General features: G+C 45.8%; 1 protein-coding gene across 1 annotated transcript; it reads right to left on the bottom strand.

The window, feature by feature from the left end:
* Positions 1–42417: 42417 nt before the first annotated feature.
* Positions 42418–57036, bottom strand: LOC142475764 (ly6/PLAUR domain-containing protein 2-like). Its single transcript, XM_075581494.1, has 3 exons — positions 56867–57036; positions 45027–45146; positions 42418–43265 (listed from the first exon to the last, which is right to left on the bottom strand). The coding sequence occupies exons 1-3, from the start codon at positions 56916–56918 to the stop codon at positions 43039–43041; spliced, it is 399 nt and encodes a 132-aa protein (XP_075437609.1). The 5' UTR covers positions 56919–57036; the 3' UTR covers positions 42418–43038.
* Positions 57037–72089: the final 15053 nt, after the last annotated feature.

Genomic DNA, 72089 nt, shown 5'->3' with positions numbered 1-72089 from the left:
TCATGCCTGATTCTCGGATACATGTAGGCACATTGTCCCAGCAATACCTCTCCTTGAAAACGTAAGTGCGACTCACCAGTAAGGTACATTGCTTCAGCACAGCCCAGAAAGGAGAATGGGGCCCAGGGATACAGATGCAGCGGGTGTTATTCGAACAAATCACGGCGCCGTTTTCGTGTGCGCTGCTGTACTCCATGCGGCATTAACGCCGCCAATCGCCCAAGGCACACCTGTTTGAATTTCATGGATTGTGTGCAATTAAATGAATGACTTGTAATGTGTACAGTACTGTGCTACTGTGTCAATTTCAGGTGTTTAAAAGCCAGAACTCTAAAATGCCATTTTCTACACTCGCATCTAAAGGCGGTACGGTTGGAAGAAATCACGCGCCATGACATGGGTATTCCAGGTATACAACGCGTGAAGCTGCTGCATCTGTAAATATGTGTTCCTGTAATTGAGGAAATCCCTACATTAAGGGGGGTACCCCAGCTAGTGCCAAGGTGACCCACAACCAGTATAGGGTTTGTGGGTGCCCCAACCGTAAATAAGGTTGGGGAGACTTAGCGTCCAAGCTGAGTCAGAGGGAAAGTGTGTGGGGAATAAGGCAGATAGAAATAAAACGACAACATTTTCCCGTTTCTGTTCCCTGTCCCCCAATACCTTCACCTAAAATCCCATATAGGTGACGGGGTTCCCAGAGAGTCCGTGTGTATTAAAATGTAGTTTTAATATGTTTAAACATTCGGAACCCATGTCCAAACAGGCAGCCCGTGTAAACCCATAGGCGCCGGTACGTCTGCTGGACATCGGAGTTCAAAGCAGCCAGAGGATGTCCAGAGGTGCGAACAGCCTTTGGTTAGCAGGGAAAGGGGGAGTACTAGGTCCGGAGATGAATGGCAGTCCTTCGGGATGCCACTTGTTCTGCCGGACCTAGGGGCGCCTGCCCAGCGGGTGGCATTGGGATAGCTGGGGGGAGATATGGCAGTATTGTGCATGTCCCTTAGCTATTTCAAATTTCCCGCTGACCCGGCTTCTCTACCCGGCTTGGCTCTGATTGGCTGTTTGAGAAGGGTCCGGGGGCCTTGAGGTGGTTCCTGTGGTTGTCCAGGGGCCTCCACGTGGTCCCTGCGCTGCCGGTTTGCCACACAAACACCACAGGAGTAGTTAAATTACACTCTAGCCAGAAGACAAGTGAAGGAGTCCTTATCTCAGGAAACTATATAAATGTAGAACAGAGAATAATAATTAAATAAACACGACCCCACTCAACCTTCAAATGGAAAAGAGTCTTCTTTTTTCCTCATAAATAGTGGTCGGATGTGATGAGGGAGCGGGATACTTTGTATGCAAAAAGATAACGAGACGTATATAGAGTAGTAACGTTGATAAAAGTTGTAGATAGTAATGTTAACCTTCAAAAGTTATACTCACAAAGCTATGAGTAAATGGAGCATGTCACACAACACCCAGGTGTGCAGGAACGGATCCAGTATGTGGTCAACTAGAACGCTGTGTGGGTATACGAGGATAGAAGATAGGAGAACACCATAGCGCAGACTTAATGAGCTTAATCTAATAAAGTGACAGACAACTGTGCACTTACAGTGAGTACAATAAAAACAGGCACATAAAATAAGTCACGGATCGATGAATATCTCACCGCCCCTGTCGCCAGATTGAATGAACGCCGGTGTCGGGCAGGTGCTGCTTCCTATTGCGGCCGCCTGGAAATAGCAGCTGCACTCCACGGGGCTCTCTCTCTCTCTCACTCGGTGTCGATCCTTCCACTCTCCGACTGGATTCTACGCGTTTCGCTTGATAGAGCAAGCTTTGGCAGGAATCTTTGGAGGGAGAGTATACTAATATATATTCTGTAATCTACATCCTAATGTTACTTGATTTAAGGATTTTCTGTACCACTACATGGAGGTTCACTTCTCCTTATACACATAGATGGGGGAGAGGGAGGAGAGAGGATTGGCAGTGGAGGGAGGATGAGGGGAGAGGGAGAAGAGAGGATTGGGGGCGAGCGAGGAGAGAAGATGGGCGGTTGAGGGAAGAGAGAGGATTGGCGGTTGAGTGAGGATAGGGGAGAGAGAGAAGAGAGGATGGGGAGAGAGGAGAGGACAAGAGAGAGAGGATGGAGAGAGAGGTGGGAGGATGGAGGTTGAGGGAGGACCGAGGATGGCGGGTTGAGGGAGAAGAGAGGATGGGGGTTGAGTGAGAAAGGAGGATGGGGGATTGACGGAGAAGAGAGGATAGGGGGTTGAGGGAGGAGAGAGGATGGGGGGTTGAGGGAGGAGAGAGGATGGGGTTTGAAGGAGGAGAGAGGATGGGGGGATGAGAGAGGATGGGGAGGAGAGAGGATGGGGGTTGAGGGAGCAGAGAGGGTGGGGGGTTGAGGGAGGAGAGATGATGGGGGTTGAAGGAGGAGAGAGGGTGGGGGGATGAAAGAGGAGAGAGGATGGGGGGAGAGGGAGGAAAGCAAAGAAAGGGGTTGGGGTGGCACAGTTTGTGATTTAATTTGTTTTCTAAGTATTTTTTAATGTGTCCCGGTTTTTACATTTGAAAATCTGGTCCTTCTACATAGGATATTGCATGGATTGTCCTTTACCTGTACTTAATAGACACTTAAAGGCCCAAAGACTAATATTTAGAGGCCAATGTTCAGCTAAGTATATGCAAAGCAAGGTTTTGCAGGTAACGCTGTACAATTTTATTAGAGATGTTTTGTGAATTAATTTAGAAATGTTTGTGGCAGTGAAAAGTGTAAACACATTTTATTAGCCATTCAAATTCGCCAAAATGTTTACCTTCCTCCCCCCACCCCTCACACAATACTCTATAAATAGTCATAATATAATAATATAAAGTAAATTAATAACAGTAAATCACAAAACTCATGAGAAAATCCACCACATTTCATGGAAGTCATCCAAAATATTCACAAACCTCATTGGGGACATTTGATCTCTGATTAAGATTTTGACGTCTGAAGAGTTTTAGCAAATTTTGCGATTTGGAAATGTTTTGTTCTTGAAAGAATCTGGAAAAAAATCAAACAGTTGGGGGACAGGGAGGAGAGGATGGGCGGTTGAGAGAGGATGGACGGTTGAGGGAGGAGAGAGCATGGGGGAAGAGGGAGGAGAGAGGATGGGGGTTGAGGGATGAGAGGATGGGGGGTTGAGGGAAGAGAAAGGATAGGGGTTGAAGGAGAGGATGGAGGAGAGAGGAGAGGCTGGGGGGAGAGAGAGGATGGAGGGGAGAGAGGAGAGAAGATGGAGGGGAGAGGGAGGAGAAAGGATGGGGGAGACAGAGGAGAGAGGAGGGGGGTTGAGGGAGAAGAGAGGATGGGGGGTTGAGGGAGGAGAGAGGATGGGGGATTGAGGGAGAAGAGAGGATGGGGGAGAGGATGGAGGGGTGAGAGAGGAGAAAGGATGGGGGAGAGGGAGGAGAGAGGATGGGGGGTTGAGGGAGAAGAGAGGCTGGGGGTTGAGGGAGGAGAGAGGATGGCGCATTGAGGGAGAAGAGAGAATGGAGTAGAGAGAGAAGAGAGGATGGGGAGAGAGAGAAGAGAGGATGGGGGAGAGAGGATGTAGGGGAGAGCGAGGATAGAGGATGGAGGGGAGAGGGAGGAGAGGAGGCGATTTGGAAATGTTTTGTTCTTGAAAGGAACTGGAAAATATCAAACAGTTACACTAAATACCATACCATGTTATAAGCATTATATAAACATATTGAAGGTTAATTGGAAATATACTATAACAATACGTTCCCCTAGATGGCGCTGATGCAGTATAAAAAAAAGACAGGTTGTGCATTTCTGGAGAGTGATTCTATCAGAATTAAATCAGCAACCCTTGCTGCACATTAATTTTTTACATATTTATCATTTTCTTTACCTTATTTTTAACAAGGGGCCCCCCCGGGAACTGAACCAGGTCACTCCGAGCTGCAGGAAACCTAGAGATATATTTAATTTTGAAATTCCCTTACAAGAATACAGGTCTGGGAGCAACGTTACGGTCATTGGGGTCAGTCTCACTCTGGCAACCAATAGCGGACAACCCACGGGGTGGGCACCTACTGATAAAATACCCATCTAGCTAAGTATGTCTGAGTACTGATATTTATTGTAGAATGACTGTAAAATCCACCATATGCAAATCCTCTCATCATTATTGCAATTCGTTCTAGGGTTTTCTGTTTCAACTTTGTGCATGTTTGGACCCAAAGACGTTTTCTAACCCTTCATTTTTTCCATACTCCTTTTTCCTATATTATTAATCCTGCTTCTATTAATTTGTATGTTGTCACCATGGAAAGTGGTAATACTCATTATGTTATTTAAACAATACAGGTCTTATGTGTTTCACTCCTTTGGCACGCTGTGAATCCGTCTATTTGGACACTTACAGAATTCTCCACCAAATTACCCCCAAAAATGTCTAAAGTCTGTTTTAAAAAAAAGCGCGTTTATTTTTTCCATCTTCATTGAAGTGTAGCAAAGGAGGCGCCAACTCTCTTAAGAAATGAAATAAGATTTTAAAAATTAAAATCCTCAGTGCTGCCAATAATTAGTCATTTTAGAGAAATGTATTATATATATATATATATATATTATATATTATTATACTAGAAATTTATTAATTGCATCTCGTGTCGTTAAAGCTCTTAAGAAAGGCATTTCAGAGCCTTGTGGGTTTGTGAGCATCTCAGTGAATACCACCGGTTGAAGAATAAATCAAACATATCAGAATAATCAGGGTGACGTTTGCACCTTTCACACATATTATACTTTCCCGTCGGCAGGCCCCCATGGAGGCAAAGGGTTAACCCATCCGACGAGTAAGAACAAAAAGTTGCAAAGCAGTGAGAGCCGCTGCCCTGGAATGCTGTGTGTGTCACAATTGTGTAACCACAACTTGGCCCTGAGCATTATTCAAAACAATTATAAAGTAGCAGCACTCCCATGTTATGCCACCTAATTAATTCCATTTCAATTAATATCACACAGCCACTTTGCCCTTTGTAAAGTAAGAGATATACATTTTTACACTATCGACATGTGTTTCTTAATGAGAATCAGAGAGTATTTCCAAATAATATTTTTACTATTGCAATTAAACCACTAACCTGCTTTGACCTTAACTTCTCTAGTGGAGAGAGGAACATGAGCTGTATGTCTGTTTCTGAGAACGTTATTCCACTTCTTAGAAAAAGTAGTGTTGGGATTTCCGGGAGTCGGTCCTGCAGAAAGTAAGCGGCTCTTTACAAGGATACCCGACAAGCAGATAAAAAAGAACTAAAAAGCCTGTAGCAACTTAAAATATCAAGAGTGCTGACCGACAGCTTGTGGCCTGAATAGCATATGGAAGAAAAGACCTCCACAAAATGCCCCTAGCTGCAGCTGTGGAAGAGGCTGTGAAGAGGACTCTCCCAGTGTTGAAGGCAGACAGGAGATGTGCAGAGCGAGACGCGAGACATAAATCACTAGGGAGGTGAGACCTGAACTGTCCAGCTGCCTAGTCATCCCTGGGGAGATGCACTAAAGACAGGACCATGTGGAGAGGGCCCAGATCAGGCGGGAAATGTCCTGACAACATCACTGAGACCCATGCAACGCAGGAGAGACAAAGTCACAGCGGGAAAGTACTGCAAGATTCCAGTCAATTCTAAAGTGCGGGGAAACAGCCTTATTAGTCGAGGAGAAACCTGCTTGTGCAGCCAACACAACACAGACCAACAATCTCTCCAAATTGCAGGTCTCCTCAGTGACAGAGATACAAAGTAGAGAACTCTACTCACAAGTTCATAAGGAAGTTCTCCATATAACGTGACAGCCAAGAACAGTGTTATAACAACGTTTCAGGTCCCATATGGACCTTTCATCAGGTGATTCCAGTCAAGCTACCAAGTGGAACTTGTGAGCAAAATCTACCTCTCTCACAGCAACACCACACAAAGACACAACAAGTGTAAACAAGACCACAAAATATACCCACATAATTAAGGGGGGAAAGCCATATAAACAGACTCCCCAACATTAAAGGCATTACAGTCCTCCAAAAAAGCGAAAGGGTATAAGATCAAGAGGACACAAAAAGCTGCACATAACACTGGGGGAGTTGTGTGTAGTAGATTAATAAAAAAACGGTACTATCCAGGCCAAAGTTCAAAGACTTCTCAGAACCAGTATCCATAAGTAAAAAAAAAAAAGGATGTCAGCAAAAGAAAAGAACAGCAACAGTTTAAGCTCAAAAGAAGAAAGGGTTTTCATTTCAACTGGGGGGAAAAGACCAGAAAACTGGATTTTTAACCTTTAGAGTGGTCACCCACATTTGTCTAACCAAAGTAGTCACATGGATGAATATTTAGACAAACCACAGAGCACAAAAAAAAGTGAAGGTAACAGGGAAGCTTTTGAAAAAAAAAATGCAGAAGATAATGAACCTTCTTCTCCAGGCACACTGGAACAAAATTGTCTGGTCAAAGAAAATATAACACAAAACATAAGAGGCTACTAGAGATGTATCTAAACTGCTAATGCCAATATTTGTGGGGAAATTCTCTGAAATACAAGAATCCATACTAAAATCTTTAAACCAAATTACAACACATGCACAAAGACTAGATGAGGTTGAGCAAAGAACAAATCTCTGTGAGGAACACACAGAAAGCCTCCAGAAAAAAACAGTCCGAGCTCAGGAACATACCATCCAGTCATTGGCAGATAAACTGGGAGACTTAGAAAATAGGAGTAGAAGAAATAACGCTAGGGTCATTGGTCTTCCTGAAAACATTAACGACAAAGACCTTCTTCAGGTCCTGTCAGAATAGCACCCACAACAACTGGAATTGAATCACATATAGACAATGGGATAACGATCGAAGAGCCCCTAGAATATGTATTTATTTATTTATAAAAAAATGTTTTACCAGGAAGTAATACATTGAGAGTTACCTCTCGTTTTCATGTGTGTCCTGGGCACAGAGTTATGAATAGGACCAGAAGGGACTTATAAGAATACAAGACTGAGACCAATAATAATACGTATCCTCCTGAACTACACAGACAAAGCGGAGCTCTTTGACACTTAAAGGTGGGAAAGAGACCTAAGATAGAAAGAGCACAAAATACTCAGCAGCAAAAAAAGAGCATTTTCCCCAATTTTCCGCAGTTTATTTGAACAGGGATTTAAATTCACTAATATTAACGCGGATGAATTCTTAGACGGAGCGGGTACGAAAACCAACACAAAACGAAGTTAATCACACTCAATAAAACATATAAGAGAAAACTTAACAGTGGTGATCTCATGGAGGTTATTAAACCCCTTAGAAAAATATTTCACGTTTTACTCGCATGTACTGTACATCAAGTCTTCACCCGTATTTATAAATTCCAAGTATCTGCAAGGACATTTTAAAAAGTCGTAGCAAGTAAGAAAGAAAGTATACTGGTTTCGGATCCTATATCATAAGGCAAACAAAAGGGTTCGACTCCAAAATCAACAGTCTAAGGCTGCGGTCCCAGTCATCACTGTGACATGCGCGCCCGGCGGGGGAGGGGGGGCGGCGCGTGCACAGCGCTAACCAAGATCTGCGGTCTATAGGGAGTGAGGGAGATTGCAACGGGAGGGGACGTGGTCGGGGTTTTGCAGGGGCATGGCCATGACCTCACGCGGCTGGTTTGCCTCATTGGGCGTGGCCACGCCTCCGTCGCTAGTTCTGAACTCAATTTCATTGAGTTAAAAAAAACCTTTCAGTTCGGCGCGGCTGCACCTTCAGCGGGAAGGTGCGTACTGGGCCCAGCCCCATTGAGGGGCGGTGCTTATAAGCACAGCGCACGCCGAGGTGTGCGCTGTAGCAGTTTCTGGGACCGCAGCCTTAATGAAGCACACAGTAGCGTATATAAAACACAGATCCAAAAACACAGAAGGCACAAAAAATAAATTCATAGAATCTAAACAAATACATGAAACAATGCTAACGGAAAGAGCACAAATGCAAATAGACTCATGGAGAAAGACATTCTTATGGGGAAAGAAACCAGGAGCGATGCTAGCTAATCTCTGAAAGGGTCATAAAGGCTCTAGCCAAATCTTATCAAGTACATCAAAAGCCAAACATAGGCAGATAACAAACCCAAAACAAATATGCCTGGAATTTTATAAAACAAACTATATTTAAAAAAATAACTAGATGACCCGGTAATGGGGAAACAATTTTTTAGAACAGATCAGATCACCAAAACTCAAAGCAGAGGATAATGAACTACAACGTGCCCCAATAACGGAGGAGGCAATCGGAAAAATAATCAAAAAAATAAAAAATAACCAAGCCCCGCGTCTAGACGGCGTATAGGCAAAATATTATAAAACACTATCAGAACAGATAACTCCCTCCTTAGTATCATTATATAATCTGATTTTAAAGGAAGACAAAATTCCAAACAACTTCAACGCTAATGATAATAATAATAATAATAATAATAATAATAATAATAATAATGATAATGATAATAATGATAATAATAATAATAATAATAATAATAATAATAATGATAATAATAATAATAATACCTAAACCAGGTATAGATATACATCTAACATCGTCTTATAGACCAATATCTCTCTTAAAGAGGCAATCCGAACCCTTCATTTTTTAATACAGGATTGAAGCATGGGGGGCCCTCGAGCTGAACCCCATTAATTTCAGCTCTGGGAAACCCCTGCTTCCGGATGTGCTAACCTCCATACTGTAGGAGGTACCGGTAGCCACTCCAGGGTTCATTATATGGCTGCTTTTCACAGCTGCTGGGATTGCGAGCCAATACTGCAGGAAGCAGTGACGTCATCCAGTGCAGCTTCCTGTCGGTCACAGAAGCTGAAAACTGTAGAGATACTAGCACCCCTTTCGGAGGTAAGTATCTTTGGATGCAGGGTGTCCCCGGAGCTGAAATAAAAGGGGTTCAGCTCCGCAAACCCCATGCTTCAAATTAAAAAAAAAAGAAGAAAATATTATGATAATGGAAAAACTTACCAGTTTAATTCAGGACAGGTACGAATCTTTTCTAAAAATATGGGGGCCGTGGATGATTTAATGGGAAACAAATGCTTACCAAATCTCTGACAATCTCTCCCCCCAACGTTATATCATAAAACTGCAATGTGAGCCACGCCGAAAAGTAAATACAAGTGTAACAAAGTATAATTGACTGTACCGAAAACAAAGCAAAAGTGGAAATGTATCCCTCCCCATCCCTCTCCCCTCCTATTTTTCTTTTGTACCCTCTCCCTCCCACCCCAAAATAACTTGTGTAAAAAAAACCCAATAAAATACAAGTTTAAAAAAAAAAGAAGAAGAAAAAAGACTTGCTCCTTTAAACGATGATTAGAGAATAATAACAACAATATTTGCAAACAGGCTACAAATAATAACACCAAAACTAATCATACAAGAATAGGCAGGTTTTACATCAGGAAGACAGTCAGTAACAAATACAACTGAACCCTGTTATAACGCGGTCCTCGGGGTCCACAGGGGGATGTGTGTTGTGTCATGTGACCCTCCTCTGCGCTCCAAGTCTACGTAAGTGCCGCACATCTGGACACAGCCCTATGAAGCCGGGAGAGGAAAGAAGGGAGAGAGAGCTGACAGCTGCAGAGGAGAGAGAGATCTACAGACGAGACCACGAGTATTCTAAAGCTTGCCTTAAACTAGCCCGGTTACATTCTGGGTATGTGCTGGGTGTAACCTGGCTAGTTTAAGGCAAGTTTAAGGCATTCCTGCATTGACTAATGACCCATACTGTAGGATTAACACAGCAGGGGTCCATGGCAGTCCCATTCAGTTTGAATGGGACTGCCAGGGACCCCCGCTGTTAATCTGATGGGCCATTAGTCCATACAGAAATGCTGGGTCTAGTTTAAGGCAAGTTTAAGGCATGTACCCAGCGTGTACCTGGGTCTTTTTGGCGATTGCCACTGGTTTGTGTTAAAATAGCCGTGGGCACTACAGTAGATGCCGGTAAGTCCTCGCTCGGCAAAATGGAGGGCTTGAGTACTTAAGTTGAGCACTCCTGTACTTTCTATGTATTGTTTACCATTCAATAAAAATAATAATTTAAAAAAAAAAAGAAATAGCAGTGTTCCTATGCTACATTTGCTGAATTATTAAACATTGTGGAAAAGTTATTGTCAACTTTAGAAAGCAGAAAAGGGGAGAGGCTTCCCAATGTTAAGCCATTTTCAGTAAATAGCAAGTGGATCTGTAACTGAGTAAATAAAAAAAAAAACTGTACTCTGTGGAGTGTACCTAAAAAAGTAGTGGTCCTCATTAGAGACGGGCAAATTATTCACCTTCACCGCTAATGTGGTATTTTTTCGCAAATGCGGATATTCGCGGCTTGGGGGGAGAGAGCTCTGTACAGTATATCCCCTCTAACACAACTTAAATACTGTACCTGGGATATATACAGTAGTAATAGAAGTAATTTAAATATATTTTACAGGTGTGTCACTCCACAGGTGTCTGTCTCTCTCTCTCCTCCACCTCTTCCAACTCTTCCTCTACCTCATCCACCAACTTTTCCAACTCTTCCTCTACCTCATCCACCACCTCCTCAACCTCTACCAATTCCACCACCGCTTCAACACCTCTTCCACCTCCTCGTCTACTACCTCCACCACCTCTTCAACCTCATTGTCCACCACATCCTCCACCTCCTCCTCTACCTCTTCCATCTAATTGTCCACCACATCTTCAACCTCTTCCACCACCTCTTCTACCACCTCCTCCACCACCTCTTCCACCACCTCTTCCTCTACCTCTTGCTCTACCTCTTCCACCACCTCCTCCTCCTCTTCCTCTTCCACCACCTCTTCCTTTACCTCTTCCTTTACCTCTTCCACACGTCTTCCTCTACCACTTCCACCTCCTCATCCACCACCTTCTCCACCTCTTCCTCTACCTCTTTCACCACCTCTTTCACCATTTCCTCCACCACCTCTTCCACCACCTCTTCCTCAACCTTCTCCACCACCTCTTCCACTACCTCTTCCGCCACCTCTTCGACCTCCTCGGCCACCTCCACCTCTTCCACCACCTCCTGCGCTAACCTCTTCCACTACCTATTCCACCACCTCTTCCACCTCTTCAGCCACCTCTTCCTCCACCTCTTCCTCTACCTCTTCCACCATCTCCTACACCACCTCTTCCACTACTTCTTCCTCTACCTTTTACACTACCTCTACCTCTTCCACCACCTATCTACCTTCTTTGACCAACTCTGCCACCTAATTTAAATATATTTTACATATCCTATGAGCACATATTCCAGGTATCTCAGGTGGGCTTCTTTGTGTGCACAGGTGTGTCACTCCACAGGTGTCTGTCTGTCTCTCTCCACCACCTCCTCCAACTCTTCCTCTACCACACCCACCACCTCTTCCTCTACCTCTTCCACCACCTCATCCACCACCTCTTCCACCACCTCCTCCTCCAATACCTCTTCCACCACCTCTTCCCATACCTCTTCCACCACCTGTTCCTCTACCTGTTCCACCAACTTCATCCGCCACCTCTTCCTCTACCTCTTCCACCCCCTCTTCCTCTACCACTGCCACCTCCTCATCCACCACCTCCTCCACCACTTCCTCCACCTCTTCCTCTACCTCTTCCATGTCCTCGTCTTCCACCTCCAGCACCACCTCTTCCACCACCTCTTCCATCTCTTTATCCACCACCTCTTCCACCTCTTCATCTAGCACTTCTTCCACCTCTTCATCTACCTCTTTCACCACCTCCTACACCTCTTCCACCACCTCCTCCACCACCTCTTCCACCACCTCCTCCACCACCCATATGTCAGGGTCTGGAACAATTTGAATTTCCCTTCAGTTGAATGCGTGAATGCAGACCACTGGTGAATTTACACACATTTGCTCAAATTTATTAACACCATCTTCGCATTAGAATATTCATCCGCGGACCAAATTTTGACACATTTGTCCATCTCTAGTCCTCATTACCCCTCAATAAAATCACTTGTCAGCTCCAGTTTTTTTAAATGTTTCAAGAATATCTGACTGCCAGTGCCCAGTAGCACGTGGTGAGACGATTGGCACTGTAATAACACGGATGTTTACTATAGCACACATTATGGAAAGTATAAGAGTCAATGGAGGGCAGGAGTTAATATAAACAAAGGTATATTTTACTCCTAGGGAGACGCAATAGAAGTTATCCATAGTGCCGATCGGTGTCCTATCGCACGGAATCTCCCATTGGCTTCACTATCATACGGAAACTCCCATTGAGTTCACTATCATGTGGAACCTCCCATTGAGTTCACTATCATATGGAATCTCCCATTGGCTTCACTATCATATGGCAACTCCCTTCAAGTTCACTATCACATGGAATCACCCATTGGCTTCACTAACATACGGAAACTCCCATTGAGTTCACTATCATGTGGAATCTCCCATTGAGTTCACTATCATATGGAATCTCCCATTGAGTTCACTATCATATTGAATCTCCCATTGGCTTCACTATAATACGGAAACTCCCATCAAGTTCACTATCATATGGAATCTCCCATTGAGTTCACTATCATGTGGAATCTCCCATTGAGTTCACTATCATATTGAATCTCCCATTGAGTTCACTATCATATGGAATCACCCATTGGCTTCACTAACATACGGAAACCTCCATTGAGTTCACTATCATGTGGAATCTCCCATTGAGTTCACTATCATATGGAATCTCCCATTGAGTTCACTATCATATTGAATCTCCCATTGAGTTCACTATCATATTGAATCTCCCTTCAAGTTCACTATCACATGGAATCACCCATTGGCTTCACTAACATACGGAAACTCCCATTGAGTTCACTATCATATGGAATCACCCATTGGCTTCACTATCATATGGAAACTCCCATTGAGTTCACTATCATATTGAATCTCCCATTGGCTTCACTATAATACGGAAACTCCCATCAAGTTCACTATCATATGGATTCTCCCATTGAGTTCACTATCATATGGAATCTCCCATTGAGTTCACTATCATATTGAATCTCCCATTGAGTTCACTATCATATGGAATCACCCATTGGCTTCACTAACATACGGAAACCTCCATTGAGTTCACTATCATGTGGAATCTCCCATTGAGTTCACTATCATATGGAATCTCCCATTGAGTTCACTATCATATTGAATCTCCCATTGGCTTCACTATAATACGGAAACTCCCATCAAGTTCACTATCATATGGATTCTCCCATTGAGTTCACTATCATATTGAATCTCCCATTGAGTTCACTATCATATGGAATCACCCATTGGCTTCACTAACATACGGAAACCTCCATTGAGTTCACTATCATGTGGAATCTCCCATTGAGTTCACTATCACATGGAATCTCCCATTGAGTTCACTATTGGATGGAACATCTAATTGATTTCACTATCGCACAGAATCTCCCAATCACAGTTTAATGAATAACCCCAAAGGGTTGGCAAACAGCTGGATTGAGATACAATGTACACATGGATTAAAACATGTATTTTGAAACTATACCAATTCTGAATAGAAAACATACAACTGATGGCCATTTCCAGAGTTCATCTCTCTTCTGCTCAGCAGTTCTTTAGTTTAGGGATCAGGTACATTTGTAGCAGTCACAAATAATGATCCTTAGTAGCGAAGGCTAAGGGTACCTTAGTAGAAAAAAAAAAAGATTTCTGCTTACAACCTAATGTCACTGGTTTATGTGTATTCTCTGGGGCAAGTAAGTCGTTACACTTTTTTACAAGGGTTCCTGGAGTGAACACAAAGGGAGCTTAAAATAGCAGTACCACATACAGATGTAGCAAGATTTACCGTCTCCAGAGCCACGGATGTTTGCTATTTCTGCCACGGCTCTGGAGCCACAGATGTTTGCTATTCCAGCCACGGCTCTGGAGCCACAGATGTTTGCTATTCCAGCCACGGCTCTGGAGCCACAGATGTTTGCTATTCCAGCCACGTCTCCGGAGCCACAGCTGTTTGCTATTCCAGCCATGGCTCTGGGGCCACGGATGTTTTCTATTCCTGCCACGCCTCTGGAACCACGGATGTTTGCTACTTCAGGCACGTCTCCGGATCCATGGGGATCCATGCTCCTTGAGTCCCTCTCTATTTACTTTCTATTTACTTTGGGTCCATTACAACTTTATAAATTCATTAAACTGAGTTCACAAATGATTACAAAAGCTGCATTAATAAAACAAGTATGCACTACATCCGTTCTTTGTTTTATATTGCACAACATTTTCTGTAATCCTGTTAAACACGGGTTGATCAAGTGCTAAGTACACAATGTGTCTCACACAGGAACTAGGATAAACGTTTAATATACAGCGTGGGTGCGTAGGTGCACCATTGGCTTATGCAGGAATTCCCCATTAGCAATGCTCCATGGTTCTCCGTATAATATTTTTTATACATTTACAAAAGTGCTCTGCTGCACCCAGACATTATCTTATACATGTTCCTATTTATATATACAGTACGCTTACCAGACATGTTTTGTATACCACATATTGGGGTCAATTTTACTAGAGTCACCAACCTGCAAAACTGGGGCAAAACCAGTGTGAAAAATGCCATCGCATTCACGGGATTCCTTTTCGTTGATTAGTATAATGTTTTGTTTGCACGGTTTGGCCCCATGTATTGCAGACAGGAGACTTCACTAAATAGGCCTCATAGGCCCATATTTACTAAGTGAAGCTATTCCATTACAGCAGTGAATAGGCAGTAATGTCTTCCAGTGACGCTCGGTGGATAATGAACCGTAATGCGCTTTGTTTTATTCTCTTTGGTGCAATGTTCTGTGAAAAAAACTGCAACTTGGAAAGTGGGGCGGGGCGAGCTTAAACCCTGGGCGGGGGGGAGGAGGTGTCACTAACTTCCAAGCAACTGTTGCCAGTTGCAAATCAATATCAATGGACACACAATATCCCAGCAAGCTCAAGAACCCCAAAAACCCACCACATCATTTATAAAGCATTGTGATGACAGGGGGTAGCTGGCCTTCATTAATAAAGGTGGAGCCCGGCTGGCTTCCCCTGAAAACTTATGGCAAGGGCTGAGAGTGTCAGCTCTTGGGCCTAATATTGTACCTTACCGTGTTGCCCTATAACTCTGTTACCCTTATACTGTCCCCCGTAGGGTTATAAGCTAGGAACCGTGTGTGTGGTGTTAACTATGTTAGCCCAGTGGGCCAGTTAATGCATTATATGCTGTACACCCTTTGACTCGTGGTTCTGTAGCTGCCTGTGCAAGTTTATAAGGGGGTTGCCTTGCATGGGTGGCCCCATATGAGAAATAGCTGGAGGGCAGAGATTTCTGGAACATGAGGAAAAAGGGGGATATTTGGGGGCAACCAGGGTTAACCTGTATTGCCTGCCAGCAAGGTATTAGAACTGGGTCTAGGAGGCTTGTATGCTAACGCAGGTTTTAGAAACCCCACTCGCAGATCCCAGTTTTAGAGTGTCAGCTCTTGGGATCAAATAACAACAATACAAACCGGCGCCTACAGAGTCCCATATAGGAAAAAAGTTCAGTCCAATGGTAAAGAAGTGTCCAGAAATGTCCAATCTTGCACTTCACGCTCCACAGCAAGATGTTACAAGAAGCATGTGATGCAAAGAGAGAGAAAAGAGAGAAAAATCATAGTGCAACAATGCTACAGTATAAACACATAAGACAAACAGGACAAGACAATACTAGACAAACACAAGCAAGGCTGAGAAATAATACAAGAGTAATTTAATACACAAAAAATATAAAATGAACAAGGCAGATGACGGGTCCGGTGGTAAAACCGGAATTCTACTTACAGGACGATCGTTTAATACAGACAGGGATGTATGGTGAGTGATGCAGCACGGCCACGGCATCTGATAGATGCGTGGCGTCCAGGAGTTGCTCCAAACACTGTCCCTAGCTCCGCAACCGGATGTGCGTCACCGGGGGTGGGTCTCAGGCTCTCCAAACGCTTTCTGCCACTCCGTGGCTGGAAATACGTCACCGGGGGGCGGGTCAAAATGCCAAAACCCCCTTCTCCTACTGCTGTACCTCGATCACTCCTGTGGGTACTCTGCCTTAGTCCAAATAAACTCTCACAAACTGCCCAACGCGTTTCGTGCGCTTGCACACTTCCTCAGGGGTAGACTCACATGCTTCTTGTAACATCTTGCTGTGGAGCATGAAGTGCAAGATTGGACATTTCTGGACACTTCTTTACCATTGGACTGAACTTTTTTCCTATATGGGACTCTGTAGGCGCCGGTTTGTATTGTTGTTTTTTGCTTTGTACTAACTGTGTTTTGGGTTAGTTTCACTCGGCAGCCTAACCTTACATTACTAAGGTATAGTGTGTAAGGTCACACACATTTTTTATCACCTTATATGTTTATATACACTGTTTATTATATATTCACAGCCTTTTACCGCTATATACACCATTATTTTTTTCCTATCTTGGGATCAAATGTTACTGTTACGTATTAGGTGTAGGGGTTGGTGTCCTAGAATAGATTTTAGAGGCCAGTTCACAGACCCCACGTTTAAGATCCAAATTGTGGAGGGTCAGCTCTAGGGAATTTTTTTTAGTTTTGCTGTGTTTTAAAACTACAAATGCCTTTTGTTATTCTCCTGTGAGGAAAAAACTGTTTTGTGACAAAAGGCAGCCAGATGTAAATTAGCATAGCAAAAGACGTGCAGGTTTGTTGCACATGGTGAGGGGGAAGGGCTGTGAACTGGATATCTGGAGTAGAAAGCCTTTGTTTCACCTAGACCCAGCGGAGCCAGGAACACAGGGGATATGGGGCTGGCCAGGAAAACGGTTGCTGGATGTCAAACTCATAGGCACGATTTCCATTGGCAAGTTTTGAATTTTCCACTCCTATCATTGAATGCACAACCGCAATCCATGCTCTAATTGGCCGCCAGCCACCTCTATGTATTAGATAGGTAGTAAGCCCTACATAAGGGAGAGCAGTGCAGCAGATAAAAAAAAATTCTGTTGGAGATTTGAAGGAACAAGCAGCTGCTGACGGGCTTCTCAAATGTGCTTCTGGGTGAAAGAGCTATTCACACCCCCCCATAGAAGCATATAGAGGCCCAGCCAGCAGACTGGAACAAACCGGTGCGGGCAGGGTAACGGCTTTTGCTGAAGCAGGCGCCTTGCAACTAGGAAATAACTAGATCTCAACCCCCAGACCCCAGTAAGTGTGTATATTCTCTGTATTTTTTATTTCTGTGTGTTTCCGAGGTCTTATCCAAATAAACCTCAATTTATTTCACTGCTGTGTTTTGCCTTGTGACTGATCCCTTAAATATAAATGTGTTAAAAGACCTGATCTACCGTGACAAGCATATATATTGTGTCAAACAGGAGAGCTACTGAGCGAGGCTAAATGCATACAAAAGATAAAAATGTCACAAAGGATGTAGCGTTGGGCATTTTTGTCTTTTGTATGTCTAGCGGTGGCTGGTCCAGCTATCTCTCTACCTTCCCCTGTCATGTAAGTTCTAATAAGATGTAGACAGTGACAGGCTATCCTATCGGGGTTTCCCCCTCCTCATGCTGAATTCCTGAGTGACAGGAGCGGAGTTGACACAGGGATCTGTGATAGCCAATGGTGGTACAGATACTGGGCCCTCCCTCTTTGAGCTGCAAGAAGGAAATACCTAAATTATAGCTCGAAGTTCAGCCTCTTAGGGGTGAGACTTTCAGTTAGTGTTTGGAGTTGGTTCCAGCCTGCCCCTGCGTGGGGTAAGAGCTTGCAGTGTCTCCTCCCGGACGGGGGTGAGACATGTGCTCAGCCCCTCATGGGCTGAGGCACTAATCTAATTCAGCCAGGCCTCATCATTACCCGCAGGCCGGTACCATCCAGAATGGATGAACAAAATACGGTAAGCGCAAAAAAACAAAGAATGAGAGAAATAGAAATTAATAAATGGTGATCAAACTTATATCAATTAAGGTGTGCACATAGGAAGCTTAAATCTTCTCTTTAAATCCTCAAACCGCTTCTCTGGTTCTGGAACACTTGGTTCTCTCAGAAGTAGAGAAAATAACCAGGGTTGGTGCCAGTATGGGGTATGAACAATAAAAATACCAAATATAAAAATACAGCTAAACCCCGTTATAACGCGCCTCGTTATACCGCGATTCGGTTATAACGCGGTTTTCCCGTGGCTCCCGTTTAAAAAAAAAAAAAAAAAAAAAAAATGTTTAAAAATTTTTTTTTTAATTTTTTTTTTTCACACTGCACACACTGCACACACTGCACACACTCACTGCACACACACTGCTCATTGCTCACACTGCACACACACTGCACACACACTGCACACTGCACACACACTGCTCATTGCTCACACTGCACACACTGACACACTGCACACACACTGCACACACACTGCACACTGCACACACACTGCTCATTGCTCACACTGCACACACTGACACACTGCACACACACTGCACACACACTGCACACTGCACAAACACTGCTCATTGCTCACACTGCACACACTGACACACTGCACACACACTGATCATTGCTCACACTGCACACTGCACACACTGCACACACTCACTGCACACACACTGCTCATTGCTCACACTGCCACACTGCTCATTGCTCACACTGCCACACTGCACACACACTGCACACTGCACACACACTGCTCATTGCTCACACTGCACACACTGACACACTGTACACACACTGCTCATTGCTCACACTGCACACACTGACACACTGCACACACACTGCACACACACTGCACACTGCACACACACTGCTCATTGCTCACACTGCACACACTGACACACTGCACACACACTGCACACACACTGCACACTGCACACACACTGCTCATTGCTCACACTGCACACACTGACACACTGCACACACACTGCACACACACTGCTCATTGCTCACACGGCACACACTGACACACTGCACACACACTGCACACTGCACACACTTACACACACTCACAGACACTCACACACACTCACACACACTCTCACACATTCAGACACTTACACACACTTAGACACTCACAGACACTCACACACACTTACACACACTTACACACACTCACAGACTGCACACACACTGTACACTGCACACACACTCCTCGTTGCTCACACTGCACACACTGACACACTGCACACACACTGCACACTGCACACACACTGCTCATTGCTCACACTGCACACACTGACACACTGCACACACACTGCACACACTTACACACACTCACAGACACTCACAGACACTCACAGACACTCACACACACTCACACACACTCACACACACTCACAGACACTTACACACACTTACACACACACTCAGACACTTACACACACTTACACACACTTAGACACTCACAGACACTCACAGACACTCACACACACTTACACACACTTACACACACTCACAGACACTTACACACACTTACACACACACTCAGACACTTACACACACTCACAGACACTTACACACACTCACACCCACATACACACACTTTCTCTCCCATATATACATACACACACACACTCTCTCACTCTACACAGATGGGGGGTGGGGTCGGAGCAGAGGAAAGCCCGCGACCAGCACCACCACCCGCTCCCCCCCCTCCTCCCGCGCAGGCTGCGGGAGCGCCAGGGACAGCGGTGGGGAGAAGAAACCCCCCGCTACCACCTCCATGCAGGCAGCGGGAGCACCGGGCACGTGGAGGGATCAGAGGTAAGCGGGGACCGGAGGGACATCCCCGCTCCCATCTCCTTCCCCGCGGGCTGTCCTGCGGTGACAGGGGGAAGTGGGGAGCGGAGGGACATGCCCGCTCCCATCTCCTGCCCCGCGGGCTGTCCCGCGGTGACAGGGGGATGCGGGGAGCGGAGGGACATGCCCGCTCCCATCTCCTGTCCCGCGAGATGAATCTGCATTAAAGCGCGGCGGCCATTTATTTTTTTCCGCGACCCCGTTAGTAACGCGGTGGTCTCGGGGTGGACCCCGAGACCCGCGTTATAACGGGGTTTAGCTGTACTAGATAAAACTACACTCACATGTGAGTGGATAACACTCAGAGGATTTCCAATCCTTGCATAGCACACAATGGTTTGCAGTTTAGAGAACAAAGTGTTCCAGAAACAGAGAAGCGGTTTGATGATTTAAGCTTCCTATGTGCAGTCGCTCACACATGGGAGTGTGAGTGTTAACATTATTATCACACCTACCATCTATCCATTATCATCACGTTCCTTTCCTACCCTCCCCCTCCCCTTCCGTTTCCCGTCTATCAAGACCTTAATTGATATAAGCTTGATCACCATTTATTAATTTCTATTTCTCTCATTCTTTGTTTTTTGCGCTTACCGTATTTTGTTCATGTGTAAACAGAATGGATATTCTGTGTGAGGATCCTGGGAAATTCCTTTTTTCGGTTGAGCTGCAGCAAAGACTTGGGGCCAGTATTCTTCTGTTTTTTACTTTATTCTGTTTACACATGGTTGTGTTATTTAAAGCTGAGGGAATACCATCCGTTGAATTTATTGAGGTAGCGCCCCAGTCCCCTCTATAGCATGTACCATCCAGAAGCCAGGGATCTACCCTATCCAATTGAAGCATACGCTGCAATAACACCAGCAGTGGCTGCTGAAATAAAGAACATCCTCATTTGTACTTCTGGCTCTGCTGCAGTCTGTATGGAGGGAGGTAAATGAGAGTAAGGACTGTCATAACGGGGACCCCCCTTCAGCCTTCCTGAAGCCCCCTATGTCTAGAGGCGCTGACACCGAGAAGAACAGAACCAGAGGGATCCCTAAATGTCTATCCTGTACCCCCACACCATTGCGAGAAACTCATCTCTCCTGTACCACGCATGTAACCAGCACTACACTGAGATGTCGCATAGCCATATTCTCCCGGGGGGGTCAGGGGGGGGCACACACACATGTGCTATATATGTATTTGACCATGCCCAATAGCTCTCCTGTTTGACACAATATATATGTGTAGCCAGGTACCCCCTGGGCTACTAATTTCCCTGCCTAACACATAAGCCGTGGTACCATCGCAGGCAGTGTTAGGGTTAATATATGCCCTGCTTCAGTAAACAGCTCCCTAGAGTGACAGGGGGGTGGGGTGCCTAAGGCCTAGGTACTGCCCACACTGGGGTTAAGACCTGAGACCCTCCCCTGGTAACAAAAGGAGCAGCAGCTTCAAATTTACTTGTTCTATCGTTAGTATTATTGTATCCTGAGGCAGTGACCTGGTGTCAGGCCTTCCCTCCCGCAGGGGAGTAGAAGCATCTACCCCATACTCCACCAGGGACCGTGGGAGTCAAGGAGAGACTCTTGGGGCCTCAAGCTCCAGGGACCACAGAAGAAGAGAGTGTGCTGATGTACTGTACAGTATGCTGCATCATGTCAGTGTAGAATGCTGTGCTGTGAAGAATAAAGATCCAGATAATGTTTTACTCCTGCCTGAGGCTGCATTGTTTCAGAGGGAGGGAAAGAGGGTTTCCTGCAGGGACTGCACCTATCTCTGATAGGCCCTGTTGGAATGGAGGCGCTGCACCAAAGATGAGAGCTACAGATCCAAAAGCCTGTCCTGTCTATCCCCAACTAACACCGGCGGACACTCAGAATCCTGTAAGCCTAACAGGCGAGCAGCACTACACCCGGTAACCAGAACCGGATCTTCCTTAGGGTGGTGGAAAAGGGGTTACATATGCTTTATAAATGATGTGGTGGGTTTTGGGGGTTCTTGAGCTTGCTGGAATATTGTGTGTTTATTGATATTGATTTGCCACTAGCCACAGTTGCCTGGAGGTTAGTGGCCCCTCCCCCGCCCAGGGTTTAAGCTCGCCCTGCCCCACTTTCCAAGTTGCAGTTTGTTCCATGTTCCTGTTCTGACAGACCTGATGTGGTTATTCTCCCTCCCGGGAGGTACATGAGGATTTTATCAGGTAGTGTTAGAACCTGTAATTGGGCATGCCGTGACGTGGCTGCAGGCTTACAGTATACAAGCATACCCCGCATTAACGTACGCAATGGGACCGGAGCATGTATGTAAAGCGAAAATGTACTTAAAGTGAAGCACTACCTTTTTCCCACTTATTGATGCATGTACTGTACTGCAATCATCATATACATGCATAACTGATGTAAATAATGCATGTGTAACAGGCTCTATAGTCTCCCCGCTTGCGCATAGCTTCGGTACAGGTAGGGAGCCGGTATTGCTGTTCAGGACGTGATGACAGGCGCATGCGCGAGCTGCCGTTTGCCTATTGGGTGATATGTCCTTACTCGCGAGTGTACTTAAAGTGAGTGTCCTTAAACCGGGGTATGCCTGTAACGCTTTGGCCAAAGAGTTTAACTAAATGACCCTTACTCATGAGAATATCAGCACTGAAGTACAGTATTGCAGTGTGTACTTTGTCACATTGGATGTAGCGTTGGGCATTTTTGTCTTTTGTATGCATTTGGCCACGTTCAGTAGCTCTCCTGTATGACATAATATACAGTATATGCTTTATAAATGAGGTGGTGGGTTTTGGGGTTCTTGAGCTTGCTGGGATATTGTGTGTTCATTGTAATCTCTGTGTGTTTAGGACAGTAACCACAAACATTGGTAAACTGTTTAACAGATGTGTGTTGCGGTACTATCAGCTTGCGATCTGGGGATTGTGAAAAGGAGGAGTTAGGTAGGACGCAGATTATAATGCGTTGTATCAACCTGTGCGCCTGTGTGTGTCACTTTCTCGCCATTCAATACACATAAAAATATCTGCCAAGTTTAATAATAATAGTAATAACTTTATTTCATATAGCGTTTTTCTCCCTATGGGTCTCAAAGCGTGTCACAATTACAGTATAGTGCACGGTACAAAGCACATAGAATTATTGCAGACACAGGTCCCTGCACAGATGATCTTACACTCTATGTTTTTGGCACCTGAGGCACAGGGAGATAAAGTGACTTGCCCAGGGTCACATGGAGCAGACACCGGGTTCCACTTCATTAAACCTCAGTGTTGTTGTTATCAGTCAGTGTCGTTACTCACTAAGCAACTCCTTCGTAAGGTGGTGTAAAGCTTCTGGCTTCTAACTATCTGCACCAGATATAAGAAACTTAATTTGGTGCAAAAGTGCTCAAAAGTTGGTGCAATGCATACATACAGCTGTGTGAAAAAGAAAGTACACCCTCTTTGCATTCTATGGTTTTACAGGACATTATAACAATCATCTGTTCCTTAGCAGGTCTTAAAAATAGGTAAATACAACCTCAGATGAAAAACAACACATGACATATTACACCGAGTCATGATTTACTTAACCAAAATAAAGCCAAAATGGAGAAGCCATGTGTGAAAAACTAATTGTTAAATAAATCATGACACGGTGTAATATGTAATAAGGAACAGATGATTGTTATTATGTCCTAATATGTAAAACCATACAATTCAAAGAGGGTGTACTTCCTTTATCACGACCCCCAACGTTGCTTTCCAGCATAAACATCCAGTGGTATTGTAAGGGTAATTCCACCCCCAGACACCTAAGTGTTTCTCCAACTCTACTTTTTTGCTACCCATAAAAGTTGAAATCTACTTATGACTCTGCACAACCATACATGTGTAACATTGGTCTTGCTCCTACCCCTTGCCCTCTCCAGAAAAGAAGCCGTTGACACCTTTCCTATCGACTTCGCTCACGGTGAAAGAGCTGTTGACACCTTTCCTTTAAGGCTTGTTCCATGGAACAGACTATTCTGGTTATTTTGACATTGCTCTTAAATTGCTACTAGTTTATTCCTGCACACTTGGCTTCCACCCATTTTCAGCTCTTCTTAAAGTTCTCCTTAATTAGCGTTTTTCTTCATACAGATGTAGTAAGACTTACAGTTTTTGGTGCCGCGGTCATGCGCCATGGTGGTGTTGTCTGTCAGCTGCACCGATTGCGCCCCCCCCCCCCCAAAAACAGTAAGCGGACCCCGGAGGGGGAGGGGGTTCATGCTTCTGAATGGGACCCATTCACTTACCTTCAGAGCTGCTCGGGGAGACGCGGAGAGAGACTGCTTCTCTCTGCTCTCTCTGCTCAGCTCTTCCAGACTGTCTGGCCCGGGAGGTCTGTTCAGAAGCAGGGTGCCCCTGCAGCGTTAACCCTCCTTTGCCACAAAAGTACTGTTTTTGGTGCCACGGATTTTCGTGCATTGACCTGCAGCACCGAAAACAGTAAGTCTTGCTAGATATGTACTGTATATCTTCATAACAGGTTTTTACTGTTCTTACGGTCTAGCAAAATTATTGGCATAAATCCTAAATGTCTAATGTTAGAACATTATGTACCCTAGCATATAAAGGCCAATGTTTCCAGTTGGTACATTTCCAAGAATCAACAAGTCTTAGGCATGAAGATAAGCCCTGTAAGAGCAGTGGCATCATGCTTTGAAGAGCCTGTACTACCGGTTATTGTTATAAATGAAGATGTCTTCTTACACTCATGGCACTTCTTACACGATTGCATGCATAGTACACGTAATTACATTCTCCAGCTCTCTCTCACACACACACACACACACACACACACACACACACACACACACACACACACACACACACACACACACACACACACACACACACACACACACTATAAATCATCAGGGGGTTGACCAATATTAAAATGGTTATTTTATTGTAAGAGTTTGCTACAGATGTAGCAGATATTATTACCCCCGATAACGGGAGTTAACGCACAAGATAACACGTTATATAACACGTGTATTCTCCTTACTATTGTTTTTACTAACACTATTGTTAAATAATGCACCAGCATTAATGCAATGCATCCAGGGGCGGATTTCCCATAAGGCTGAGTTGTCTATAACCTACTGTAGAGCGGCAATTTTTAGAGGGGAGGCAATTTTGGGGGGAGAAAATGTATGTGAGTGTGAGAGTCTTACCTTTTCCTGAGCGGGCCCCCACCTGTAGCGTCGCGCCATCATGGCGATCCGACGTCGAATCATGTCGAATCACGCTGCAACTTCACATGATGACTCATTGCCATGACAACGTGACGTCATATGATGCCATGACATCACATGCCGCCGTGACACCGCACAGCCGTGACAACGTGGTGTGACATGCCGTTGTGACATCAAGACATCAAGACATCATTAAGCCCCCTCAGCCTACGAGTGGCACAAAACATAAATCCGTAGCTAAGGGTGAGTCCCCAGTCTTCACTGTGGCACGCGCGCCCAGCGGGGGCGGGGGGGGCGGCGCGTTCACAGCGCTACACCGCGATCGGCGGTCTGAGGGGAGAGGAAAGGTTTGCGACGGGAGGGGGCGTGGCGGTGGGTTTGCGCGGCTTGGCCATGATGTCCCGCGGATGGTTCGCACCTCGTTGGCTGAACCGCCGGCCACGCCCCCGTCGCAAATGCTAATCTCAAATTCCCCCGCCTGCCTGAAAACCTGTCGCGCACCGCTGGGGAAAGGTGCGCGACAAGGTTAGGGACTGGGACCGGCCTGACTGGGGGGGGGGGCTTGATTGCACAGCGCACGCCGAGGCTTGCACTGTAGTAGTTACTGGGACCGCAGCCCTAATGCAATAACATCCGCTACATCTGTGTTCTGTGATTTCCGGGACTGCAGGGTGTTCTCCTGTTACTTTATTAACACATTCTCCCACTAATAAATGAAACTATGAAAAGACGGTGGAGATGACGGGAGACTTGAAACTAAATAAGTGCGTGTTTAAAACTCTCCTGTAAAAATTCCAATTTTGTACAGCCGCAATTTCACAAACATGCCTCTTTTATTTCTTGTGTCGGAACAAAGTGACATTACATTTGGGGACCAATGTGTTAACCTTTAACTAGGAATGCAGTATCAATCACAACATACCAAGTCACTGTGCCATAGAGCAGGGGTACACAAACTTTTCTGTTTGTGCCGCCCTGTCTGCTCTCCCCCCCTTGCTCGCACCCCCCCCCCCCCTCCTTACCTGCTCTCTGGCTTCGGTGGCGTCATATGACGTCACCACGTCATGTGATGCTGCGTTGTCATAGCTACACATCGCCGAAGAGCCGGCTGAGAGCAGGCAAGAGAAGTTGAATATTGGAACATTGGGGTAAATCCCATTGTTATGGCTATAGGGAGGTCCTCTATGGCAGGGGTGTGCAAACTGGGGGCTGCGGGATTTTCTAGTTGGGGCGCGGGTGGTTACAGAGACCCTGTGCTCTTAAATTAAATGAGGCCTGAGGCCTCTGTAACCGACCGCGCCCTCCCCCTAGAAAATCCCGCAGCCCCCAGTTTGCACACCCCTGCCATAGAGGCCCTCCCTATAGCCATAACAATGGGATTTACCCCAATGTTCCAATATTCAACTAGTAATCTAGCATTAAACAGTCCTTGACACTCAACAGATGTTGAATGACTGTGACTGTAGTGGGTAACCAGGCTCTCAAATAAAGGCTAAGCCCGTTTTTGGTTACCCCAGATCCGAGTATATAAGGGTTCAAGAGAGTTAGCTTTTGAGCCCAGTAACATTGTATGTTTCAACTGTACTTTGCGTAAATAAATAATGTTATGTGTTTTTGCTTTTCCAGGGATGCCAGCAAGCAGGGATTGCTAGTGCATGAGTTTCAAGGGGGATTTTGCAGAGGAATTGTTGTCAGAATGTGACCAGGTAGTTGGGGTCCGGAGTTGTTGGTTCCCCTAAAAATGTACCCAGGAATCATGCCTGATTCTTGGATACATGTAGGCCACAATGAAATGTACCTCCAGCTGGTCACAGTCCAATTCCACACTCCTTCCTAGAGTGTCTCTCCCTCTGATAGTATCCACAGTCCTTCCCAGAGATGGAGTAGTGCTCTGATCAGCAGTGTTCCTTATATGCCCCTTGGTGGCTATCCTTTTACATTGAGCAATGGTAGCCAGCCAAGAGAAACAGTGCCTGGGGCTCAGACCTGGTAACTGATTCTATTAACTAGTGCCCCCCCTTTGTTCTGATTATATCTTCTCTATAGAACAGTTCAGCTAAATGGATTGCTTAATCTTTCTCCATAGAAATGACAGGCACATAACTTAATTTACATTTGCGGGGCTAACGTTAATTTCTTCACCAAGTATCTAAGCTGGGGGGAACACAGGAATAAATACTGACATAAAGTTTTATGTAAAAGACAGGACTTAGAATTACAGCTAGCCCAAATCACAGAACAATATTGATTCACTGGGGGGCTGCATTTACAGGGAATACAGAATTCAGTCTTTGAAATACTGTACATTTCCTGTTCTCCCACAGATATTAAATTCCATTTGGGAAAGGTTCCTTTCGGTAACATTACGGGATTGCCCTGAGTGATATGTCAGCACATTTAGGGCTCAGCTACTCTTTTTTAAGGTGTGCAGCACTTCTCTCTATTATCCGCATAATTTATTACCCCTTTTTTACACAATATATACTAATAATACTGCACTGTGAGCGTGGTGTGCTGTTTTCTTGTCTTTTTTTTACTCTACAAAAGTGTCTGTCCTCAGCTATTGCTAAATATGTTTTACAGGAGAAAGAAAAGCATCAGTTGGAGAGTGACATGGTGATCATGTCAAGTAAGCTGGAGAAGGCATACACCGATGCTGCCCAGGACCAGAGCTCCGTTGATCACCTTAATAAAGCACTGGAGATCTCTCTGGAGTATATTGACAGGCTTAATACAAAGATTAAAACCTTTCAAAAGGAATATCACGAGCTTAGAACAGGTATGAAAGCCTCCCGGGAGGAGCGACGTTCTGTGAGAGAGGCCTTCAATAGTGGTTTTAAAACTTTAAACCTAAAGTTAAACAACCTCTCTGTCCAAGATAGCGAACGAGAGAAGAGACTCCATGAATTAGAAGAGAAGAAGATACTATTGATAGAAGAAAAGTCAAGGATGCAATTGGCACTGGAAGAAGCAGAGGGTGCTTTGGAAAAAGAAAATGATCAGTTGGAGAATGACAGGCTGATCTTCTCAAGTAAGCTGGAGAAGGCATACGCTGATTCTGCCCAGAACCAGAGTTTCATGGATCAAGTTGGCACAGCGCTGGAAGCTTCTCAGAAAGAAGTTCACAGGCTGAATACTGAGCTGGAACTCTCTCGCCAGCAAGGCCACGGTCTAAACACAGAGCTGTGTATAGTGAGGGATGGCTAGGAGTTAAGGGACATAGAGTCAGTAAATCAAGAGAACATCAGCCTGAAGGAAGAGGTTATGAATCTGACTAGTCAGGTCAGTGGAGAGACTGAGAAGTTTCACCAAGCCCAAAAAGTTAAGAAACAATTGGCCCAGGAAAAGTTAGACATATAGGCAGCACTGCTGAATGCAGAGAGCGTGCTGCAAGAAGAACGTATCTCCCTGGAGCAGTGCACACAAGCAGAAAATATGCTGCTGAGTCAGCGGCAAGAACTGTGTGCGAGTCTGCAGAAGGCCAAGGAGAAACAGGCAGATGCTGAGGAGAAGCAGCGAGTTCTGCTGGTAGAAAGTATCCAGACAACTAACAAAGTAAAAATGCTGCAAGAGCATTTGAGTACCCAGTGTATCCCTAGAGGGCAGCATGAGGAGCTGAAGGCCACACAGAGCATAACCAGATCCACGCTGGAGGAGGAGCTTAAAGGCCAGGTAACCCTGTATGAGAAGGAGCACGAGGTGGTCCAGAAACTGAAGCAAGAGTTAGAGGAGCAGAGACACTGCTTGTGCCGAACATGGGATTAATCAGGCCTTAATAAAGGTATTATACCCGGCTGATTAATCCCAATTCGCATTGGAGTGAAGGGGTTAAACATATATGACACCGATGTATTTGCTCCTGTCCCAGCCTTCTTTACCCCAGTTTGCAGGCTGTTCCCTGCCTGCAATGATAGAAATACCTACAACCTGTGCTATATGGTTTTTAGGCACAAGATGGCGTTGTGAGCGACAAAGCCAACGCTGATTGAAGAAGCGTGGCTGAGACTGGGAGGTCTGTTTGAAGTATTGGTATCCATTTTCAACCATTTTGACCTCGTAACCGCAAGTCAATTGAATAAGTGGCTTGCAGTTAGATTTGAAGTGGTTTTCTGATCAAATGTATCCATGCCTTGTTAACTCGCGTAACTTGAAAGGCGAAAAATCTATTGCCGTGGGAAGCCGGTCAATTGACATGAGAAGTAGGTGAACTTGGCTTCCCACCGACTAGCCTTTCAATTAAGCGGTAGAAGGATATGGGGGTTAACCCCTAGGTAAACCGAGGCTACTACCCAGGCTAAAATATATACTGTCCATTGGTCATGGAGACTTACACCAGTAATAAAACATGATGAATATGAGGCTATAAAACATACAGAACACCTACAAGCTCAAATTGAACCCCCAAAATACCCACAACATATATATAAGCATATAAGTTTCACAGAGGAGTGCTACTGAGCATGGCAATTTATATTTAAAACCAGAGACATAACATAAAACACAGACAAAGCTCAGTGCACATCCAGAAAAACTTATATACGGTACAGATTTATTTATAAATCATTCTTCCTGGCAATGCACAGGTTATTAAGAATTTATATTAGTGTAGGGACCCTTGAACGTGGTCTGCCGTGAAGTTTGGCTCAAGGGCTTACAACAATTTGGCCAAAATGTTAAACTAAAAGACCATTTTATTTATTAGTTATTTATACATGTATATTTAGGCACTGTACCGTATATAAGTTTTTCTGGATGTGCACTGAGCTTTGTCTGTGTTTTATGTTATGTCTCTGGTTTTGAATATGAGGCTATATAAGCCCTGCGGTACTCACATCAGGGTGGTGGGCTAGGGCAATTGTCCGGTAGAAGTACAGAGAAGTACCTCCTGGAAAGGCGCCTCAAAGTAAGTCACTGTCCGGTGTCCGTCAGCCTCACCTCCACCCTGTGTCCCGCGATGAGCAGTTCAGCTGGTCAATACTCACAGATTCCGTTTCTGTCTGACCCAGACGCTGAAATGTGCGCAGCTCCTGTCCTTGCTGCTCGTGGTGTCGGCGTGCTCCAGCCGGAAGTGACGTCAAACAAGGAAAAAATAGTAAACCGCAGTCACAGCATCTCCAACAGCCAACGCATTGAAAAAGTAAAAAACTTTATTGGTAGCTAACAGTGAACATCAGCAGCAGTACACTCTGACGCGTTTCATCCAATGATGGACTTTTTCAATTAAGCGGGCTAACTCAAGAACGGAGAGAGCTAGCACTCTAATTTTTGGTCTGCAAGTCCCAACAAATAAACCACTCACACACATATAAAAATTACAGTTGTGACACCCCCGAAACATGATGTTTTAATAAAGTGTATAATACTGTAAGTTTTAAAATGTACATGCAGGAACAGTTTTTTCTGTGAGCCCGGGAAAAATCATATGGCATGTAAATATGCCAGGGATGAATGAGCTGAGGGTATTTTCCTTCCTGCACTTCAAAGAGGTCCCGCTAAGCAGGAGACCCTCAGTCTAGCAAAGTGACACGAATGAAAAAACTCAGAGATCGAAAGTGTGAAAATGGCCGGAATCTTCATGATTGCCAGATCACGGGCCATTGTCACCTTGGGGCCAAACCCCAGACTAAGAGTCGCCAGTAAAAGGGTGTATCCCAGGTGTGCTAAATTGCATGGGTGTCAAGCTGACACATGCGCTTTGCAAACCAGAAAGCCTTTTTGCCTGGTTTTGCAAACTGCGGGCAAAACTGAGATTGGTGGGTTAAATATTCCCACGGAGGGGATTGGGCATGCATGTTAGAGATAGGTCTGTGAACCCTATAACACTGCCCACCACGCTATCCCCAGTGTGATTCCTGACTTTTCCAAACTATATATATATATGTAACGGGTATTCCACCCCATCCAATCGCAGATATAGTGTGGGTGCGGAGAACATACAGTGTTACCAGGTGTGGTGCTTTACCTGTTAGGCTCACAGGAGGGCTGAGCTTCTGCCACGGGGAACCTGGGGCAATTATAGTAATAATAAGAGTATCCTCGTACTCGGTGCAGCGCCTCCACCTGCGATGGTGCCTAGCAGAGCAGGAATTGTTCCTCGCAGGACACATACAAATACTCGCACACCTTAAGTATGATAACCAATAACGTTTACTTAGGAACATCCGATACGTATACCATCAACATAAATAACAGGCGTCCCTCCCTAGAGGAGACACTACTACAGCGTCTCGTAGAATGCAACTTCCTCCCACCGGATGATCCCACCCGTGTCCAGTGACCCACACAATATGTCCCTTTAAATGATATGGATATGTGTGTGACTGCGCAGCCACTAGTCCCGTGTGAGTACTCGGTTGGTGCACTTATAACGATACCTGCCTGGTGCGGTGGCACCTGGTGTTAAAGGATCTTCTGAAAGGATCAAACGAGCTCCCACACGACATCCAGGATCCACCCGCGTGGTGATCCGTCAGGGGCGATCCCACCCTGAAAATATTCCAGCTCTCTTTAATGCGGGGAGACTTCAGCCCAAGTCTCTCAGCAGGAACCGCAGCATCCGCTGTGTCTCTACTAGCAAACGGCTAATGGGGCAGGGTCCCTAACCTAGGGCCTGTCCCTATAGCACTCAGCAACTGGTGACTCTGGGCTATCTGGGGCCTAGGGGAATGCTGGCCTAGTGCAGAGAGTCACTGACTCCTGCACCCTACCTCCTTCCCTTAGCTGCTCCGGTCAATCAATAACTAACTGCGTAGAGACCACGAAATGTATCTATTTCCCTCCTGGGGAGATACTGTAGCCCTATTGGCTCCCTGAGTCATGTGGCTCTGCCCCTGTGCACCCTGGGGGGCTGCTACTCTTGGGAGCTATTCTCCCTTGTGGGGGCCTCGCACGCATTTCTTTTGCGCATGCGCCAACCTCTGTAGTGGCCGCCGGCTATCACAACCTGTTGGCATGCGCAACTACATTGAAGATGGCGGCGCACTGGTCGGGAACCGCCGGGGACTCAGAGATGCCAAAAGCGCTCCCTTCAATGGCCCCCACCCTCCCGAAGCGCCAGCAGGTCTGTCGTGTGACCCTCGGCAGCGGAGGTAAGAGGAGGGGGAGTCGCGGGACAAGGGGACATGGCTACATCCTCCCCCTGGTAAAAACCCCAACGACCTTGCTTGGGATACATAACTCACCCCGTACATAAATTATATAATAAAAATGCAGTTTGATCATATAACTTAGCACATGCATGACTCTAAACAAGATTGCACAATTCTGTGAGCATCACAATCACAGATTGAATCTTGCTCCGAGACCACTGCTTAGCCTCATAATGGGGTGCCCCAATTTGATCATAGGTTACCCGAGTTGGAGGGTACCTGACTCTTTGGCTCCTGTGGAGCTGTTCTTCCGCAACTCCCTCTGGGGAGTAATAAGTATAGTCCTGAGGCTCAGCCTCTTCCCTTGAGGGTAGAAATGTCTCTGGGCAGTCTCTGTTTGGCACAAAGCACGGGCCTGTTGGTGCCACCTTAGTAGGCGTTGGCCTACGGGGCCCTCTACCCGTAGCTCCTCCGGGAGATGCCCCTCCATTGGGAGAATCCCTTTGAGAGGGTCCTTCCATGGGATCTTCCAGAGTCTCAAGATTGGTATGATCAGGTACAGTCTCTTTTCCAATCTCTGAGGAATCGGACTCACCGTTGAGCGGTGTGGCCAGTATTTCTGCGTACTCATCTCCCACTTGTGGAATGGAGAGAAGGTGATTTCGGTGCCATACCTTTACCCGGCCATCGGTGTCTTTGATACGGTAGACCGGGAGGCCAGGCATTTGAGATTCTATTTCATATACACCGTCTCTCCATCGGTCAGCCAATTTATGTTTTCCCGGGACTCCCAGATTGCGAAGCAACACAGGGTCTCCAGGCCGAAGTTCCGTTTATTTGACCTTATGGTCGTATCGCCTTTTATTGCCAGCATTCAGCTTAGCTGTGGATTTCTCAGCCTGTTGGTATGCCTGTTGCAAGCTGTCTTTGAGTCATTGCACATATTTGAAATGGGTAGCGTTGTGTATCCCATCCGTTGATACGCGAAGACGTACATCTACTGGTAGTCTCGCCTCTCGTCCGAACATGAGGAAGTATGGAGAGAATCCAGTGGACTCGTGTCGGGTACAGTTGTATGCGTGAACTAAGGCCTCTACATGTCGACTCCATTCAGTCTTCTGGGCACCCTGTAGAGTTCCGTGCATGTCCAGTAGAGTTCTATTAAACCGTTCTGGCAACGCATCTCCCTCAGGATGGTATGGGGTTGTTCGTGATTTAGCAATGTTCAGCATTTTGAGCAATTCTCAGATCAGAGTGCTCTCAAAATCCCGACCTTGGTCTGAGTGGAGGCGGTTTGGAAGACCGTAGTGAACGAAGTACTTCTCCCATAATATCTTCGCCACTGTGATAGCTTTCTGGTCTTTAGTGGGGAAGGCCTGAGCATACCGGGTGTAATGGTCCGTGATGACTGTACGTTGGATATTCCTCGGCTATCAGGCTCAATGCACAGAAAGTCCATACACACAAGGTCCATGGGGCCAGAACTTTTCAGATGGCCCATAGGAGCTGCTCTGGTGGGCAGGGTCTTGCGCTGGATACACCTAGTACAACGGCGACAGTGGCGTTCTACGGCCTCTCACATTTTGGGCCAGAAAAAGCAGTCTCTGACCAACCCAAAAGTCTTCTCTATACCGAGATGTTCATGCTCATCATGTAGGGACTTCAACACCATGTATTGCAAGTTCTTAGGAAGGACTAATTGTCGCCTATCCGGGTGGTTGTGGTATTGCACCACCCGATAGAGTAAGCAGTTTTCTATTTCGAATTTATCCACTTCCCGCATGAGCAAGGCCACCAAGTCGTTGGGGGAACGCTTCAGAAGGGCTGGGTTCTTCCTTTCTTCGGCTTGCCTAATGATACTAACGACAGGATCTCGTATTTGGTAGTCTACCAGATCTTTCCACCGTAGCACTTTGTCACGCGTGATGTTCATCCCTTTTGGATCACAGTAGGCTGCGGGGATGGCCTGCGACTGGCATCCCAAGGAATCTGCAACCCGTAATTCGGAGAAGGCCACTAGGTTGTTGATGATGGCGGCAGTGCTACACATAGCTCGCACCCCTGGCCCTGGGAGTTCTTCCCATTCGTCATCATCTGGAATAGCACTTAGCCCTGGTCTTCGGGATAGGGCGTCAGCTCCTATATTCAAAGTCCCCGGTTTATACTTCAGGGAGAATTTGTAATTGTTTAGAGCTGCCAACCATCGGTGCCCGGCTGCATCCAATTTGGCCGAGGTATTGATGTACGTGAGAGGATTGTTATCCGTCCTTACCTCAAACGTAACACCGTATAGGTAGTCGTGGAGTTTTTCCGTGATGGCCCATTTGAGAGCCAGGAATTCTAACTTGTGGACAGGGTATTTCTGTTCACTGGGTGTCAGAGTGCGGCTGATGTAGGCTACAGGCCGAAGCCCTTCGGGGTGCTTCTGGTGCAAAACGGCGCCCAGTCCATTGAGACTGGCATCCACGTGCAGAACGTATGGTTGTTCGGGATCTGCATACGCAAGCACCGGCGCTTCGGTCAGGCATTTCTTCAATTTCAGGAAGGCCTGTTCACACTCAGGCGTCCATTTATCCCCAAACGGTTGGCGGGCCGATACAGCCTTCCTTCCGGTATCTTCAGGGTATAGCTTCAACAGATTATTCAGGGGTTTAGCTCTAGTAGAGTACCCTTCCACAAAGCGACGGTAATACCCACAGAACCCCAGGAAGGATCGTAGCTCTGTGACATTCTCGGGACGCGGCCAGTTCACGACCGCTTCTACTTTGGCTGGGTCGGTGGCTATCCCTTGAGCAGACACGATGTGCCCCACATAGGTCTAGGGACAATTTCAACCCTTCCTTCCCAAGACGGTCTATTACTTTAAGCAGCCTTTCTTCATGCTCCTCCGAGTTCTTCCGAAGACAATAATGTCGTCCAGGTATACTAGACACTCCCAAGGGTTCATGTCCCCGATAGTCTTCTCCATCAGTCCCTGGAAGGTAGCTGGGGTCCCACATATACCTTGGGACATACAGGTAAATTGGTAGAACCCCAGGGGACAGACGAAGACTGTTTTCTCCTGATCCTCCGCATTCATAGGTACCTGATAGTACCCGGATCGTAGATTGAGCATGCTGAACCATTAGCTTCCTTCAGAGCATTCAGGATCTCTTTAATGCGAGGAAGGTTGTACTGGTCCAGTATCGTACGATTGTTCAGGGTTCGATAGTCGACACACAGTCGTACGGATCCGTTCTTTTTCCTCACCACCACTATGGGTGATGCGTAGTGGCCCCGAGAATCTGTCAAAATCCCAGCGGTCCCCATTTCCTGTATGACGTTCCTCACATCGTCCACATCCCGCAGGGCGATGCGACGAGAGCGTTCCCGGAATGGGGTGGCATCACTCGGTCGAATGGTATGTTGGGCGCTTCGACTGCACCCCACATCCATCTCACTCATGGAGAACACAGTCCGTCGTTTATTCAACTGGGTTCTCAGCCGTTCTTTCCACTCAGTGAGCAATGTCGACTCGCCGAAGTTGAAGTCCAAATCGACTAGTCGCTCACTCACCGTTGCCGCATTCACCTGGGGCGTTGTTTCCACAGGGCTGACCGGATATATGCAACCCAGACTCTATCCGGCATCAAGTTCCATCGGGAATGGAGAGATGTTCTGCACATAGACGTAAGTTCGTGGGGGAATTTTAGTCGTCCATTTCCTCACTTCGGGTAGTAACCTATACCCTCTCTGAACTTCTTCCTCGGGGGTACTCTCCAGAGAGAAGAGATAATCGTCCTCCTCTCATCCGGGGTAACAGCACCAGATGGCCATTCTTTGCACTCCCCCTGGTAATACGGTCGTCAGTCCGCGTTGACGATTGTAGAGGTCCCCATGACGCTCCAAGGCATATACCCGGTGGCACTCTTCTCGTAAGATGGGATCTAGAAGCAAATTGGCCAGCGGCAACTCTTTGGTCTCTTTCAAGTAGGCTCTGATTACAGCTTGTACTATATCAGTATTGGTTCCCAAGATGATTGGATACTTGCACTGGTCTTGTGGCTCCGGGCATACCATTGCCGCTACATGCATGGGGTGTTTCTTGCCGGTGTTCAGTTGGAGTATTTCCAGTTGGACCCGTACAATCCCATCGATAGGGTAGTCTTCATTACTTAACCCCCTAACCTTCATATGGTCGGCCGCCCTCAGAGGGCAGTGTCTGAGGTGCTGGTCATAGAACTTGCGGTATATGATGGTCACTTGTGATCCCGTGTCCAGTAGGGCCGATGCATAGATCCCTTCCATTACCACCCGCACGATGGCCGCGGGCCTACTTGACTTTAAGCTTCCCTTGGGGAGACGTCATCACCGCAGCCGGCGTCAGACGGGGCCTCTGGGGTTCCAGGAGGGGGTTCTGAGTCAGACTCGGCCGTTTGTACTCGGCCTACCATTGACCGGGCTGTGTTTCTTCTATCGGGAGGGTTTTCTTCCGGAGGGTTCTCACTCTCCGGACAATCGTTGGAGAAGTGGCCCTTCTTCTCGCAGTTATAGCACACAACCTCGCGTCGTTCCGGACGAACCTTGGACGGGGAAGGTGGTCTGTCGGTGGGTCTTGGCTTGTACCCCTTAGACGGGGCAGCAGACTCTTCCTTCTTTTCCATAGAGCAATTTCCCTTTGAGACAGAGGGGCTCTTAGGTTTTGCGGTAGAGTGTAGCCTGTGCCTCCTGCATTTTCATGTGCCTCCTTCATTTTCACTTGGCGCAGCAACTCGCTGAACATAGAGGGACCCCCGTCCATTATTTTGCTGCAGAGCATATTGGCTATGGGGTGAGTGGGGCTTGATCCCCGCAGGTACTGCTTATGGAGCGCTTCATCCATCCCAGAGGCAGGAATCAGCTTACGATTGAGTAGGATTCCCAAGACCAGCTGCAGGCAGTGTATAAAGGCCAACAAGTCCTCTCCCTCCTTCTGATAAAGATTGAAGTACTTCGTCCAGATCGCTCCTTCATCTTCTGCTAGTCCGTACGCTTCCAACAGGAACTCCACCATCTCCAACGCCGTCAACTCTGGGTGTTGGTCCCTGTGGATGGTTACAATGGTAGAAGCGGGAGGCCTGAGACACTCCATGATACGCTGCCGTTTTACTGTGTCAGGGCACGACCATTCCTCTTCGACTTTTAATGCGTTCTCCCTCCAAAGGTCTATGCCTTCCTCCCCCTGGGGTATTGGAAGTACTCCTGAGAAGGCCTTGAGTTTCCAGTAGCCTTGAGACTGGGAGGCCATGGAACCTTCGTTAGTTACCCTCTCTCTGATAGGCAAGGAGTTCGCCTCGCGGGGTGCGGGGTCTGGTGGAGAGGGTGGACTGTCAGCCCAACTAGTGGCTCCCGTGAGGGCGCTTGGGGTAAAGGAGACTTTGGGTTGGGGACGGTCAACCCGGTTTGGGGTGCAAGTGGGGTCCAAGTACTGGTGGACGGTTCATCTGAAGCCTGAGGAGGGGCCCCTGGTGAAAACATTTCCCGTATTACTGGCAAGTCCAAGTATATAAGGGGGTAGCCTTCTGGCGGGCCCTCGGGGGCTACTAGAGTGTTCGGAGCCGTCTCTTGGCATATGTCCCGCCCCAATAGTATGGCGCTCCAATAAAAATTAGTGTTTAACACCCTGCCCCGGTACCATACTTTATTTGACCCTGTGAGCTCCCTCAGCGAGTCCCGGAGGTCAGTCTCTGCTACTAATGCTGGAACGTTCCCTACAGCCACGACGTAACTAGGGGGCTCCAGGACGGAGATGGCTCACGCATGGACCTCTTGACGTGAGGGAATCACCATGTTGCTGATCTTTTATGATACTGGTTTGAATAGGTCACCCCAGTCTGGATCTCAGCAGTTGTAATGTGTTCCCCGGGCGCTAACTCTGACCGTGGTTAGTATTGGATCTATATATCTTTTTAAGGTAAGAAATGTTTCATACAACTTTAGAATTCAATTGTGATGTCCTCGTGTGACTCAAACTACCCCACTAGGGTCTATCCAAAACCCTTGATAGATATGGAACGTAAGGAGGGATGGGGGAGCACAGCACGAGGAGTGGTGGAGTATGAGTATATTATCTCTCTCTGATGTTCCGTGGGGTTCTGGCACCTTCAATGTACCCTCAAAATGAGATGGATAACCCCTTGAATGAGGTGAAAGACTTATATGGGTATATATGAAAAATAAATCAATAAAAGGAAAACTTACACGGCCTTGTGTAAGTTGTATCCCATCAAGGTTTCTTTTGCAGTCGTGTCTTTCTTCTAGATGATGCTTCTTCTTTCTTTCTGGTCCTCTCTTCCTGTCTTTTCTTCTTACTGTATCCTTGATGTTTGTCGTTAGATGAGTCTTCACATTGGTTCTCCTCTCATACGGATGTAAACATAGATGAAAAGGTAATTAGACACATATACACACAAATAGGTTGCAATGTAAGGTAGGGCAATGGGACAGTGTCTTCAGGTGTATAAATATATATATATATATATAATAATTATCCACTCACACGGCCTAATGTGAGTGATAGCTTATAACAGTATCTTGCAAGCACCTGTATGGATCACAGGTCTTCAGGTTAGAGAGAAAGACCCAGGATAGAGGTCCCGTAAGGACAATGACAAAGGGAAAATAAATTGATAAAACAAAATACTCACACGGGCCAGTGTGAGCACACACTTATAATGGTATCTTGGGAATTCCAAAGGTAGTAGAAAGCCCCTAGGGGCTGGATCCAAATAGCAAAGGACTATAGGAAACTGAACACTGGGGTGGTTAAATTTTATTGGAACAAACTAGCATACACTAATCACAGGTTAAAGGGTAAAAACAGATAAAAAGATAAATATTGAATAGTAAAACCAAGGAGCATCTACTGCTTCTAGGGGGAGAAAAAAATGGCAGCTAGGTGTATCAAATGGTGGTTAGTGGAACGAAGTCTCTTTACTCTGTGTCCGGATCAAGAGGTTCCACAGCACCTCTGGTTCCTCCCCGATTGTTGCAGGCTGTGGTTTGAAGAAGAAGAGCTACGCGTTTCGCCCTAAACAGGGCTTCCTCAGGCTCATGCACCCCAGTGTTCAGTTTCCTATAGTCCTTTGCTATTTGGATCCAGCCCCTAGGGGCTTTCCACTACCTTTGGAATATATATATATATTTATACACCTGAAGACACTGTCTCATTGCCCTACTTTACATTGCAACCTATTTGTGTGTATATGTGTCTAATTACCTTTTCATCTATGTTTACATCCGTATGAGAGGAGAACCAATGTGAAGACTCATCTAACGACAAACATCAAGGATACAGTAAGAAGAAAAGACTGGAAGAGAGGACCAGAAAGAAAGAAGAAGCATCATCTAGAAGAAAGACACGACTGCAAAAGAAAACTTGATGGGATACAACTTACACAAGGCCGTGTAAGTTTTCCATTTATTGATTTATTTTTCATATATACCCATATAAGTCTTTCACCTCATTCAAGGGGTTATCCATCTCCTTTTGAGGGTACATTGAAGGTGCCAGAACCCCACTGAACATCCTGGATCTCAGCAGTGCCTCCAAATGTAACGGGTATTCCACCCCACCCAATCGCAGATATAGTGTGGGTGCGGAGAACATACAGTGTTACCAGGTGTGGTGCTTTACCTGTTAGGCTCACAGGAGGGCTGAGCTTCCGCCACGGGGAACCTGGGGCAATTATAGTAATAATAAGAGTATCCTCGTACTCGGTGCAGCGCCTCCACCTGCGATGGTTCCTAGCAGAGCAGGAATTGTTCCTAGCAGGACACACACAAATACTCGCACACCTTAAGTATGATAACCAATAACGTTTACTTAGGAACATCAGATACGTACTGTATACCATCAACTTAAATAACAGGTGTCCCTCCCTAGAGGAGACACTACTACGGCGTCTCGTAGAACGCAACTTCCTCCCACCGGATGATCCCACCCGTGTCCAGTGACCCACACAATATGTCCCTTTAAATGATATGGATATGTGTGTGACTGCGCAGCCACTAGTCCCGTGTGAGTACTCGGTTGGTGCACTTATAACGATACCTGCCTGGTGAGGCGGCACCTGGCGTTAAAGGATGTTCTCAAAGGATCAAACGAGCTCCCACACGACATCCAGGATCAACCCGCGTGGTGATCCGTCAGGGGAGATCCCACCCTGAAAATAGTCCACCTCTCTTTAATGCGGGGAGACTTCAGCCCAAGTCTCTCAGCAGGAACCGCAGCGTCCGCTGTGTCCCTACTAGCAAACGGCTAATGGGGCAGGGTCCCTAACCTAGCGCCTGATCCTATAGCACTCAGCTACTGGTGACTCAGGGGAGATACTGTGGCCCTATTGGCTCCCTGGAGTCATGTGGCTCTGCCCCTGTGCACCCTGGGGGCTGCTACTCTTGGGAGCTATTCTCCATTGCGGGGGCCTCGCACGCATTTCTTTTGCGCATGCGCCAACCTCTGTAGATGGCGGCGCCCTGCTCGGGAACCGCCGGGGACTCAGAGACGCCAAAAGCGCTCCCTGCAATGGCCCCCACCCTCCTGAAGCGCCAGCGGGTCTGTCGCGTGACCCTCGGCAGCGGAGGTAAGAGGAGGGGGAGTCGCGGGACAAGGGGACCTGGCTACATATATATATATAAATATATATATATACACATTAAACTATACCCATTTAATAAAATATATTGTGCCCTATCTTTTATGTGTGGTAAAATATATGTCTTTGTTCTGGTGTCAGGGATGGAGTGAGAGAATAATTCACCTAACCTCACGAGCCTCATTCTTGGCGCACATTAGAAAAATAACTTTTAACATTTTTAAAACCCTGCAAACATGCTCAGTTTTATAGCCTGAGCTCGAGCACCTTCCTGAACCCTTACTCTAGGCTCAGGATACCTGGGCATGTATGTGGGTACCTCTGCTATACTGGGGAATCCCTGCTATACTAAGGACTCCGTGCATACCTGCAGATATATTTTAACCCCTTCATACCCGTTTACCTTGTCTGGAAGATGCTGCAGCAGGGATCCTGGCGGTGAGTCGTAAGAACGTTTCCAGGGTCCGAGGTTGGCAGAGTAATGCGCTTAGCTGTATCCGAAGATTCACTCAATCTCTAGAACTCTACAACTTTTGGGGTATCCCCTAACTCCGGAACCCAGCTACATAGACACATTCTGCAAAGACTTTCTCCGCCAAACCCACTGAAACTTACAGCCTAGAAATCTCCCGATTTCAGCATCACAGTAAAGGCAAAAATCACATAATTCTTTAATGTCGCAAAATCAGTATACAGTTGCAGTAATAAATTTTTGACATCTGGGTCCCAGAGCTGACACTCTAAGAACCTAACACACGGATCAGGGTTAACCAAGTGGTCTTGACCTTTATTATAAGCCTGGTTAACCCCTTCAAGGTCCCAGTTTCCTATTACAAGAATCTCAGTGAGACCCTATAGAGCAGCGGTGCGCAAACTGGGGGGGGGGTGGGGGGGCGCGGGAGGGTGAAAAAGCTGTGTGCGGTCGGCCAAGAAGAGTGCGCGGGCTGACAGCCGATGATGTGCGCGGGCGGCCGAACAGGATAGTGCAGGTGGTGGCCACGTGATGGTGTGTGTGCGCACGCGCGGGGGCTTCGGAGGTACGGGGAGGAGCACGTCTGAGCGTGGTAAAGTCGAACGCCCCTACGTCCGGTGTCTGCACTGTAATAGCGCTGTGTTCCTGCTCTCCTCCGCTGGCAGAATGCTTCGCCACGATCCTCTGCAAGTGAGAGGGTCGGCTGCCACTATATCAATCATATTATGAATGTACAGAAATAATTTTAGAAAAAAGTGTAAACACTTCCCCGCTTGTGCTTGCAAAATTATGCAGGACACCCTGTGCTCATGCTTGGAGAGTTGGTGATGTCACCGCTCTCAGCGGCAGCGTGGACGCAGCCTAATTTTGCAAGCGCGAGCTGTTGAAATATATAAGTATTTAGACATATTTGTATTTACATTGTATACCGTTTAATAAAGGGTTTTTTTGTCATGTGATTTTGATTACATCAGGCAGAGGGGGCCCGAGAAATTTCATGGATGAAAAGGGGGGCTTGGCATAAAAAGTTTGCTCACCCCTGCATAAATAGAGACACATTTACAAAACATTGTCCCATCTCAGCTGTAAAGAAAAGTTTAATACAGCTGGTCGTGGATTTTCACTGAAGAAATCTGTGCTCCATTTTTTTTTTTAAACTTGTATTTTATTGGTTTTACAAATTATAAGGGGAGGGGCAAAGGGGGTACAGAAAACAGACAGAGGGTCTGGGGGGGGAGTTACATCCATATAGCCCCCACACAGGGAGCATACAAAACATTATACAGTACATAATTGTATCAAAATTAACAAAATTTTGGACCGTGTGGCTAACATTGAGGACTACTGTCAGGGATTAGGTTGGGTTTTGTTCCATGTACTGTAAGTCACCCCTGGATCCCAGACAGTCAAAAATATATTGTATCTGTCGTGAATTAAGCTGGAAAGTTTTTCCATGGTCATTATGTCGTTTAGTTTGTGTTTAACTGCTATGAGGGGTGGGGGGTCATTCTCTTTCCAGTGCGTCGCGACCTCTGTTTTGGCTGCTGACAGGATTTGCGTTACCAAAAGTTCCATATTCCTCTCCATATCCTCCATGTTCCATTGTATTGCTTTTTCACGGTTCCTCCGGAAGACTATTGTTGATGTAATTTTGAGTTAAAGTAGTGTAGACGGGAAAATAGATTATTTCATCTTAGAGGACAATAAATTAAATGGATCCATATAGGAACAATTCCAGGTTGACTTGTAGTCATAGGAGGCATCGGTTCCTCAGGTCATCACAGTTCAGTTTTGAGCAGGGCAGCGACTAAACATATGAAACATATCAACAATCCGTAGCTGTTCTTCTCCGACACTCCTCCAGAAACAAACAAACCTCGGCTATTGCACAGGTCAATGTTACAACAGAGAATTGGATGGACAACTCCTAGTTCATCTACATCACTTGCTTTGCAGACTACGGCACAGTCTCGGGTGACCTCCTCATTTCCCTGAAAGGGGAAACCTGAAAAGCAGGAAATTACACACATGGATTTGTATAGCTTCATGTTATTTTATAAGCACTTGAAATTCATCTCGCCCCCCCCCCCATTGCTCTGTCATTTCCCCAACGTCAGAATTCCTTTAGCAACAGAGCACCACCATTCCACCTCAATTTCTACCTGCCTCTAACACACTGAGTGCTCATTTGCATGTCATTACCCAGAATCCCTGCCTGCAGTTGAAGCATTGTATGCTAATAATGGGTGAATGTGCTCACAAGTGGTATTTTTATTTGCTGTACTGTACATGGAGGGTTTTTGTCACTTTTTTTTACTCGTCATAACATATTTTGTGTCTGGTTGTACCTTTCTTTTGAATATTTAATTTTTTCTTGGTCTCCTTCATCATCGTGCACCCATCACCTCTTTTATTTCTATATTCACCCTCATTTATTGGATAGACAGTTTAAAATTAAAGAGAAAAGGGATGGATTTTTACAAAATCTCTTCTCTTCTCGCGTGGCTCAATCAGTCCTTGTTTCAGCACAGGTGGCTCAATCAGTCAAAGACTGAGCCTCTGATTGAGCCACCTGTGCTGAAGCTGGGATATCCTGAAAGCCAGACCTGTTGGGGGGGAAGCGGGACTGGAGAACTGGAGTTGAGCCCCCAGTGATAGAGTATACAATTACTGTGTAAAGAGCATAGAGACAAAACATAAAAAAACATCCAGACATCTATTCATTGCAGACCATAAAATGGCCCCAATCTGAAAATCCTAACATTTAAATTAAAATCCCAATATGTTACTGAACCTCGAGTCGGGAAATGCACGGAGAACACAATGAAAACGCTAACTGCTCCCTACTCCAAAATCAGAAACGATGTAGTATTATTATTTGCAGTGTTTGTTGATGCAACGCACAGCAAGAAAGGTGATAGCAGGTCTGGCAAAAATCTTTCTTTATTATGGGGACATAAAAACGGAAGGCTGCAACCTTCTACGCGTTTCGTGCTTTCAAATTGCACTTTATCAAGAAGTAAGTTAAACATGGTATACTACACACTATATATAGGGACAGTCTGCCGATTGTATCAACAAACACTGCACTGGAATTCTCCCTATTGGGGACAGCACGCAGACTGAGAGGATCTCTGGTGACCATCATTTGTGAGTACTTACCTGGGGCCAGCCCAATGAGGTTAGGGGGGGGTGTCTTTGTGCAACTACCTTCAGGGTAACTGGAGCCCTTTTTTAGGTTTTTATAGTATTCATGTCCAGGAGTATACCTCTTAAATTATACCTGATGGGATTTCATGCTTGAGCACCATATCACCTTTATAGTATTATTATTTGCAGACTTCTCTGGGTGGAGTTGTTGAAGGAACCACACAGGGATTCAACAGATCTGCACCTCTACCAGCATACGCAGGAGTGGTCCGCTTCATCAGGGTCGCTCAACGCCATCCTCATGCACCCCCAACAGGTCAGGTTTTCAGGTTATCCCAGTTTCGAAGATTGGGCCTCTGATTGAGCCCCACGTGTGCTGTAGCAGGGACTGATTGAGCAACTGGTGCTGAAGCAGCGACTGATTGAGCCACCTGTGTTAGAGCAGGGACTGATTGAGCCACCTGTGCTAGAGCAGGGTTATCCTGAAAACCTGACCTGTTGAGCGGGGGGTCGGGGGACTTGAGACCTGGAGTTGAACACCCCTGGCCGATACGATTCCGATTTGGTCATTCACATACATTTATTAACATTGTCATGTTACTAGCAGGAAACCTACCGACGTCCGGGCTGTACACTTTGGTTTCACACACCGTATGTTTTTCAGAACAGTTTCTTGTATCCGAGCACTCGGAACTGGGCGATACGTACGGGCAAAAGTAACACTGCAAAGACCATACTGAAAAAGAGAAAGTTTGGATGTCCCGTTAGAAATACGAGCACTAATTAGGATATAACGCTGGGTGAGACTGTCACTTTTTTGCATCCCCCCCCCCCAAAGTGGTCAATTTGGACCCTGTTCAGCTGCTGTTAAACATTATACTAAGTTTTTTTTTTATAACTTACATTTGTATTGAGTTTTATATATAGTACATAACATTCTATAGTCAGAGTTCGTACTCTAAGGTCAACCATATTAGTCCAGCAAGTAATATGAACCAAATAAGATCGGGAAGGGAGGGGGGTGGGGGGGAGGTGTTAGAGGGGGGGGGGGGGCAAAAAGTTTAATTTTGTGTTGTACAATATGAAAGTTATATGTACATGAATATTTCAGTACAGGAGAAACAGCATTAAAAAAATTAGTATAGGGGTTTTTTTTAAGTTTTTTAATGCTGTTTCTCCTGTACTGAAATATTCATGTACATAAAACTTTCATATTGTACAACACAAAATTAAACATTGCAACTACTTTTTGCCAAAAAGGTAAATTAATTCAGTAAGTGCTAAAATGTAATTGTGCACTCCTATAACAGATTTGCTATGTATTGTATTGTATTGAATGTCTTTATTTATATAGCGCCATTAGTGTACATAGCGCTTCACAGTAGTAATACATGTGGTAATCAAATAAATAACAGATAATATAAATAACAGATCATGGGAATAAGTGCTTTAGACATAAAAGTAACATTTCGGAAGAGGAGTCCCTGCCCCGAGGAGCTTACAGTCTAATTGGTAGGTAGGTAGAACGTACAGAGACAGTAGGAGGGAGTTCTGGTAAGTGCGTCTGCAGGGGGCCAATCTTTATGTATCCTGTGTTCAGAATATCCACAGTGCTATTCATATGCTTCTTTAAGCAAGTGTGTCTTAAGGTGGGTCTTAAAGGTGGATAGAGAGGGTGCTAGTCGGGTACTGAGGGGAAGGGCATTCCAGAGGTGTGGGGCAGTCAGTGAAAAAGGTTTAAGGCGAGAGAGGGCTTTAGATACAAAGGGGGTAGAAAGAAGACATCCTTGAGAAGAACGCAAGAGTCTGGATGGTGCATAGCGAGAAATTAGGGATGAGATGTAAGGAGGGGCAGAAGAATGTAAAGCTTTAAAAGTGAGGAGAAGAATGGAGTGTGAGATGCGGGATTTGATCGGAAGCCAGGAGAGGGATTTCAGGAGGGGAGATGCGGAGACAGATCTAGGAAAGAGTAGAGTGATTCTGGCAGCAGCATTTAGGATAGATTGTAGGGGAGACATCTGAGAGGCAGGAAGGCCAGACAGCAGGAGGTTACAGTAATCAAGACGGGAGAGAATGAGGGCCTGAGTCAGAGTTTTAGCAGTCGAACAACAGAGGAAAGGGCGTATCTTAGTTATATTGCGGAGGAAAAAGCGACAAGTTTTAGAAATGTTTTGAATGTGAGGGGCGAATGTGAGAGAGGAGTCGAGTGTGACCCCTAGGCAGCGTGCTTGGGCTACTGGGTAAATGATTGTAGTTCCAACAGTAATGTGGAAGGAGGTAGTAGGGCCAGGTTTGGGAGGAAGTATGAGGAGCTCTGTTTTAGCCATGTTGAGTTTAAGGCGTCGGAGGGCCATCCAGGATGATATAGCAGAGAGACATTCAGAAACTTTGGTTTGTACAGCAGGTGTACACTGGCGACACACTTTATTCGAGCTCGGCTAGTCCCACGAATTCGGGTATACTCGGGTGTATTGAGGTTTGTGACTGTTTTCTGCCCGAGTGCATTGCGTTATTTTCCAGGCAGGGATTGAAGCATTTTATTCCCGCTGGCTGCAATACTGCACAGTATATATATATACTGCATTACAATTCATGAATTTATGCCATCTGGTAGACACGCGAAGCATTGCAGCCTATTAAATCCTAATCATTATCATTTAACAGATCAGCCGCCCGTCAGCCAGGCATGAACCATGGCTGGGAAGGCAAACGCAACGGGGCTTGTCTGAGGTGAGGAGCGGCGCATTCCAGGTATGTGCCAGGTACATACTGGGTATTTGCTCGAATAAAGTGTGTCGCAGCAGTAAGGTCAGGTGTTGAAAAGTATATTTGTGTGTCGTCGGCATAGAGGTGATAATTAAACCCAAAAGATGTTATTAGGTCACCTAGAGAGAGTGTGTACAGAGAAAAGAGAAGAGGTCCCAGGACAGAGCCCTGGGGTACCCCCACAGAGAGATCAATAGAGGAGGAGGAGGAGGAGGAGGTGTTAGCAGAAGAGACACTAAAAGTACGATGGGAGAGGTAGGATGAGATCCAGGATAGAGCTTTGTTCCGAATACCTAGAGTATGGAGAATGTGGAGGAGAAGAGTGTGGTCCACTGTGTCAAATGCTGCAGAGAGGTCGAGTAATATGAGCAGAGTGTAATGACCTCTGTCTTTGGCTGCCTGGAGGTCGTCAGTTATTTTTGTGAGGGCTGTTTCAGTGGAGTGAGCAGGGCGGAAGCCAGATTGTAGAGGGTCTAGGAGAGAATAGGTGTTGAGAAAATGGAGCAAGCGAGAGAATACAAGACGTTCAAGGAGTTTAGAGGCAAAAGGCAGGAGGGAGACAGGTCGATAGTTAGAAAGACAGGTAGGGTCAAGCTTGCTGTTTTTGAGTAATGGTATGACTGTTGCATGTTTGAAGGAGGATGGAAAGGTTTCAGAGCAGAGGGAGGAGTTAAAAATGTGTGTAAGCGTAGGGATTATAGTAGGAGCTAGAGGTTTTAGAAGATGAGAGGGAATGGGGTCAAGAGGGCAAGTGGTAGAGGGAGAAGAGGCGATCAACAGCGACACATCCTCCTCTGAGACAGTGGAAAAAGAGTCAAGGAAGACAGGAGGAGAGTTAGGAAGAGGTGTAGGATGGGGGGAAGAAACAGAGGGGATGTTCTGCCATATGGATTCCACCTTATGTGTTGGTACTGTACAATATTACTGTATGTACTATGGTATAACACCCAAAGCATTAGAAACAGCCATGAATACTGGGCTATTTTGAATTAAATTGAATGTAGAGGGTTAACGTACAGGTATAAAGGTCATTTTTGCAGCACCATTGACACAAAGGCCATCATAAAATCTTGTTTCTCTAAGTGCCAGTGTATCCCGGTTTAGCTCCAGTCTTGCACCATGTCTGATTCGGGGACTGTCTGCAGGAGTTACAATACAATGGGTGGGTCCTATCGCAACTCAGAGAGAGGACTTTTTCGAATCATTCCTTACTTTCCCTGTGGGCAGAAGGAATATCTCAATAGTAAATGTCCCTGCCTTGTCACTGCCTTTAATACAGATTACCCTGGTGTAGCCAGGTCACCTCTTTGACAAAGTCCTATTGGTGGACGAAACGCGTCAGAGTTCTCTCTGTAGCAGAAGGAATCGTGTGTATGCACTCAATAAACAACCTTTTTTCCTGATTGCGTGTGGATACCTATGATTGAACCCCTACGGTTAGCTGTGAACCGCCTGAACTTCTTCCTTCTACTAGCCAGGTCACCTGATGGCTACTATTCTGCCCTTGGTACAATCAGGTTACCAGTAGTTGGTATGGGGTTTTCCCCCTTCCCTTTGGTACTGCACTTGAGTGACAGCAGGGGGTGGTACATCCTGTTGTAGCTGGGACAACGAGGTGCTCGCCTCCTGGCTATACTTAAGGGCAGGACCGCCCTAAAGTTAGCTGTTGTTCCTTCCCTCTGAGGAAGGCAGGTCACACAACTGGGAGCCATAGATTGGGGCCTTCCCATGTGCTCTTCCCGGGGAGAGTGAGTGTGGACCATACTTCTGCCTCCGCTAGGGATGTGGGGAAGAGCTAGGATGGCTGCGGGTTCCCTTGGCCTGTAGTGGCGGTCCAGGGACCATCATTCAGTGAGAGCTTACAGTACTGCATTGGGCAGAAGCCTGCTGTGTAACTGTGCTGTACAGAGTGAATAAACCGTTCCTGTTATATACCTCCTGCCTAGTGCGTGACCTTGCTGGGGGAGAGGTAATAAGTTCTACCGTGGGAGACCACCTTCAGCTCCTGGAGTCTACGGCAGATGGAGGTGCTGCACTGCTAAAGAGATATGTGAGGTATGAACCCCAGAAGCCTGATCCAGTGGCCCCACTACCATCGGTGGATGACTCAGCCCTCCTGTTGCCAGCAGATATATGCACCACACACCCTGTATGGCCCCTATCTGCGATTGTGTGGGGGAAACACCGTTACACTGGTTTGAATACCAGTGCCAGCTCTCCTGGTCACTTTGGGCAAGTCACTTTATCTCCCTGTGCCTGATAAATTCTATGTACCTTGCTACAGTATATAAAGAAAACAACATGTGATTTTAAATATTATCCTTGTGGTGTGTATATTTCCACTTTTTGGGGAGTAATCCTTGGATACAGTAGGTGCCAGAGAAGTTTGTGTACGTATATCAGTGTTGTAAACAGGATCATCCAAAGAACAGCTCATCTGGAATCTTTTGGATATTTATTGTTATAATACAATAAAGGATAGGTATACACAAAAATGAAGTGAAATATAAATATATGAATAGATGCAGAGATTGGATAGGGTATTGCACATAGAAGCGACGTGCGCATGCACCCCTAGCTTCTAGGACCAACATAAACCCAAATAATGATGTGACAGAGCCAGGAACACTGGTACTGTGTTACAGTACCACTTTGCGGGTCAAACAAACACATATTCCTAAGGATAAAGACCATCCCTAAATTAGGATCAGAATCTACTAGGTCGCTTCCTAGGGCATATACCCAAACTTATTTCCACCAGATCACCTTGCAGTTGTGGTACATTCAATTAGTCAAGTCATCTTCAACATCAAAACTCAAATGCCAGATTAATCCTGTATCCTGGTTGCTGTTTTTCTAACCCAAGGGGATATATGGAGTTGTGGTCAGAGAGATACATTATCTCAATTATCTCCTTCACACGGCCACGGAAAGTAAGCACATTGTCCCATCAGACTGCTGATGCAGTGAAGATAAATCATGTTGTGAAGTTCATGATTGAAATGACCTGAATGATATGGAATGGCATCTGTCAGCTATGTTATGGTGTTCATTCACAGCAATCAGTCAGGCCCGGCTGGAGGGCATAGGGTGAATTGTACAGTAGGTGACACACTCACAGCCTGGTAAGGTGATGTTTACATTCTGCATCACTCTGTGTCACTTTCACTAGCAATAGCTAGCAGGTCTCCTGGCTGACAATCTGCAGCAACACATCGGATATTCTTAGGCAACAGCCCCAGTCCTCCCTGCAGCACGCGCGCCTGGCAGCATGGCGCCGCGTGCACAGACTGCAGTCGTGATCGGTTGTCTGTAAGGGAGCTCTAGGGGAGTGCGTGGGGCCATGTCGGGGGTGGGGGGGCACGGCAATGACATATCTGCCCTGCCATTGGCTGCCCGCCGACCGCGTCGCGGCACAGTAAGACAAAATTCTTGTCTTCCAGCCAGCGTATGCTGGGGCCATAATGGGCTGTGATGTGGTGTGGTGTGTGTCGCACACGCCACAGCAAGCGCCGCAGCGGCCACTGGGGACCTGGCCTAACATGGGATGCAAGCGCCAAAGTCGGTCGTTGCATTAATAGTAATACCTGTCCAAAGAGTTTTTCATGGAGGACATTGTAGTGTACAAGACCTCAGCGTACGGTACACTGTGAACGTTGGCTAGTACATTTGAAGACCTGTAGGATTTCAAAATCTAATCTAAATTAATCTGAAGCTGTCACTAGAAATATAGATGATTTATTTAATCATACAAATAAATTGTTACCACGTGAACTTCACTGAGGCAGGCGGGTCCCATGTTATCTATATATATAAAACTGAAATGTTTGTCCGATGTTTGGCTGTGGGTTTGTGCATTTTCCGATTGGTTGTCCCCTCTCGCTGGCGCGCTCTACCATTGACTATGAGGCGGGGTTTGCGGGGCGACGTCACAAACAGGGGCTCACAGGCAATCTTCGATCCTCCTCACTCGGCGCTTCTCCTCCTCACTGCAGGTAAGCTCCCCAGGCGCTTCTCCTCCTCACCCCGCAGCTAGCCACACTCTAACCTCCCAGGCGCTTCTCCTCCTCATCCCGCGGCTAGCCACACTCTAACCTCCCCGGCGCTTCTCCTCCTCATCCCGCGGCTAGCCACACTCTAACCTCCCCGGCGCTTCTCCTCCTCATCCCGCGGCTAGCCACACTCTAACCTCCCAGGCGCTTCTCCTCCTCATCCCGCGGCTAGCCACACTCTAACCTCCCCGGCGCTTCTCCTCCTCATCCCGCGGCTAGCCACACTCTAACCTCCCCGGCGCTTCTCCTCCTCATCCCGCGGCTAGCCACACTCTAACCTCCCCGGCGCTTCTCCTCCTCATCCCGCGGCTAGCCACACTCTAACCTCCCCGGCGCTTCTCCTCCTCATCCCGCGGCTAGCCACACTCTAACCTCCCCGGCGCTTCTCCTCCTCATCCCGCGGCTAGCCACACTCTAACCTCCCCGGCGCTTCTCCTCCTCACCCCACAGCTAGCCACACTCTAACCTCCCAGGCGCTTCTCCTCCTCATCCCGCGGCTAGCCACACTCTAACCTCCCCGGCGCTTCTCCTCCTCATCCCGCGGCTAGCCACACTCTAACCTCCCAGGCGCTTCTCCTCCTCATCCCGTGGCTAGCCACACTCTAACCTCCCCGGCGCTTCTCCTCCTCATCCCGTGGCTAGCCACACTCTAACCTCCCCGGCGCTTCTCCTCCTCATCCCGTGGCTAGCCACACTCTAACCTCCCCGGCGCTTCTCCTCCTCATCCCGCGGCTAGCCACACTCTAACCTCCCCGGCGCTTCTCCTCCTCATCCCGTGGCTAGCCACACTCTAACCTCCCCGGCGCTTCTCCTCCTCATCCCGCGGCTAGCCACACTCTAACCTCCCCGGCGCTTCTCTTAAATATGCTTCCCTCTGCTACTTTGTCAAATACTATATACTGTGCCCGCTTTCCCATCTATCTTCTAAGCCAGAGGTACTCAACTCCAGTCCTTAAGCCTCCCTAAGAGGTCAGGTTTTCAGGATATCCCTGCTTCAGCTCAGATGACTCAATCAGTTCCTGCTTCAGCACAGGTGGCTCAATCAGTCTCTTCTTTTGCACAGATTATTCAATCAGTTCCAGCATCAGCACAGATGACTCAATCCGTTCCACCTTCAGCACAGATGACTCAATCCGTTCCAGCTTCAGCACAGATGACTAAATCAGTTCCTGCTTCAGCACAGGTGGCTCAATTAGAGGCACAGTCAAAGTCGAAGACTCCCCTGCTTCAATGTGACACATTGTGCTCATTTGCATGTCATTTCCCAGAATCCCTTGCTGCAGTGGAAGCACTGTATGCTGGGGATAATGGTGAAAGGCAGGGTTGCAGACCTGCTTAAGACATGTGAATATGCTCGCAAGTGATCTTTTTATTTGCTATATGCAATATGGTGGAGGTTTCTTGTTGACACACACAAACACACGCTCTATACCATCGCTCAGTAAATAAGGGGAATATATATATATAGTGAGAGCTAATAAATGTAGTGAACAAGTGACTGCTAAAATAATTGAACCAAAGGAAGGCTGCTCAACAAGGCGTAACTAATTCCTGAAATACATATAGAAAAACAAAAAAAGTGAGCGCACACTCCTAGAATCAATAATATGACAATTTAATAAATGGATAGTAGTGGTAGAGACAAATACTAAAATAATAGAAATAAAAATAAACAATCCTATAATAAATGAACAATCTAAAATGTGGAGATGGCTGCAGCATATGATGGGTTAACCCTGCGATGAATATCAGTCCGTATTAGTCCGATGGTAAATAGTGTCAAACACTCCTCCTTGGAAGATGCAGGTAAGTAACTCCATATCCAATGTGCAAATGTAAATAGTTCCAGTAAATAGATGGAAGACTCACTCTATGACAATAAGCCCAGATAAATGCTGATCGGGGATTCACGCTACCAGAGCGCCTGTCAGCTGGACGCCTCGTGTCTGGGAATAATAGGAACCAGATGGAAAGAGATGCATAAGCAGGAGTACCTTACCGGTCAGCGTCAGGACCCGTGTATATCACAAAGAGCCCCTCCACGGTGTTCAGAGGGTTGATCTTCCCAGCACGACCGGGGTAAGCGAACCGCAATAGTTGCAGCAATGAAGGTGATGAATGTATTGGCACAAAGGACATCAGATGTAGCCCGATAATATGGCACTTCCAGCAGAAGTAAAAGCAGGAACCGCTGATTACCTCTCAGGGACTTCTCAATAGCGCAGCCTCCAACGTGATGACGCACCCTACGCGTTTCGTCAGTGCTTAACCGACTTCGTCAGGGGATTTAAAAGTAGTGGTACCTAGAGCCCTCTGCTACCTTTACTCTTTGACCATTGGGTGTCCTTCTTCTAGGGTTGTGTTACAAAGTAATCGAGGGCTAAACACCTTTTCCTTTATCCCAGTGACTTTGCTGTGCGGTGACATACAGCAAATGATGGCTTTAGGAAACATCAATGTCTAAAATGGAAAAGAGTAAAGGCGCATCTTCATTTGCATGTCTTTACCCAGAATCCATGAACCACTGCATGACAACGGGTACTTCAGAACCTCTTAACATATACTGTACTTTTGGGCATCTTTTCTTTGCTGGACCTTATATGGTAACGGGTCTGTGCCCCTTTTTTTTACCCACCATAACTTTCCTGCTTATTTGCCAACATGTTCTTTTTAGAAGCCTCAGCCAGACTAGATTTTGGGAATAGCCAAGTAATTAGCAAGCACACAGGCAGGCACTTAGTTTATTTATTTATTGATGATTGATTGGTTCACTGGGGTTCTTCAATGAGTGGATTAAGAAACACTGCCTTTTTGGGTCCAGTGTGTACAGAAATAACTGCATGTTATTTATAGATAAAGGGGATTTTAAACCTTCCTTTCATTACTTTATGAAAAGCATCAGTCTTTTCTCTTTCTACATTTGGAAGCCTTCCAACATTCAAATATTGATTGCAAGTTGTGATAACATCCGATGTAACGATGGAATCATTTTGCATAAAAGAATGAGCATTACATTCCATATACTGTATATAATTCATTCCATACAGTATCTACTATATATTTTGGAAAGTTGTTTGTCCGCTATGCATTTGTACACCTCTTAAGATATCGTAACTACCTTTTGCACAATGGTTCCTGACATCAAGGAGCAGGTTGTATGTTTTGATACAATTGGATACATTCTATTTTTTATTGTATGAGTTATTACAATTTCTCTGACAAGCAAGTCAGCCCCTGGGGGTTGTACCTGGTAGGCTATGTATCTGGTACGTGAACATCATACTGGTGCCATCTTAATGCACATGGCCTGGTGGCGGATAAGGAGAGTCAGATAGCTATAAAGTTAACACAGAAAGTAGATAAAGAAAGAGAGAAAGTCCGTTTGCAGGTGAGAAGAAAGCAAGAAGAGAGGCTGAAAGAATTGGTTACATCATAAGGTATTAAAGGAAAGTAATGGGTGTCAGAGAAATGAGATGAGGGGGGATAGAGATGAGGGGGGAGAGAGAAGGGGGTAGGGGTTAGAGGAGGCGGGAAAAGATAAGGATGGTGTCTTAGCATTTCTGAGCAATGCTGAGTATTTCAGCTAATATATATATATATATTATTATTATTTTTTAATATATATTAATAACTGCTTCCACGTTATTAATTACCATGTTTCCACACACCTGTATGGTGAAGACCATGCTCCAAAAGTTTCTGATCTTTATATACAGTAGGGTGGGGCCTCCCAAACTCCGACCTGAAGATCTACCTAATTATTTAAACACCTGATTCTAATTATCCCCTTTAATTTAGCTGATAAAACTATGGTTTCAATTAATTTTTCACATACTGTATCCTGACTATTAATTATTCATTGTTTGTCTAATTCATACATCATGTTTCAAAAGACATCGAATTGGTTAAATAAACCCTATTGAATTTAAGATAAAACTGGTTTTGAATCAAGAAGGTTATCATGGAAAAACTATGGAACTTCAGTAATTATCATTGGGGTTCATAAACTTTTTCTCGCCATTGTGTTTAAATATACTGAATACATATAATATTTGCACACTGATATTGTATATGTTTTAAATATATATATATATATATATATAAAAATATATATATATTATATACACACATATATATATATATATATATATATATATATATATATATATATATATATATATCTCTACATATCTACATATTACATATTACAATATCAGTGTGCATATATATAAATATATATATGAGCTGGTGATGAGAGGGAGAGCTGAGGAGGTATGATGAGGAGGGATGATGTATTTATGTATGTCTTTATTTATATAGCGTCATTAATGTACATAGTGCTGCTTCACAGCAGTAATACACGTGACAGTCAAATAAATAACAAATAATACAAATAACAGATCATGAGAATAAGTGCTTCAGACATAAAATAAACATTTAGGAAAAGGAGTCCCTGCCCAGAGGAGCTTACAATCTAATTGGTAGGTAGAAAGAACGCACAGAGACAGTAGGAGGGCGTTCTGGTAAGTGCGTCTGCAATGGCGATGGGAATGAGATTAGAAGCTCTTTGTGCAGTTACGCAAGGATTCACCAGGGGGCAGTATGGCTTATTGCACTGCAATCCCACATCAACTGTCATTCAAGTCCAGGGCAGATACCGAGGGATCTCAATGCGTTAAGTCAACTTAGTGAATTCCCGGTAACTGCAGCTTCACAATCCCAAAGAACAGTACTGCAGACAAAACAAATGCATATGAGTAATAATGATTGTTATTAATAATAGTATTGAGGACAACTACACATCTCTGAAATAATGAGTGAAACCAAATAACTGGAGAGGCCCTGTAGCCTACGGAAGATAAAACAAGGCTGGGGTTCATATAAAATAGACCTCTGTTTGCCCAAAACATTACTACGATTTGTATAATTTCGAATGCTCCTTAAATCACCCCAAATATACTGGGGTTTCCTAGTCCAGTTCATTCAAATATTGAATAAATGACCGTGAGTAATGGTGAACCATTACTGTTTGATGTGAGAGAATATAGTTCAACACAAAATGCAGTGATCCCTGGGATACTGAACATGTCCCGTCAGAGGTACCAACAGCCATGTGTATTGGGCACGGCAAACTGCAGCATTGCTACAAAAACGACACAATTGCATCATTGCGACTCGCTTCAAATAGCTGCTTTGTGTAAGCGTAGTAATATAATAAATAAATCACAATACAGATGTGGCAGCCGTTATTATACCTGCTAACGTGTATTGTCGTGAAATTTATAACGTAATCTTGCAAACCGGCTCCATTTAAACCGATATAATAGTGCGCAAAAATCATGGCACAAATCGCGTTAGCCATGAACTTTGAACGTGTAAGCCGGTGCAATAACGTTGGCTATATCCTTCTGCGCTTTGAACCTGTGCGGATCTCCCTGTCCCCTGCTGCGTTCGGGTGGCATTCATCTCTTGTCAAATGTTGGAAACAAAATGAACGAGTTTCATTCCCATGCCAGTGCTGCAAATAGATGCCAGGTTACATAACCCCCAAAAGTTAAGTTGTCCCAAAAATGTGTATAATGTCTTCTTTGTTAGAGAGATCTGTAGTTAAGTGTGTACAATAAATTGAAATTCTTACCTGTTTGCCAAGACAGAGCCAGAGTCAAAAGATAGATTGCAAATCCTTTCATCTTGTTCGCTCAACAGTTTGCAAATACTGAACATCTACTGCAGGTAGCACTTATATACAGAATCACACCTTTGTTTCATTAGCATAATCAGCACAATTGTGCAAATTACGATTTATCTGGACTGGAATGGCAGGCTACCTGAGTCATGAGTTGCTGGCATTTTATATAACATGCTCTGCCTTTTTATAGACATTCTCGCACATTCGTTCCAAGAAAGAGATGTGAAAACCAGTCCAGCAGCTTGTGATCCAGAATGGATGAGAGTTACAACAATGAAATGATTCTACTGTATTTGTTACATGTCATTTAATGTTATGCATAACTTTGCCATTTAAAAGCAGATCAAACACATACAATGAAAAAGTGGTTCAGGTTACATGAGTGTCACGGGAGACCAGGTAATTTACACCTTTTTACCAGGATCATTCATTGAGCAAAACAAGTTGGTGAAATAAACTGTAAATTTATTCGCATACAATCGTATACACGCAGTGGAACACAAAATATAGACAAAAAGACACTTACTGCGGGTCTGGGGTCGAAAACTAGACTCTCCTAGGTGCAGGGAACGCTAAATAAGGATTTTACCCTGACCTGGACTTAGCCTGAAATGTCATCGAACCCAAATCGGGATGAAGGTCCAGACGCAACCACTACATTCTCTCCAGAGGGGGATTTGTGTAAGAGAGGAGATGGGGAGTAATTGGGTGAGAAGAGGATGAGGGAGGAATTTGAGTGAGAGGATGATGGGGGAATTGTGAGGATCGGACGCAGGCTCCGACTCCTGCTGTGTGCACTCTACACAGCAACGAATCAGCACTCTGCAATTTGGCTGGGCATAACAGTTTGTACCGCGTGACGTTGTGCTGGTCGCAAGCACTCTGTTATCCCTTGTCCTGCCTTGCCTTGATGTGCTTTCTCTTTCCTTGCAGTTCACCTGGACCCTTGCCACGGATTTACCTACTACTCTCCTGTCTCCTACCCTCTATCTCGGCTTGGATACCTACTACGCTAACTTCTATTACCCTCGACCTCGGCTATGTGACCCCTACTACTCTCATCTCTCCAATCCTGACCTGGCTACCCATGACTACGCATCTGCATTCTGGACGCACCTTCGTGGCTCCAGGTCGGTGTTTCTATATCCCCAGCTTGGCATTGCGGTTCAGTCCAGTTTGTGGCGACCACCCGTTAAAGTATGCTCAGCCCCGCAAACATGGACCCCGCTGGGGTGGGTATGCGCTCAAATGCACTAGTACGTAGAGCAGAATAACAAACATATGGATCACATGCAATCTGCCATAGATCAGCTACATCGTGCAGCATTCAATCCTGCTCCCCCAGCAGCGGCTGTCGTGACACCAAGTTCTGCCCACGTCACTGCTGAACCATGACTCCCCCTGCTGAATCGCTCATCTATCGGGGGTTTCTAAACCAGGGTTTTATTCAATTTGAACTTACCCCTTCTCGTTTTGTGCCTCAGCGTTCAAAAGTCGCATACATCATGTCTCTGTTAACCGATGACGCTTTGGCGTGGGCATCTCCTATCTGGGAGTTAATATCGGACCTCACATGTGACATATCTCTCTTCACGCGAGTGTGCCGAAGGGTCTTCAACACTCCAAGATGTAAGGTAACGGCTTCTTCCTCTCTCCTACATATTTCGCAGTCGAACGGTGGCCCGCTACGCAGTGGAATTCCGGACGCTCGCCGCAGAGACCAGATGGAACAAGGAAGCACTGGTAGCAGTATTTCGGCAAGGCCTTACGGAGAACCTAATGGATTAACTCGCTGCGCTGGAACGTTTAGAGGATCTCATCACCCTATGTATCCGCATGGACCTGCGCATACAGGAGCGAAGAGCCAAGAAAGTTCAGTTCAAAGGTGGTACATGATTTCTTCATACTTTTTTACTCCCATTACCGACTGTTCCCTGGATCCAGAGGAGGCAATGCAACTCGGGGGTGCTAGCCTATTGACCAACAAGAAGCAGTGCAGACACAGCTCTGGTCTTTGTATGTATTGCGGTATTTCCGGGCATTAGGCTCTCGTTTATCCCAATAAGGCGGGAAACGCCAAAATCCCAGTGAGACAAAGGAGAATCACACTGGTAACACTACATACTTCTCCCTCTAGTCTACCTTCAAGGTTGATGATGTCTATAAAATTAACCGGGGAATCCTTCGCTGTCAAGACACAGGCCTTTCTGGACTTCAAGTCAGGCGGTAATTTCATCGACCAAAATTTTGCAGAGAAGCATGTCATTCCGTTTGTGCAGAAAAAATCTCCGGTAGCTTTGGAAGCGATAGATGTCAAACTGTTACAACCAGCATTCGTTTCCTTAGACACGGTTTCACTACAGTTGGAGATAGGTACGGACCATATGGAAAAGATTCGACTGGACGTAATCCACTGTTCCAATATTTCCGTAATTCTGGGTTTACCGTGGCTTCAACTTCATAAACCTTTCATAGATTTTGCAGAGTCTTGGCTCGTCGATGGGTGTTTACGATGCCTAAGGAACTGTTCCATTCCTTCCCAAATGCTGGCTGCTGCTTCAGTGCCGTTTGAGGAGAAAACTGACCTACTCAGTTTCTACTCCTCCTTTCGCAACGTATTCGACAAAGTTCAGACCGAGGAGCTGCGTCCACATCGGTCAGTATTTTAGAACTTTTTAATTGAGATATTTAGGGATCTCCTCAACAAATATGTCACAGTATACCTGTATGATAGACTGATCTTCTCTAAATCAGCACATCCAGGCCACGTGACGCAAGTTCTAAGACAATTGTGGGAGAATCATCTGTTCGCTAAATTAGAGAAATGCCAATTCCATCAATACAGTACCTCATTTCTGGTATATATCATCTGGAATACTGGATTACCCATGGATCTATAGCCAAAGTCAAAGCCATTCTGGAGTGGCCACACCCCCTCTGCCTGAAAGCTGTTCGGCAGTTTCTAGGCTTTGCAAATTATTACAGCCAATTTATAGAGAGCTTTTCATCCGTCCCGGCGCCTATCACCGCATTAACCAAGAAAGGCGCGGATCCTTCTCCATGGTCTGCAGAGGCAGCAGATGCATTTGACAGACTAAAGACAGCCTTCGCTTCAGCTCCAGTTCTGGTGCACCCAGATTCTGCTTTGCCCTTCACCCTTGAGGTAGATGCATCAGATGTGGGGGCAGGAGCGCTACTATCTCAGCGGAAAAACTCAAAGGCCAAATTGCATCCTTGCGTATTCTTCTCCGTAATTTTCTCCCCAGTCAAACGGAATTATGACGCAGGCAAAAACGAGAACTCTTGGCCATAAAAATGGCTTTGCAGGAATGGAGACACTTGCTGGAGGTACCGAAAACCCGGTGACTATCCTCACCGATCATACAAACCTCTTATACATCGAGGGCGCTTGACGATTGGGGTTGAGAGGGTTAAATCTGGCGGCATTCCGCCTATGCCTTCCAGCCTCCATGAAGAACCCGTTGGTATTTACAATCTCACTACTAAAACTCTTTGTACTGGATCCCAGGTCTCTTGTTATTGCATCTCCTCTGTACCTGCTATCTCATCATTCACAAAATCTGTCCCTTCTTCAATATAAGGGTATTCAATGTATTCCAGTTGACAGGAGGGGTGGTGAAGAATCAAAACATTCTCAAAACAGGAGAATTACTGGATTTTCCATTTAAACACCATTATCCCTACGGGGTTAAATGAAGATTTAGATATTATTTCTTTGTTTTAAGGGAATCTATAATACATCTTGCAATATAGTGTCTGATGTTGGTATGTTCCTTCTCTCTGCGCTTACAGTACTGTAAGTTTATTGTGAGCTTATTTTACTCATGTGACTAGCTATGGCCTCTCTCCCTCTTGGCATTTTTGGGGTTAATCATGACAGTTTTGAAACATATTTGTCTATATAGACTTTATTATGTACAATTGACTAATCAATATTGTCTTGTTCTTTTCTATTATCTCTCTATCATTCTAGGCTCACAGGATTATTTAATGCTAAACAGTTAGGATTTTATAGATATTGTATAATTCTGTTATATGAAGTCTTTTTTTGGAGGGTAGGATTATGTAAATCCACCCCCAGTAAACTCAGCTGATCAAGTATAGTTACTGCACCAATAAGGTGTTACCTACTCTAATTCAATACATTTGTTAACACCCATAATCCATTATCTTTTGGGTTTAAATAGGACACATTCTCACATTGAACCAATCCCTGATGAAGTATCCGTGGATAAGAAATGCGTTGGAAATAGATAGTGTGCTGTTTCTATATGTTATCTATAATTAACTCAATACTGCTCTTCTAGCTATTTTCATTGCAAGTTATCGAATCCTCTCAGAAGACGTGGTTGATTTGGGCTCAACTGCAACAGCTGCGGTGCAGTCCATGTGATTCAGCCCTCTTTCACCTACACAATGGTGACACGTGGAGTTCAACGCTGAGGACCCAGAGAGGGTGCACTCATTAACCGCGGTTCATCCTCATCCAACGTGCTCTGGCGCATGTTTGCCTTGACGATCGGAGGTGGGGGCCATGTGAGGTTGCACTTACCTCTCTTCCCCACTTGGAACGTGATTATTTATACCATCGAGCCGGGGCGGGTGCCTTCCCTACTGGCGTTACTCTCTATCCGTGTGCGGACACCCACCACTCTGCCTACAACTTGGCGAATGTCTTCTGGAAACTGAGATAATTTTCGTGATGTTTATGGGAAACCTTGTACGATTGTATCTATCTTAATGTAACATTGTTATTTCTCCATGTAGCACTGCTTATGTGCGTTTTATATATATATTTTATATGTTTTACTAAAGATTTATCAAGTGAATTCTTGCGCTTGTGTTTTCCTAACCGGCTTTCTTCCATCCTGCACGCCCGATACTATTTTGAGCCCTGCAACTACCCTACGTACCACAAAGTCCTTTGATGGATCCCCCATACCAAAAAAACACATAAAAATGAAAACCTGCCAACTTCCTGTTTTAGCATGTTCTTGTATAGCGCTGCTAGTTTTACTTAGCGCTTTAGAGACATTTTGCATGCACAGGTTCATGCCCTGTAGAGCTTACAATCTATGTTTTTGGTGCCTGAGGCACAGGGAGATAAAGTGACTTGCCCAAGGTCACATGGAGCAGACACCGGGAATAGAACCAGGTTCCCCTGCAACTCAGTGCCACTCAGTGTCTTTACACACTGAGCCACTCCTTCCTTTCCACTAACCTCCCTTACCTCAATGCCCAGCTCCCATGCCAAATTAAGGTATTCCTGCCAGACAGCCACTTAACTGCAATAACCAGGGGGGAAAGCTTGAGAAACGGCTTCAAGTTCCTCACCAAGGGGGAATCCACCCAAACCTCTGGCCAATGCTCAGCGCACCATGACCCCTCAAAATAAGCCCAAAGCCTATTCACCCTGCCGTATCCGTAAACATCTATAGCTCCTTGTTTGATATCGGCCACCCCCTCCATAGAGTCCTACCATTGTACTGTAGGACCACAAAAAACTTATCCAAACTACAAGGTCCTAATGAATACCAGATGTCACCCAAACAAAATGATGCATCCCCTTAAATAAGCAAAGAAAAAGAAATACGTGCGCCTGTCGATAAATTCATGAAGCACTCACTGACTAAAATATAAATTAATAGATAAATAAAAACATATTAAAAGGTAAAATGAATTAAACCTTGTATATATGTACACTTTAAACCAATAATTGGTGGTGTGACATGAACCATTCAGGAGTGAGAGGGGTTGGCTCTAGCTCTAATAACAGAAATGGCATATGGTGCCAAAAGTACCCAAACAATTATGCAGCCTCCAATGCAAGGTACCCGAAACCTTGCTAAGGTATGGACAGTAAAACAAACAAAAAGGGAAGCGCAATATGAATTTGGGATAAGGCACAACAGCCACTTTATGTTATAAAACAGGAATAAAAATACATATAATTACATAAATGAAAAACAACATCCAGTCTCTGCCGAAAGGGAGATGTCCAGGTATTAGGAAAATGTACTTTGGGTAAGTAACCTACTGCCCCTGTCTGTCTAAGCAGACTCGGGCACAAATGACCGTGGAGAGGTGAAATTCCAGAGTGGTAGCCTTAGATTAAAAATGCCACCAACCGTGCAGGTAATGGAGTGTATGAGAGTGGAGAGGTGCCGTTAGGCAACATCTGTAGAGATCGCTCACCCAAACTTCAAACCGCTTGGCGGGGGTGGCTCCTTCAAATCCTCCTCCAAACGCTGTGATGTTATGCAGGCTCCACGCTTCTCCAAGGCTCGTACACAAAGCGGAACAACTCCCAGGCTGCCGGGTTTCCGGGTATGACGTCACGGCCGGACATGACGCACCAACCCTTCCCGGCCAGTCACAGGAGCGGCTTGATCGTGAAGGAGTAACGAGCTGGTTCTCACACAGCCCACACGGCTTCAATGCCTCTGGTAATCCAATCTCGAACGGGGCTCTGGGAGTCGAGTTGCTGCTTGCTGTCTTCTTAAAAATCCCGACCTAAACTGAAAATGGATTGTAGAAGTGAAAATGTTACCCAAGGGCCCAGCCCTGAGAATGGTCGTATTAGTGCAAGCCCTAGACGGAAGATATCCTCATAAAAGAAAAGTATGACATAGCCAGTACTTCAGGCATCTAGCTAAGCCTACTGCAGATGCAAATAATGAAATACAATTCTCAGGGCTGGGCCCTTGGGTAACATTTGCGTGGAGCCTGCATAACATCACGGCGTTTGGAGGAGGATTTGAAGGAGCCACCCACGCCAAGCGGTTTGAAGTTTGGGTGAGCGATCTCTACAGATGTTGCCTAACGGCACCTCTCCACTCTCATACACACTCCATTACCTGCACGGTTGGTGGCATTTTTCATCTAAGGCTACCACTCTGGAATTTCACCTCTCCACGGTCATTTGTGCCCGAGTCTGCTTAGACAGACAGGGGCAGTAGGTTACTTACCCAAAGTACATTTTCCTACCACCTGGACATCTCCCTTTCGGCAGAGACTGGATGTTGTTTTTCATGTATGTAATTATATGTATTTTTATTCCTGTTTTATAACATAAAGTGGCTGTTGTGCCTTAACCATAACTCATATTGCGCTTCCCTTTTTGTTTGTTTTTACCATCCCCTTAAACCCTACTGTAGCCACAGCCAGATACTTTTAAAATACCTTCCACATCCCCATCACTCTGGCCACAAAGACCACATAACCCAAAAGGGACTGAAACTTGAAAAAAGGTAGCTTTCTAAGGGGCAAGAAGACCTCCAAAGCCTCACTTAGTGTCGTAAGTTTGTCCTGGGGGAGTTTATACTCGATGTTCCTATTATCAATTACAATCCCAATAAAACTATGGACTGTCGACAGGCCAGAGTCACCACAATCTCACGCACCATCACGGAAAACTCCTCCAGCCATCGTGCACATAATTCAGACACACCTGGATACATGAACAGAAAGTCTTCCAAGTAATGGAGAACACCAATCCCCTTTGCCGGACTGCAACTCTTAAAAGGTGCTAAAGGTCTCAAAAGAGAAAAACGATAACTTACACCCGAGCAGATGGAAACACCAAAAGCAAAAAAGTAGGCTGAATGTCTGCCTTCACCAGCAGCCTGACCACCAACACAGCTGCCTGATCAAAGGACAAATAGCTCACTGAACAAAGCTGCCTATCGATACTTTCATTAACAGATGATTCTTACAGATAAGAAAGGTGTAGAAAAAGCTGAAATGATCCTGTCTCTTCTCTGGGAACTATGCCCAGTGGTGACACCCTAAGATCAGGCTGGCTTTTGTGTCATCATCAGCTCGAGCCACAATTGTATGTATTTCGCCCCACGACAATCGTTTTATGTGCCGGTAAGGGGTAACCAGGATGCATGATAAAGGTTAAGCCCTCTGGTTACCCCTGAAACCGTGGGGTCCCTGGTAGCCCCATAAGCCAGGGACCAGGGATAATACATGTGGAAAATAAAGTGACCCCTGTTTTTTTCCATTTTCATGCTCCCTTAGCCCAAGAATTGTGAGATCTCTTGTGTGTCAGTTTTAGGGGGGATATTTCAGTGGAGATGCAATTATTTTGTTTGCAGGAGTTCTGGGGCCAAAGTTACCGCTAGTCATTTAATTCTCCCCGGCGACCAGGCCTGATTTGCCGGTTTGCGGGGTGAATTACACCGGGGCTACCCAGTGTGCCCAGACACCTGGATTTTGAGCCCAAATATCCCCAATCCATTCCCCGTATAAGTATAAGGTTCCCCAAAGTATATTATTTATTAAAGTATGCTTTATAAGATGTTTTATAATTACTATAAGGCTCTATACAGTCAGCCAGGGCATCAGCATAGACGCCGGCATGTCTGTATAGAGTCCGTAGTTCAAAGAGGAGAGGATGTCCAGAGGAGAGGATGTCCAGAGGTGAGAAGACCGTTTGGTGGGCGAGGAAGGGCGAATTTCGAAGTCCGGAGAACAAAGGATCCCTGTGGAGACACATTTTTGTGTCTGCCAGACTTGGTGGAGCCTGCCCAGCGGGTGGCATTGGGTTAGTTGGGGAGAGATGGCGAGCCTAGGTGCCTCCCTCATTGCCTAATCCATATTTCCCACCCACCTGGCTTTTTGAACCAGATTGGCTTGCCTCCTCCTCTGACGTCAGCCCAGAGATGTGCCCCAGTTTCTGTTGGCTGGCGGGGAGGTTTCCCACGCTTTGAATGGTCGCTCCACCTTCCTCCATGCTGAACATAGCTCAGAGGAGGGAATGTAAGGAGAAACCCCAGTCAGAGAACCAGACAATTTTTAGTCTTGAGCTTGAGTCGATGAAGCTAGGGCGGGCTTTTCAAAATTGCTCTGTCCCAAATAACAGATAGAGGCAATAGGGGAGCCCCTGCTGCAGCCACAATGGAATTGGGTTGTGAACGGTGCTTTGGGTGTAGATACAGTAGTAGACAATAGAGAGAGAACCCAATGTGATACTCACCATTCGCCTTGAGAAAGCCTCTCTCGAAACGCGCGCGTCGGCTCCTACCTCCCACGTGCACGCGCAGATCAGTGACTGCCTCCGCATTATGTTCTAAACCGCGAGTTTATGCGGTAGTCTGCCCGTGCAGTATTATACAGGCTATAAGTGCCCCGACGGACACTTCAAGCCTCTATGAGCAGTGTTTACAGGGAGAGTGCTCGGAATTTATAGAAGTACTGAGTTCAAGTTTCCTGCAGCAACACTAAAGCTGCGCTGCTGTTTATGGATTTCTTTACAGGAGCACAAAGGTTTACTTTCTGTGCATCGCAACAGCTAAGCCCTCTGAAATATATGATGAGTTATATATGTATCCTAGTGTCAGTGACTCCCTGATTAAGGTTCCATCCACTTATTCTACAACCTACAGTCAGTCTTATTTACCTCTGACAACAGCCACGTAGGTTACTGCAGGACACCACACTCCTGCAGAACAGAACTAAGAACGTTATCTTAGGTCACTCTGACACTGTGCAAGGCATGCCATCATTCACATAGAGGAGCAAAGCTGATTGCACTAAGACACCCACTGATATACTGTACATAATATATTTGCTCTTTATGTCTATCAGTTGCTACTAGTCACATTACCTATTTTACACAAGGGTTTATGCAGATACTGCCATTATGTGATTTGTAGTCTCAGTACCTACCCGAGCACACCCATTAGTATTCACTCATTACACAGGTCCACACTAGGATTTCTGTGCTGTTTTGCTACTTGTGTTTTATTAGGATATACCTGGTATTTAAAACCAGAGACAGCACATAAAACACAGACAAAGCTCAGTTATTTATACATATATTTATACATATATATTTAGGCACTGTACCGTGTATGAGTTTCACTGGATGTGCTAAAACTGAGCTTTGTCTGTGTTTTATGTTCTGTCTCTGGTTTTAAATATATATTGCCATGCTCAGTAGCACTCCTCTGTGACACTCATATGCTTATATATATATATGTTGTGGTTATTTTGGGGGTTCAATAGGAGCTTGTTAGGTGTCCAGTATGATATACCTGGTACACACAATTACGTTTGATCCGGAGCCAATATGGCTATCAGTACTTAGGATCAGCCTACCTCCAGTACATTGTTCTAACATCCATTATTTTATTATATGTTGCTACTAATAAAGATTATGTTTTAACTCATTCATTCATCACCAGAGCGTGAACCTGAGTGCTACATTGGGTTCTCTCTCTGTTGTCTACCAAATAACAGAGCAACAGGCTTCGTTTTGAAGCTAGGAAGTCTGCCCTGCTGAGACTAAGTCAGACGCAAGGACCAAGTTCTCATCTGAGAATGTAGCGGACGCAGTCAGGAGTTCCTGCCGAACTCAGTGCCAGGAGTATTGGGGACCAGGTCCTGGTCTGGAGTTTCTGTGGAATCTCGGTCCAGGACGTTCGGAACAAGGTTCCGATCAGGGTAAGCCCTTGCAAGCAGGCGCCCTGCACCTAGGAAAGGCTAGATCTCATACCCCAGACCCCAGTATCGTAGCACAAAAATGTTTGACAGCACATATGGTAAAAGAGGGGAACACTGCGCAGCAACTTCACCCCATTCAGGACACTGATTGGACCCCTTTTTGTAGTTCCCCTGGAGTACTAAGAATTTGGAAATGTTCTGAGTTGGGGGCTCTTTTTATTAAAACAGTAGTGGCAGATACAATTATTACAATGTGTTGACAAGCATTTAGTGTGCAGGTTATAATATCCTTTTTTTTTATCATTTCATGGTGTCGTCTGCATTCAGTTCTCCAGGGTTTGTGAATTTGAAACAGTTACTAAGCATTAAAAGGTATCGTTGAAACCAAAGTAAAAAAAAACAATCAGGACCACGTAGGCATGACTATTAATCAAGAAGCATCAAAAGGGTGAAGGAGAATTGCTGCCACACCCTCATCATTCTAGGGCAGTGCTTGTCAACCACCACCTTAGGACCACACCAGGTTTAAGAATATGCATGAATTAGCAAGGATATGTTAATGTCCTTCATTTTAATTTGATTAAAAGACTGTTGAGTTACTATCAAAACATGTTCTGTAGGAGTGACGGGAGGATAGCTTTGAGAACATCGTGTGTACAGACTTGACCTGCTTTGTAGATAATCGTCTTTTGTCATCAAGCTTTGGGTGCATACGCTAACTGTAACACTCTCTTCTGCATCTCTCTCAACCTTACAAGTGTTTTTGTGCGCATCCCTCCTAAGCTAAGGGAAGCCATTTGTCATGTTCCCTGGTGGTCAGTCCCCATATTCCTGCTTCAGCCCTGTGGGTTGACCTCCTGGTTATTAAAGACGAGCACAGTCAATGACCTTAAATTGAGAGTTTTCTTTATATGTGTTTTCTGAATAATTAACACTTTTATTTTTACTCAAATAAACAAGAACAACAGTGGAATTGACAATTTGCCTGTAAATACTGTTTTTTTGTATAAATGTGCCCATTGTGTTTCTGCTTTGTCTCAGTTCTTTGCATTTCACAGTCACTGTTACTTGAATGTTAGCAAATCATTCTTCCTATATTTTTCAATAAATTACACACACACAAAATATGAAATTTGCATAATGTTAAATTCAAAAAGATTCACAAAAATATATCTAATAGTATACACCATGAACATAACTAGGAAATGTTCATAGTGGCTTGTCCTATTTAAAGGAAGTCGGTCCTGTTTTGCAGGTTTTGAATTTGTTGTTTTGTTTTTGTTGTTTTAACTTTTTAATGACCAAAGGGCATTCCAGAGGTGTGGGGCAGTCAGTAAGAGGTTTAAGGCCTTGCCCCCGCTGCCTACTACAGCGTCCGCTGTGGCGGACACTGCGCGCACGATAGCCCTCCCCGCAATGGCGCCGGGCCCGCTGCGAGGGGGGGCTGCAGCGCTCGCGCGAGAGCTTCTCCTGCTCTCAATAGAATTGAGAGCAGGACTCGCGTTGAGCGATTAGGCACGCCCCCCGGCGGTTCAGCCAATGAGGGCAAACCTGCCGGGTGACGTCATGGCCGCGCCCCCGTCACTCCTCTGCCACGCCCCCCCCCCCCCGGTCTCTCCTCCTGCAGTGAGCTGCAGACCGGGGAATCGGCCGAACGCGCCACCAAAAGCGCAGGCGTGCGTTACAGCGTCATGACCGGGGCCTTAGACTAAGGCGGAAGAGGGCTTTAGACACAAAAGAGGTAGAGAGAAGAGGTCCTTGAGCAGAACACAAGAGTTCTTTATAGTGCGCGTATACATTTGGTTGTTTTATTGTGTAAACCTCCCATTTGTGGGGCCAATAAAAAAAAATATTCTATTGATTTTGACACATCTTGAATATTCTTTTGCTTCAGAATTGCAACATATTTGAACCAAAGAAACGTTGACACATAACCGCCAACTTCTCCAGGTATCCAGATCTCTCTTCTCCATACAGTACATACACTATTGATCTGATTAAAGCCTTGTGAAGTCCGAGAATCATGCCAATTTAAATAAAAGGCTTATCTATGTAAAGTTATAGGGGCCTATTATAGTATGTTTGATAACTTTGCTGTTATCTCGAACACTGTGGCATGACCCTATCAAACGGTTTGTCATTTCTGTTATCACATTATTCAGAAAGAATCTGACACCATTTCCACAAAGTCTCAAACTGTGTGATGGCAAAACGCCAATATCGCTCGGGACAGCAGCAATGAGATCTCAGCCTCTTTCATAGCTCTCCCCCGTACGATCTGGCCTCAATCTGCAAGAGCTACATAGAGAGCTGTACAGAGAGAGCCGCCTCTCCCTGCACAGCTCTCATAGGCGATTGCAGTGCTTTTATTTAAATGTTAATATTAGTGTACAGGAGCAGGGGGTCTCTGGAGATGAACCGTATTCATTTGACGTCTGATGAAACCCCTGCTTACCGAGCTACAAGCCCCGGTATGGGATGCCGATATCTCCTAGGCATTTAAATGTCCCTGTCACGTGACACAGGAGATTTAAAAATTGCAGGGGGATACCAGCACCCCATACTTGAGCCTTTAACTCAGGAAGCAGGGGGTTCCTGAAGTTAATCAATGTGGTTCAGCTCAGGAGACCCCCTGTTCCCGTACACTAGTATTAAAATGCAAATAAAAACAGCAGCAGGCTAGCTGCTAAGGCAATGAAGTGGTTAAACCTGAGTACTCAGTTTGTTGGGGGTACAGGCGGTGGATGAAGGGGTTAGTTGCCCCAGTGTGGGTGGCTAGGCCTCCCGGGAAGGTTCTGAGAGGAGTCAACCCCGTTCACTACCATAGTGGCCGCTATGTTAATGAAGGAGTTAACCGCTGTAAGGAATCCACTACTGGCTTTGACTATTGCCTTGCTGACCTGTGCAGTTGCAGGCTTCCTCTGGCAATATATGGCACAGGTGCTGCCTCTCATTGCAGCTTCTGCCCTGTGCTACTTCATTGGAGGAATTCTCACACACCCTCCTCCTGTGATTGGATCTCCGCCCTTTATATTCTAGGCGTTGGCTCTGAACCAGCGCCGAGCATAACTATTCCTACCTCTATGTTACTGTCTCTGCCACAAACCACCCCAGGCCTCTCTCCTAGCGTTCTTACCTTCCAAGTTCCTGAGTATCCAGAGGCCTGGTCCTGGACGTCTGTGCTGAAGCGTTGTTGCCAGCACTGGCCTGCTGCTATCTCCTTGCAGTGGCCTACCCTGGACGTCTGTGCTGAAGCGTTGATGCCAGCACTGGTAACTGCTGCATTCCCTCCTAGCAGTAGCTACCCTTCCTGTCCTGTGGCCTGCCGCTATTCTCCTGTAGTGGCCTATCCTGGACGTCTGTGCTGAAGCGTTGATGCCAGCACTGGTACTGCTGCATTCCCTCCTAGCAGTGGCTACCCTTCCTTTCCTGCGGCCTGCTGCTATCTCCTTGCAGTGGCCTGCCCTGGACGTCTGTGCTGAAGCGTTGATGCCAGCACTGGCCTGCTGCTATTCTCCTGCAGTGGCCTACCCGGGACGTCTGTGCTGAAGCGTGTTGCCAGCACCGGTACCTGCTGCATTCCCTCCTAGCAGTGGCTACCCTTCCTTTCCTGCGGCTTGCTGCGATCCTCTTGCAGTGACCTGCCTTGGACTTCTGCGCTGAAGCGTTGGTTCTACCCGACGCTGCCCTGCGGTGAACTTCGGCCAGCCTGCTGTCTCCTCCTGCTGAGATCGGCGTCATGGGCCGAGGCCGCTCCTCGCGCAGAAGCCACCCCCGCGCTCACGCTCCTAAGCTGAAGCGGGGAAATCCTGACTACCTGTTGCCGAACTCCTGCTTCCATAACGACGATGCTGCCTTCTCCAATCCTGACCCTGCGATGTACGACTACGAACTGCGCACTCCGGATCAGTCTGCGTGGACTCAGGTCGGTGATTATATAACCCCACCTCAGCCCCGCGGTCCGGTCCCGGTTTGTGGCGAGCATCGGCGTAACAGTATGCTCGGCCCGTTAAAACCGGACCGCGCCGTGGCGGGGGATGGCAATTTTCCAACTGAAGTTATGTCCCGTCCTGCGTATCAGTCCCACTATGAAGGCCAGTATTTGTGTGAAGTACTACCCCTGATTGATGAACTGTGGACTTATGAAGGTTTAACCCCTTTGCAAAGACAATGCCGTTGTGATCTCTTTATTAAGGCTTACTGTATCCTGAACTTAAAACAGTCTCTAGCCGAATGTATTCGCTCCCCTGATTCCCCTTTAACCTGGGATAATGTGAACCCTATGGAACTGGCCGACGCCCAAGAGGCAATCTATGCACTGGCCTCATCACTGGACATTCATCTAGTAGAACAGAGCGCCCTCCTCATGTTGGCCCAGTCTCAAGATACACTCCATGTACTTTCCTCAACACTAGACACTCACATAATAGAACAGGATCCCCTCCTTGCCAGCTATGCTGCTGCTTGGCAGATTCTCTGTGCTGCCAGTCCTGTTGCTAAACCTGTGGGGGTACCTCTCTCTCCTAAGAATGGTCAAACCATTTCTCTGTCGCTGCCCCCTAAGGAAGAAGCTGCCACGCTCCCTAATCCTGAGTTAACCTCCCTAAGTTCTGTCCCTGAGGTTATTTCGGTCTTAACCCCTGCTAGTCAGGCTTATGCGTTCCCCACTGTAAATCCCTGCAGTACCCAGGTCAGTGTC

This window comes from Ascaphus truei, chromosome 2, assembly GCF_040206685.1.
Source record: "Ascaphus truei isolate aAscTru1 chromosome 2, aAscTru1.hap1, whole genome shotgun sequence".
Classification (NCBI taxonomy): domain Eukaryota; kingdom Metazoa; phylum Chordata; class Amphibia; order Anura; family Ascaphidae; genus Ascaphus; species Ascaphus truei.
Note: the sequence above shows the minus strand (reverse complement) of the source record. Positions and strands in the feature narration are given on the sequence as shown.

What these genes read in the sequence shown, in the direction of transcription:
- LOC142475764 (XM_075581494.1), bottom strand. Translation starts at nt 56,918, where the DNA reads ATGAAAGGATTTGCAATCTATCTTTTGACTCTGGCTCTGTCTTGGCAA. An exon ending in GGCTCTGTCTTGGCAAACAG is followed by an intron (nt 45,147 to 56,866) that starts GTAAGAATTTCA and finishes TCTCTTTTTCAG; the next exon opens with TATGGTCTTTGCAGTGTTAC. An exon ending in AGTGTACAGCCCGGACGTCG is followed by an intron (nt 43,266 to 45,026) that starts GTAGGTTTCCTG and finishes CCTGCTTTTCAG; the next exon opens with GTTTCCCCTTTCAGGGAAAT.